General features: G+C 45.7%; 2 protein-coding genes and 1 pseudogene across 4 annotated transcripts; 1 reads left to right on the forward strand and 2 right to left on the reverse strand.

Moving 5' to 3' along the window:
- Positions 1-2,395: 2,395 nt before the first annotated feature.
- Positions 2,396-12,452, reverse strand: LOC123346993 (annotated as a pseudogene).
- Positions 12,453-31,281: 18,829 nt separating this feature from the next.
- On the reverse strand, positions 31,282-48,364 carry LOC123345937 (protein SCO1 homolog, mitochondrial). The gene is made up of 7 exons (XM_044983051.1): positions 48,207-48,364; positions 47,830-47,955; positions 47,318-47,408; positions 45,957-46,154; positions 39,183-39,275; positions 38,919-39,034; positions 31,282-32,290 (listed from the first exon to the last, which is right to left on the reverse strand). Exons 1-7 carry the CDS (start codon positions 48,288-48,290, stop codon positions 32,159-32,161), a joined length of 840 nt encoding a protein of 279 aa, XP_044838986.1. The 5' UTR covers positions 48,291-48,364; the 3' UTR covers positions 31,282-32,158.
- ADPRM (ADP-ribose/CDP-alcohol diphosphatase, manganese dependent) lies at positions 48,221-59,594 on the forward strand. Of its 3 annotated transcripts, none has more exons than XM_044983049.1 (4): positions 48,221-48,665; positions 50,213-50,867; positions 56,848-56,964; positions 59,225-59,594. In XM_044983049.1, the coding sequence occupies exons 2-4, from the start codon at positions 50,237-50,239 to the stop codon at positions 59,515-59,517; spliced, it is 1,041 nt and encodes a 346-aa protein (XP_044838984.1). In that variant the 5' UTR covers positions 48,221-48,665; positions 50,213-50,236; the 3' UTR covers positions 59,518-59,594. The 3 variants fall into 3 exon arrangements, with proteins under 3 accessions (XP_044838984.1, XP_044838983.1, XP_044838985.1); XM_044983048.1 differs by lacking the exon at positions 48,221-48,665 and adding an exon at positions 49,219-49,596; XM_044983050.1 differs by lacking the exon at positions 48,221-48,665 and adding an exon at positions 49,219-49,596 and having other exon boundaries at positions 59,336-59,594.
- The last annotated feature ends 484 nt before the right edge of the window (positions 59,595-60,078 follow it).

A 60,078-nucleotide genomic window follows, 5' to 3' on the forward strand; every position in this document is an offset into this window, starting at 1 on the left:
CAAGTGGAGAACCAGTGTTGACAGGGCCAATTCAATCAGGTTGGATGTGGTATTTCACCAGGAGGGTGGTGAAGCACTGGAACGGGTTACCTAGGGAGGTGGTGGAATTTAACACCATTAATTTGGGCTTGAATAGGGACTGGGAGTGGCTGGCTCACTACAAAAGCAACTTTCCCTCTTTTGGTATTGACACCTCCTCATCAATTATTTGGAGTGGACTATAGACTCATAGAATATTAGGCTTAGATGAGACCTCAGTGGTTTGAGCATTGGCCTGCTAAACCCAGGGTTGTGAGCTCAATCCCTGAGGGGGCCACTTAGGGATCTGGAGCAAAATCAGTACTTGGTCCTGCTACTGAAGGCAGGGGGCTGGACTTGATGACCTTTCAAGGTCCCTTCCAGCTCTATGAGATAGGTATATCTCCATCCCCTGCTCAAAGCAGGACCAACACCAACTAAATCATCCCAGCCAGGGCTTTGTCAAGCCAGGCCTTAAAAACCTCTAAGGAAGGAGATTCCACCACCTCCCTAGGTAACCCATTCCAGTGGGTCACCACCCAAAGTGTTCACTGACAGGGTGGTTTTGTCTTTTATCAGTTTCTTAGGTGAGTTCATTGGCGAGCATAGTGACTGGTTTCACGCATGTATTAGGCCATTTAACACACTGGATGAGGTACACCACATGTTGTGATAGGCATGTATAGGATCCATGGCTCTCTTGCCAACAGAAGGTGGTCCAGTAAAATATATTACCTCACCCACCTTCTCTCTCTAATAACCTGGGACCAACACAGCTACAACTACACTGATTTGTTACAGTCATTTTGATATTACCTACATTTTTCAGAGCTGTCCTTTGGCAGGACATTTCAAAACTGTGATTTTCACTCCAATTTGGGATGAAAGTTTCAAAGTGTTAGAATTTCCTGCGGAATGGAAATTCTGTGTTTTGACCCGCTCTAGTAGAGCCCAAGGGGTAGGGGAGAGGGAGAGCGATGGTTCTCAGATTCCAGGATCCACTATGCAGACCAACATCTGTCCCTGGAGATCACTAGGGAACCAGTGGTGTTCCTTGGCAGCAGAGGTATTTATTCCCAGCAGTCACACCCTGCACCAGCAGAAGTTTGGAGTGGTTTATAGGTGTTGCCCTTGTAGAGTACATTACAACATAGGTGCTGGAACTAGCGGGTGACGGGGTGCTGCCGCATCCCCGTCTTGAAGTGGTTTCCATTATATAGAGGGTTCACAGTTTGGTTCAATAGCTCTCAGCTCCCCACTATAAAAATTGTTCCAGCATCCCTGCATTACCCCATAGAATCATTAAAGGCGGAGAAGGTCTAGGACTAGCAAACCTCAACTGCAGGGAGACATTCAGTGATATAACAAAGCCACTCTGACTCCCAACCAAGGAACTAGAGTGCAGAGGCAGCTGTGACGGCACTCACGGGTTTTATGGACTGCCAGCAGCGAGGCAGGCTCTCTAAAGCAGTGGTTCTCAAACTTTTGGACTGGTGACCCCTTTCACATAGCAAACTTCCGAGTGTGAGCCCCCTTATTAATTATTTTCTTATATATTTAACCCCATTATAAATGCTGGAGGCAAAGCGGGGTTTAGGGTGGAGGCTGACAGCTCGCAACCCCCCCCCCCACGTAATAACCTCATGACCCCCTGAGGGGTCCCGACCCCCAGTTTGAGAACCCCTGCTCTAAATGTTAATGGGAAGGGGAGTATATGCTGAGATTTCTGCCACTTGCCACCTGGCCTTGTTAGGCCTCTGACTCCTGAAAACCTCTGGAATCCCAAAAGAGAGCCATTTCTTCATTGCTCTTTCATATAGTCGTGAGGTTTGTGTTCTCGTATGTGCTCTGCTAATCACACTATGACAAATGCAGCTGTAGGTGATGCTACATTGTGGAGTCAGGTAGGCTGAGCAACAGGTTTGATAAATCTCTTTTAGGTACATAACCATATAACATAGCATCATCTTGGAACTTCCTGGCAATAACAGTGTCTTTCACGTAGGGTGACCAGACAGCAAATGTGAAAAATTGGGATGGGGGTGAGGAGTAATAGGAGCATATATAAGAAAAAGACACAAAAATCAGGACTGTCCCTATAAAATTGGGACATCTGGTCATCCTACTTTCACGAGAACCAAAGCCGTGATGGCTCTCTGCTCATAGATTGCACCTACACTGCTCTCTGGTGGAGGGATGCAGAAGTAAACGAATGAAATTAATTCTGCGTGCAAAAAAAATAAATTAAAAAAAATCTCCCCAGAGGTCAGTTTTGAGCAACTCAAACAGTAAATAACTGCTTTATTGAGACATATACATCAGTAGAGTCAGAGAGAAGAAACTGGTCATCTCTGTAAGCAAAGGGAACTTTGTTTTCTGTAAGTGTAAGAGAGGGACAACCACACAACAGCTACAAGCAGTCAGCAACAGGGGAAATATACATTATGCATATTTCCTGTTTTTGTCCTGAAGGAAGCTCACTCTTCCCTTTCTATTACTACCTGGAAAGAGAGAAACATTGTTTATTCCTTTTAGACATTAAGATTGGATTTTCAGCTGCCCTCGGCCAATTTCAAAAATGGCACCTGCAAGTGTTGTGCGCTCACTTGTTTGCATATTCAAAAGCCACACAGGGGAGCACATGGAGGCTGGATGGAACTGTCTAGCTTTGCTAAGAGACAGCGGGAGGAAACAGAACTATAATCTATGAGTTTCTGAATGGTGCAAGCAGCCGAGGGCGGTGTGGGGGTTATAGAGTGTGATACCCTAGGAGAGATGGAATGTAATGGAGAAAAGTATTTGTTGACTTTTCTAGAGTGCTACTCATCACTATAGTATCTGAGCATGCCACTGATCATTTAATTATTTACCCACAGTGGGACAGCTTCAACAGGAGAGACTGAGAGTGCCCCATGTCAGCCTAGCCCATAGCTCAATGGTTAGAGCACCCTCCTAAGTGGAGGGAAACCTGTGTTCGAAATCTTTCTCCCCTAAGAAGGAATTGAACCTGGGTACCACACATGCCAGGTAAGTGTTCTATCCACTGAAGTAAAAGACATACCGTGGGCACTGCTGTCACGACCTCCTTCTCTGGCAGCTGGATTTTGAATGGGGCCTGATCCAGCAACCAGCTTCAGCCTGGATCAGGCCCCACACAGAGAATAGGCAGCCAAACGCCTCTCTTCCCCCTGTTCATGAATCACTCTGAGGCTTAGGCAGGAGACAGGTGTCCAGGCACATGTGCAGAAACAGACTCCTAGGCACCAAGGGAACTTTTAGCCTGAACATATAGGCTCTGAGTGCGTTTAGCACCGACAGGGTTTGACAGGAGTTTTGTGCATCGCAGCAGAGCCTAAAACTGGGAGTTAAGCACCTAAGTACCCTTCTGAATCTAGTCCTAAGTGACTTGCCCAAGATCACACAGAAAGCCTGTGGTAGGGCCAAGATTTGAACCTGACTGTGCTGAGTCCCTAATTATACAGGATACTTTTGAAATTTGTCCCTAAAAATGTGCAGTAGAAGGGTAAACTGCGGGGATATAACAGTAACCTTGTGGGAAATATCCAGCCCTTACAGATGAGTAGAAATTTTTCAGCAAATAATAAATTCACTTAAAAATGCATTTTCCAGGGCACTGAAACTATTCACAAATTTACGCCAAATCCAGCAAATATTTTTGTGCAAAACTTTTTTTTCTTCAAAAACAGTTGAAATGTTTTGTTTGACCATTTCAAAACTAGACGTTTTGGACTTCATTTTAAAATGGTTTTGTTTAGAATTTAAAAAAAATAGGGGGTGAAAAACACCCCCAAACAACTGAAAACTGAATAAAAAACTGAAGGAAAAAAAAAAAGCTTTGGGATCAAAGGAAAGATTCATCTGATCCAAAACAATTTACTTTTTGGTTTTTCATTTCAGCCTCTGAACCAGTTGTTGTTTTTTTCAGGGCAAAACTTGAATTGAAAAATCAGTTATTCACTCAGCTCTACCAGCTCAGGTTTTCTAGTGTCCTGAGAGTGCTGAAGCGGTGAGATAATTGAAGGAGCAGTGTGGGTAGACTCCACTAGGGGTCAGCCCCTCCCATCCACTGCCTCTTGTTCAGAAAGAAAGGAGCTAAGAAGGTTGGATGTGGAAGGTGAAAGCAAGTAGGAGATACTATGAACAGTGCAAGCCAAAAAGGGCTGCAGTATAGAAAAAATGGAAAATGGAACTGGCAACCAGGTACTCATACAGAATATGTTAAGGTAAATTATGAGGAGCCCGTAGTTACTTAAATGGAAGTTACATTAGGCATTTTTAGGGTGATCATGTTATTTCTACCCTTCTTCTGTAGGTAGCTTCTGAGGACTGGCCATACCGATGACACTACCAAGATAAAAGATCACATCCCATTACAAACTTAGGGCCAAAGTGATTTCAATGGAGTTACACCAGCAAAGATTGTGGCTCCTTAGTCTTAATTCTGCCTTTTTTGTGCACCAATTTCTTGAGGTTTGTTCCTTTGTTTGTCATAGGGAAGCCTGGTGTCTATCTTACTGGTGAGCATAGCTGTGATTTCTAAGACAACTTAATCACCTGCAGGCATTCAGTGCAAACTGCACAGTTGCGTCTAACATTAATGGCTTACCTTTGTGGAGGTAACTTCTCGGTTCGTTAGCTCTAAGCTTATTGACCTGAGACTCAGCAACATCTGCTCGTTCCTCAGCCCCCTCCAGCTCGTGCTGTACTTTCCTGAATTTGGAGAGGTGAACATTGACTTGTGCATCCTGTAACCAAAACACAAAAGGAACTAAGCCCAAGGAGAAGTGACATCCTGGGATCCAGTATCAGAGCTGAAGTGGGCATCTCAGCAAATTGTAAATGAATGTTTGTTCCTGTTAAGTGACACACAGCCTTCTCAACTTCTCTTGTAGGATTTGACTTTCAACTGAAGTTTATCCACCAAGTCCTGTAACCTCAGCACATTCTTTTTGTCCTATTCACCCTATTGAAAAGAGATCACGCCAGGTTACCTTTACACTTTTGATGAGAAAAAAACATTTCAGGTGGATTTTCTCTTTTGCACCTGCCTGGAAAGTCAGCTCCTTGATGCGCCGTTCATATTTCTGAATGCCTTTGATGGCATCTGCAGCTTGTTTCGGCTCTCCTTCCAGCACGGACTCGAGCTCTTGGATCTGGGGAAGTAATTGAGAAATTAGGCACCAACTCTACTACAGGAGGCAGAGGTTCAAATTATATTCTTCACCACCAGCCTTCAGCTCCAGCACATACCCTGGACTCCAGCTTCTGAAGCTGCTTCTTGCCACCCTTCAGTGAGAGACACGGACAAATTTTGTGATTACCTTTGAGGTTGCGGAAAAGATTTAAAACAATACAAATGTTATTTAAAACAAAATTAGCATGTGTGCAGCCTAGCATTTTGGTCTCCAAAGCTCAGACTATCCCCAGGGAAATTCAGGGAATATATCATAATAGGCGTTAGTGAGCAATACAGCTACACTTGAAAAGAACTGACTCTAAAGTTACAAAGTACAGTGCAAAATTCCATGAAGTTCTGAGCTGTACATGTAGAAATGGCTGTGCCTCACACAAGTGCTAGGTCAGTAATTGCACGCCTAAGCTCCACATGCCCACTAACTTCAGAACAAGGGCTAGCTGCTTAGGAGATTCACCAGCAGAGCTTAGCTGAACAGGTATATTAGCTGCCTAAAGAGGTGATGCTAGCTGCATATGGACAGGGCGTATTTTGTAAGCTGTGCAAGGCAACTAGTTCTGGGGGAAGGTGATGGCTGTTGTTAGATGCACAATACAAAGTGAACAAGTTAGCTGACTATTTAACCTGTGTGATAGACCCAGGCCAGTGGGATACAGCAGAGTAGTAGAAGGGAGATATACTGGCCACTGAATAAGCAGTTTTCTGTTCCCTGAGTGACCAGAGCAGGGGCTGTGCAAGAGCAGTCAGGAAGCTGCTAGAACCAATTACGACAGGCAAGCTAATTAAAACACCTGGAGCCAATTAAGGACATACTAGAACCAATCGTGGCAGGCAGACTAATCAGGACACCTGGTTTAAAAAGGACCTCCCATCAGTTAGTAAGGAGGGAGTGAGAAGGTGTGCTGCTGGAGGACTGAAGAGTACAAACATGATCAGGCTTCAGGAGGGAGATTCTGCAGTGAGGATAAAGAAAGTGCTGGGAGGAGGCCATGGGGAAGTAGCCCAGGGAGTTGTAGCTGTCACACAGCTGATACAGGGGACATTGTAGATAGCTGCTGTCCACAGGGCCCTGGGCTGGAACCTGGTGTAGAAGGTGGGCCCAGGTTCCCCGCATCCTCCAACTCAGGTCTGGGGCAGGACTGCAGAAGGGAAGGTCTAATTTGGAAAGGGATCTGGCCTGTCCCTGATGCACTAAGTGGGACACAGACACTGCGAGGATTGTTCTCCCTTCCCCCCATGCTGGCCAGTGATGAGGTTAGCTGAGTAAACAGGAGGTTTGAGCCTCTAGCAGAAGTGGCCAAACTGAGGGCTGCCGTGAACCTCTGAGGTGAACAATTCTGCCAAAAAGCGCAGGACCCACCAAGGCAGAAGAGGAACTTTGTCGCACCTGCTATTCTGTGAAGCCACAAGGGACCATTATTTCTAAATTGTGTAAATTTTTTATCTCCTTTCTTCTGAGTTTTCTTCCTTATAAATTGAATCCAAGTATCAGCAACATTCACTGACTGCCCCGGAGATGTTATGAGTTTCCAGACTAATATGATGGCCTTAGCTATGTTTTTAACAATATTTATGATTTAACTTCTCTTTTGCAACTAAACACAAATTGTTCCTTAGTGGTATGTACTATTCTGTAGAACATCAGTAACCTCTCCCTGCACTTATTACACAGAAACACTTACATTGGTCTGGGAACCTGTGGGTTCAGTACAGGTACTCAATTTGGGTTTTATTTCTTACACAGTCACACAAATTGGAGGTAATTGTTCCATTCTACTCAGCACCGGTGAGGCCTCAACTGGAGTTCTGTGTCCAGCTTTGGGCACCACACTTTAAGAAAAATATGAGCAAATTGGAAAGAGTCCAGAAGAGAGCAACAAAAATGATGAGAGGTTTAGAAAACATGACTTATGAGGGAAGGTTGAAAGGGAGTCTTGAATTTAGTCTAGAGAAGAGAAGGCTGAGGGAGGACATGATAACAGCCTTCAAACTGGTAAAAGGTTGTAAAGAAGACGATGATCAGTTGTTCTCCATGTCCACGGATGGTAGAACAAGAAATAGTTGGCTTCGTTTGCCACAAGGGAGATTCAGGTTGGATATTAGGGAAACTTTCTAACCATAGAAGGATAGTAAGCTCTAGAACAGGTGACCTAGCGAAGTTGTGGAATCTTCGTCATTGGAGGTTTTTAAGAACAGGTTAGACAAACACCTGTCAGGTATGGCCTAGGTTTACTTAATCTTTTCATTGGGGGGAACAGATTAAATGATTTCTTGAGTTCCCCACCAGCCCTTCATTTCTATGATTCTGTGAAACTGCTAAAGGCTGCATTGATCCCTGGCACACCAGCCCCACTGCCCCATGTGACCCCTGCATCTTTATACATGGCTGCAGACAGATCTCTCATCTAGACTCAGACACCACACACTTTATCTCACAGCACACAGGGAAAACGCTAAATGGTAAAAGAAGTAAATGAAATGAAACATTTACATCTGTGATTGCCTCATTTGCCTTCTCTTCAGCATTTCTTGCATCTTGAATGGCCTCCTCCACCTCACTTTGGATTTGGACAATATCGGTTTCCAGCTTCTTCTCTGTATTCATAAGGATGGTGTTCTACAAAAGAGAGAGAGAGAGTGAAGTAGCTCTTGAGTCTCTGATCCTTTGTCCTTGGAAAGGATATGAAAAGATCCTGGAATTATTGGTTATTACTCGGTGTTTCTGTAGAACTAGGAATGTGTATGGCCTTGCAATGTGAGCTACCTGAGTATGCAGGAGCTGCACACGCTCAGTGGTGTCCATGAGCTCCTGGTCAGCCACTTTCCTGCTCCTCTCTGACTGTTCCAGAGATGTCCTTAGCTCCTCAGTTTCACCCTGAATCCGGTTAGCTCTGCGCTCAGCCACGGCCACCTGCTCCTTCAGGTCATCTTGGCCTCGGAGAGCATCATCCAAGTGCAGTTGCGTGTCCTACATATAAAGAAGAGTTGATTTTGTTACTGAGCATGCTGGCTACTGTTTGTATGATTCATAAAAAAGTATCAGTTGGAGAGTTAAATCAAAGACCCTGAGCACTCCTTGGACACTCAGCAAGTGCTTCTGTGCATCTGCAGCCAGGCGGCTGGCATGGCTCAGCTGAATCTCCATTTCATTCAGATCCCCCTCCACCTTCTGCTTTAGCCTCAGGGCTTCATTTCTGCTCTGCATTTCTGCATCTAGAGCACTCCGCATGGTTCCTCTTTAACTGATCAATTTCTTCATCTTTCTCAATGATCTATCAATTTCTGATTTCACTTGGGTCAGTTCAAGCTGAACTCAAAGAATTTTGGCCTTTTCATGCTCAAGAGTTGCCTTTAGGAGAGTGGGTAATAATGCAAAAATTAAATTTCAGAAAAACAATATTCTTTGAGGTCCATTCTTCCAGTGCTCTGATTAGGGGGCATTAGCAATGGTCACCCACATAAATGCTCTGTGCAAGTCCAGAACCCTGAACCTCTCTTCCTCTGATATTTCAAATGAACTCACCTCTGCCTTTTCCAAAGCCATCTGCATATCAGATTTTTCTATCTCAGTCAGTTTTTTGGCCTTTTCAAGCTCATAGGTGGTTTTGCCATTTTCTGCAATTTCCTTAGTAAAGTCAGCTATTTCCACTACGAAATAAACACCACAAATGGCATAAAGTGAAAAGGAGCCAGAGAAAAGTGAGAAGCTCTAAAATGTAGCTCGAGTGACTGTGTATCCCTTATACAGATACACATGGGAAAATAAAATAGATAAAGCTGCAGAATGTGCAGCTAATACAGACTCGGGACATCAAAAGAGCTAGAACAAGTGTCTCAGTGAAGCTTTAGTTAGCTCCATCCTATCCACAGGCTGGAGGGTCTTTTAATGATGGTGTCTGTTTATCCCACTAGTTTGACAGCATTGTCCTTCTTAATATTTGTTAGCATCACTTCTGCAAAATGGAACTTTCAAAAAGCGGAGTTGCTAGTGACATCAGGTCAGCCTCTTGAGTACTGCTTTCTATTGCCAGGATTTCTGGCACCGCAGCAAGATACCTGATGGGCCAGTGGGCATGTAGACATTTTGGGGGTATGGACTGGACAGTAAAAATCTCAGTATTTCTAGGCCTACATGGCACTGTATCCTGGCTACAATAGGTCTTATGGCTAAGGGCCAGATTTTCAAAGGAATTTGGGTGCCTAACAATACAGAACCTAATAGGATTTTCAAAAATGCCTATGTGCCTAACTCTCTTTGAAAATCTGGCACTAAAGCATATAACTGAGAGCTAGGGTTTCTGCTTTATTTTCCTGATTCTGTCCAGACTTGCTCTGTGACCTTGGGAGAGTCATTTTAATTTCTCTGTGTTAAAATGGGGCTCTGTAAGGGCTCTGAGATCCTTGGCCACAAATGGCATCAGAAGTGCAAATTATTATACTGAATGTCTCTTATGTATTGTGCATTATCATTGTTCTAACAGGAATATGAAAAGGAAACAAGCCGCCCAAAGAAAACCACTTACGCTGTAAATTCTTGTTTTCTCGTTTGATTGTTTCAAGCTGATCCAAGGTTTCCCCATAGGCATTTTTCATTTTGAAAAGTTCTGTGCTTAGTGACCATGATTCCTTTAAGGAAGCTTCCAGCTCAGATTGGCTCTCCTCATACTTTGCCTTCCACTCAGCCAGAACCTGAAAGACATCAAAGATGGTTGATTAACTACCAGTGTTTAAAACTGTTGTTTACTTTGTTCATGTCTCCATATCATCTGAAACCCATTTTACTACATAGCCACCTTCTGAAGGATCTACAGACGATTAGGCTCTTCTACAGCCCCATTTTTTTCTTGAGTGAGGACTGTAGATTTGGGCCCTTGAGAAGTTTAAAAGGTACCATTGCTCATCTCAAATCTCATATGGCACCTTGTCAAAAATCCTCTGTTTCTCGTCAAGAGCAGCTGCCAGTGAATTTTCTCTCTCAGCATCAATCATCAGGTTCTCCACTTCGTCTTGGAACCTCTGCTTAGTCTTTTCCAGTGAAGCACATTTAGAATTCACAGCTTCAGCTTGCTCCTCAGCTTCTTGCAGGCACTGAGCAACTTTTTTCCTTAAAGAAAGTGAATAATAATAAACTTATGTAATTAAGTGCATGCTCTTCTAACACTTTAGCCTGCTTCTAAATCTTTACATCTGGATGCATGTCTTCACAAGAAACTGAAGCACCAGGGAAGCCCAATGATTAATCTGGTATTCTTTCTCCAATAGCAGCCAAAGTCAGAGACCTTCTAGAATTAGACAGCTCCTGACGGTGACCCAGTAAAAGTGAAGAGAAGTGTAAAAGCCTCATAATGCACTTGCTTGTGCAATATTATAACGCAGGTGCAAATTTCATTCTGAGTATATCTAGCAAAGAAATTATGACCTAAAACATGAGGACTGATAGTCTTTGTAATAGCTTTGATAGCTAGTGGAACTGCTATTCTTATATATTTACAAGTTTAATTTGTTTTCTAAACTTACTAAACAGTTGTCCTGAGACCAGGTAGAAGTAAGGAAGTCTCTGTGCTATTCCAGTGTCATTGTTCTTTTCAGTGCAGTCATTGTGAAAATAAAAAACACTAGAAACTTGGTCCTAACAGTATGTGATATCGCTTGGTCTGTGCAGTTAATAAATTGATTCAATGTCAAATGCATTGTTGTTCCCATTCCAATAAATGATTAAGTTGATTTGAACTATAGAAGATTCATGAAATCTCAGGTGAAATGATGCAGTGTCTTACAATAAGAGGCTCTATATTTAGTCCAATAGATACTAGAGAAAATTTGGACACTTCCAGCCCTCCCGCCACCCCAGCACGTACGTGGCCTCTTCCAGTTCCTCTGTGCACCGAATGCGTCTGTCTCGTATTTGATTCTCCACTGGGCAACTTCACTGTTGCAGGGCATGTTGCAGCTCACCCTTGGCTTCCTGCTCCTCCTCATATTGCTCCCGGAGCAAGTCGCAGTCATGGCGAGCAGACTGCAAGGCGTGGGCCAGTGCATTCTTAGCCTAGAAATTGAACAAAATACTATCAACTTGTAACTGACTGCACTTGGGCCATGGGCAGTGAATGAACCCAGATCCTCCCACTCTCAAAGCATATGCCTCTAGTGCTTCAGCAAAAGACTAAGTCCCCTAGCTCAGTGGTTCTCAACCAAGGGTACATGTACCCCTGGGGATACGCAGAGGTCTTCCGGGGCTACATCACTCATCTAGATATTTGCCTAGTTTTACAACAGGCTACATGAAAAGCACTAGCGAAGTCAGTACAAACTAAAACTTCATACAGACAATGACGTGTTTATACTGCTCTACATACTATTCATTAACCTGTAAGTACAATATTTATATTCCAATTGATTTATTTTACAATTACATGGTAAAAATGAGAAAGAAGCAATTTTTCAGTAATAATGTGCTGTGACACTTTTTTATTTTATGTCTGAATTTGTAGACGTAGTTTTTAAGTGACATGTAAAGTGGGGGTACGCAAGACAAATCAGACCCCTGAAAGGCCTACAGTAGGCTGGAAAGGTTGAGAGCCACTGCCATACCTATTGCTGACTCATGAACCTCTTATGTGGACTGACCACTAGGAGAAGACAAAGATGAATGCTCCGTATTGTGGGTGGTATATCTCCCTGACTGGAAATGCTCGACACTAGGAGGTCACAGATCAACAATGTTAAGACTAAGATCCAGGGAACAAGTTACCTACAACTGAAATTAATTTTAGTGGGTCACCATCAGAGACCTTCTAGAATTAGACAGGACTCCTGTTAAACTATGAACATTCTATTCTTTACTGTGTATATCTCTCCAGAATGACAATATAGGGTATTAAGATTTAGGCTTCAATGCTTATAATGCATCAATTCTGCATTTAAAAGATGAAGATTTAGATTCAATGCTGTTTCAGATCTAGAATATAAAATGTTTTCTTAATGAAATCAGGTCCAATATTTCCTTAGAGTTTAGCATCCACTCAACAGTTATTAATACCTTGGTCTCTTCCTCTAGCTGCCTCTTCAGTTCCTCTAGTTGCTGAGTAAGTGCCTGCTTGCTTCTGGATAGCTGGGACAATATGCTTTCCTTTTCCTCTAGCTGACCACTCAGTTCACCTGTTACCAAAGAAGATACATTTCTATCACTTCCTGTTTTAAACAGCTTGAAAGCCCTCATCTAATAGGAAAAATAGCCAGCATTAATGAGAAATTCCATACCTGCTCCAGGTCCAGGTTAAAGACAAAGCCTAGAATCTGTTAGTGCATACACTAAATGCCCTGCCTTTCACAGACACACAGATCCAATGGGACATGCCATTTCTTTTGTCATTCTACACAGTACATTTACCCAGGACAAAAATACTTTCTGGAGTTAGCATTGGATGCTTCCAGTGTCATTCATGAACCCTCTACTTTGGGTAGATTTCTGGCAAGGCAACTAGTTTTCTGCTCTGTGGGGTGCAGGCTTTGGGAGGGAGTTTAGGTGCAGTAGAGGGCTCAGGTCTGGGGCAGGACTGCAGTAGCGGGTGAGGGGTGTGGGCTCCGGCCAGGAGGCACTTACCTCAGGCGGCTCCCAGGCAGCAGCGCAGCAGGACTAAGGCAGGCTCCCTGCCTTCCCTGGACCTGTGCCACTCCCGGAAGTGGCCAGCACATCCCTGTAGCCCCTGGGGGAAAGACAGGGGGTTCTGCGCACTGCCCCTGCCCGCAGGCACCACCCCCACAGCTCCCATTGGCCGCAGTTCCTGGCCAGTGGGAGCTGCGGAGTCGGCACTTGGGGCAGCACACAACTCCCCCCCAGCCCTTCCACCCCCAGGGACCATAGGGATGTGCTGGCCACTTCTGGGATTGGCACAGGTCCAAGGAAGGCAGGGAGCCTGCCTTAGCCCTGCTGCACTGCCAGACTTTTAGCACCTAAAATTCCCCAGTTTGGTTTCAGTAGCCTCCAGGAGATAGATCCCAATTCCGGGAGACTCCCAGTGAAACCAGGAGGATTGGCAATCCTAGTCCTCTGTACAGGCAGATATTTCAAATAATGTCTAGGATTTTTGCAGAGCAGATGTTGCAACTCAGAAAGAGCCCGGATTGGTTCACTTCCTGATTGGTCCCGTCCCTGCATCCGCAGTTGATTGGTCCATTCCCCTGCAGCCACAGCTGCCAGATCCCGCCCACCCAGGCCCTGGCTCTCAGCCTTAGGGAGGTGGGCACAGGAATTGCTGACTGATGGCTGTTGCTGAGCTTCCACCAGCCACCCTGCTGCTGCAACGGGGAGCAACACTGCCCCCCACCTCCAGTGAGTACCCCACCACAAGTACCCCCTACAGCACCCCAAGTGTACCTCCCCAGATTCTACCCTCCCCCTCACCCCCCTGCCCGGCAGTGTACTTGTTTGGGTATGTGGTAACGCTATGGACTGTGTATGCTGCATCCCCTCCCATCTCCTACATGCCACCTGGACTGCAAATGAGCCATCCCACTAAGCAGCTGTGCATACACCAACCTAGGGAAGCAGGGACTGAGCAGGACTTTCCCTGCAATTGCTGGTCCCAGCTGTCAGGGGCCACTGTGGGGCCAGTCACCAGAGCTGAGAGCAGGGTGATTGTGCTTCTGAATGCTAAACCTTCTGGAGCCCAGGCAGCATGGAGGAGGAGCAGACTGGCTGGAATAGACTTATAGACTTTAAGGTCAGAAGGGACCATTATGATCATCTAGTCTGACCTCCTGCACAATGCAGGCCACAGAATCTCACCCACCCACTCCTGTAACAAACCCCTAACCTACGTCTGAGTTATTGAAGTCATCAAATTGTGGTTTGAAGACCTCAAGCTGCAGAGAATCTTCCAGCAAGTGACCCGTTTCATTTGATTTCTTCTCTTCCAGGGAAGAACCTAGTGCCTAGGAAATTCCACAACTAGACAGGACAATGCACCAGCCATTGTGTCATGGGGACACAGAGTTGCCAGTGGAATTTACCTCATTCCAAAGGTACCATCAATAACATTTTTAAAATATGCTTTTATAAGTAAAAGAGGGCAGAATAATTGTTTTCCAGTCCCCTCCAATGTTAAACTGATGTTAGACTTTGTATTTGAAATGAAATCTTTACTAAATGCTTTCTCTTTAGCATCCAGAAACCATGGCAATGAAGTTCATTGCCTAATGTAGAGGGGTGAAGGAGTTCTGGGGTGGGTGGGAAGAGATGCAGGGAGAGGGAGAGATACAAACCTGGTGGGGGTGGATAGGAGATGTGGGCAGGGGAGAATAGACGAGAGGGGAAATAGGAACAAATGGGAGAGACACGCAAGAGCTGGGGGCGGGATAGGATAGGACCAGAGTGGGGCAACATGGGCAGGAGCTAGGGACAGGCAGGAGCAGAGGGGAGAGAGCAGGAGGAATTGAGCGGGGGGGAGCTAGGTGGAGATAGCAGCAGGGGAGGGGAAGAGGCAGGGATTGGAAGGGGGATAGGAGCAGAAGGGAGCAGGTAACCACTAGAGAACACTCCCCTCTAGATCTGAACTAGTCTTCAATTATGTGATCAAGTGCTGGTTCCCTGGATGTGGAGCCAAACATAGGCAGCACGTCCTGAATGATACCCACAGTGACAGAGCTTAGGGAGTCCTGCCGGCTCTCTAAAGTCCTCTTTGACTTCCTGGAGTCCCTTCACACATGGCCAGCGTGGAAACCCCAGGCGGATGGCTAAGCCCTACTCGGGGTGCAGCTAATGCTGGCCAGGCCTGGGCTAGGGCTGAGTCATAGAGGGCCAAGGCTTGTGTGACAGAGTCTGCCATTACAAATAGGCAGCGGAGAATCAACAGATGATGAAAGAACAAGAGAATCCTCCCTGCCTGCTCCCCCATGCTACCACACCCCACCTCCCCTGCAGGCAGGAGGGCCCCATGCCTGGCTTCCATTGAGGGCAGTGGGCATGGGGCACCAGAAGGGACCTTGCAAGCAGCTTTCTCCTCTAGCACAAGAGGGGAGCTGGCCCCTGGGGTGGGAGTGCAACATGCCTCCCACCAAAAATGAGAAAATCAGGGATCAAGGCTCCAATACACCTTTTCTCAATTAGTTATTCATGAAAAATCTACATTCAGAAATCCACAGTTCAAATTAAATTAAAATAAATCCAAATAAGTTAAACTGTGGAAATACACAGGTAAGGCATCCAAATAGCCTTAACCCTGCCTTGTAATGATGTGTTGCAATAACCATACAGTTATGATTAGGGCATTTTAGTGTTTATGGTCCCAACTAGATTTAATTGATTTTTAAACACATATTAGATTGTTTTCAGAGTTATTTATTTTTCTCCTCAGGATGATGGCACTACAGGGCAGAGTTAAGATCTTCTGTATAACAGAGCACATCTTACATGTAGGCAATGAAATCACATGAAAAGGGTTGGTAAGGAAATAGAGAAGAAGACTGGAAATTTATCAGCACCAGAAGTAGGAGACCCCAAAGAATAACTTCACAGATGGACGTATGGAATCACTACTGGGAGCTGAGCAAGACACCTGAAGAGAACAAGCTGCAAGAACCAACTGGAGGAAAGGACCTACAGATAGTGCAGGAAGGAACTGAGAACTGCTGCTCTGTTTAAACCAGACTGACCTTGGACAAGCCCCAGAGAGCATCCACAACTGGCCAAAGAAGACAGACAATCTTCACTGGGGACTCCACGCTAAGAAAAATGGACAGACCATTCTGCAAGGAGCAGAAGGACTAGAGTACAACGTGATCAGGACCTTGACAGTGTTTCAATGACACTGTAGACAGAGTATGTGTTCCCTATGTACACTACAAGAAGGATGTGGATAAATTGGAGAGAGTCCAGCGGAGGGCAACAAAAATTATTAGAGGGCTGGAGCACATGACTTATGAGGAGAGGCTGAGGGAACTGGGATTGTTTAGTCTGCAGAAGAGAAGAATGAGGGGGGATTTGGTAGCTGCTTTCAACTACCTGAAAGGGGGTTCCAAGGAGGATGGATCTAGACTGTTCTCAGTGGTAGAAGATGACAGAACAAGGAGTAATGGTCTCAAGTTGCAGAGGGGGAGGTTTAGGTTGGATATTAGGAAAAACTTTTTCACTAGTAGGGTGGTGAAGAACTGGAATGGGTTACCTAGGGAGGTGGTGGAATCTCCTAAAAGGGCAGGGGGGTGGGTTGGTGAACTGTACAGTCACAAGTTTGCATATGTCCTGTCTGGAGTGCTGTGCAATGACTGCTGCACTTCAGGGTGCATATACTGCATGGTGATGGGGGTTGAGTGCAGAGGGTAAGGGTCATAGTTCTCAGGGCTGGTTGGTGAACGTACAGGTGTTGGAGGCAGCTGGTGGTGGTAAGAACCTGGATGCTGGGGAAGGGGGTTTGGAGCTGACATTGGGGCAGCATGGTAGTGCTCTGCCTGCATGGCTACGAGTGACTGGATAGAGTCCGCTTGGCACGCCAGGATGCCTAGCAGCTGCTTTGTGCTTTTCCTCTTGGCCACTGCGTTTCTCCGCCAATTTCTCTGGCGGATCCTGCTTTCCCTTTCTCTCCAGTCCTGCAGGTTTTTACTCTCTCTAGCAGAGTGATCAATAACTGTTTTCAGCATGTCTTCCTTGGTTTTTCACGGCTTCTTCCTCAGATTTTGTAGTCTCTGTGCAGTGGTGGAGCCAGGCAGTCCAGCAGTCAAGGTCGCTTTTTGAAAGGCAAAAATGGCAACAGTTAGCAGGGTAGCATTGTTCATTATCTCATCCAGACAGTAATTCCCACACACTGAAGGAGTTTACAGTCTTCACTTTAGCATACTTTTCCCATACCAAAAAAGAGCACACATAACACAACAGGAGCCACGAAATGGTGAGTAAGGGATACTGATTGCTTCAGGGCTGTGCAGGGGTTTCTGTGTGTTGGGGACAGCAAACAGCTACAGGGGGGATCTGCACTGAACAGTCTCCCAACATTTTCCACAGAAGTTACTCCTGGAAGATATCTCGCTGCTGCGGGTCACCAGGGAAGAGCGGGAAGGTCTTCTACAGCAATGCAGATTCCGCCCTGGCCCCTATGCAGCTTGCCTGTGTGCAGCAATGGTCCCCCCACCCCTCGCAGCACAGTGGCGCGGACGCGTTAGCCTGACTGGGACAAGGACCACAGTGGCTCTCCCTATAAACCTGTGCAGGCACATTGCCCACGCTCTGGCTGAAACTTTTGAGGAGATTACTGCAGCCAATTACCGCGACGTGATAGACCACATCAATGGGCTATTCCACATCTAGGCATGCATGCATGCAGCCTTAACCCCCCCCCCCTCCTCCCGAAACATTTCCACCCTGAAAATAAAAGCCGTTTACCAGTAACCTGCTCCTCTGCTTGTCCTTCAGCAAGTGCTGGCTGCTGCGATTGGCTACCTTCCTCCTGGCTTGAGAAGAGCTCCTGGCTGCATGCCTCCTGGGACTCTGGGGTGTCTTCCCCCATCCCAGTAGCTTCACTCGCGGTTTCCTCCATCCCCCCCCTCCTCCTCCTCCTCCTTTCCCCCATCCTACTCAGAAGTGTCCATCGTGGTCGTCAGATTGGCAGTGGAGTCACCCCCAAGTATCGTGTCCATCTCCCTGTAAAAACGGCAGGTCGTGGGGGCAGCGCCGGAGCAGCGGTTTCCCTCGCGGGCTTTGTAATAGGCACTCCGCAGCTCCTTTACTTTAACCCTGCATTGCAGCACATCCCGCTCATGGCCCCTATCCAGCATGGACTTTGATACCTGCCCAAAGGTATCATAATTCCTACGGCTGGAGCGCAGCTGGGACTGCACAGCTTCCTCCCCCCAAACACTAATGAGGTCCAGCAACTCGCCATTGCTCCATGCTGGGGCTTGTTTGCCATGTGGAGGCATAGTCACCTGGAAAGATTAACTGATTGCACTCCACACCTGGCTGAGCAAACAGGAAGGGGATTTTTAAAATTCCCGGGGCATTTAAAGGGCGGGTCACCTGAGGCCAGAGCAGTAGAGTGCAAACTGATGAGCAGAGTGGCTGAACAGGAATTCTGGGATATCTCCTAATACCCTGGAGGCCAATTACAGCACTGGTGTGTGTCCACACCTGATGAGCAGCGCTGGATCACCAGCGCTGCACTCGCTACACCCCAAGCAGATCAGGTGTTCAGCCAGCGCTGCAGCCAGGGAGCTGCAGCGCTGGATGTGCCCTGCAGGTGTGGACGATTACTAATTGCAGCACTGGAAAGCCTCCACCAGCGCTGCAACTCTCAAGTGTAGCCAAGCCCCTGGTCTGCTTGGGGTATAACAAGTGCAGCGCTGGTGATGCAGCGCTGCTCGTCAGGTGTGGCCACACACCAGCGCTGTTATTGGCCTCCAGGGTATTAGGAGATATCCCAGAATGCTTTTAACTAAATTACTCTCTTTGTTTTGTTATGCTGCCTCTCTTTGTTTTGTTGTGAACTCGAGGCTCCGGGAGCTGCTTATCTAAAAAACAAACACAGCTCCTGTTTGCTGTGATCAATCTGTAACTGACTGTGAACAATCAAATGAGATAACCCACTACCTTGCTGTGAATGAAGCAGGCAGGGGGATGAGTGTTTGCTTGAGGATAGAAACAGCGGGGGCAGGGGGGAGAAAGGGAGTCCCTTGGAGCAGCTGCTGATCTGGTCTGCAGGCTGTTTGCAATTAAGAGTAAGGGGTCGGGAAAATTTTCTGATTTTGCAAGGCAGGGAGCTGATACAAAATGTCGGCTCCAAAAATCCACTCTCTCTCTCTCCCCCGCTCCCTGTCACACTCCACCCCCCCCCCTCTTTTGAAAAGCACATTGCTGCCACTTGAACGCTGGGATAGCTGCCCATAATGCATCACTCCCAACCGCGCTGTAAATGCTGCAAATGTGGCCACACTGCAGCGCTTTCCCTACACAGCTGTATGACCAGCGCTGTAACTCCCAGCGCTGCAACTCTCAAGTGTAGCCAAGCCCTAAGTCTGAAAGTTGTGGTTTAAAACCTTGGCTGATGACCCATGGTGGGGAATACACATACAAGTCAGTGCGAGTGTACTGGAAGAACTACTGGAAGGATTTTATTGATATGGACAATATAAAAAGAGGTTCTGTCTGGGAGGTGGGTAAAGCAGTATTTCGGGGCCAGTTGATAAGCAGAGCCTTTCAATTAAAAACAAAGTTCAATTAAAAACTAGGTCTAGAACTGAAGATAAAATTACAAGACATTCATAAAAGCAAAGATTCTAAAAATGGCAGTATCAGATAGTCTAGATTGGCAAACATTCTTAGCAGTAATTGTTCCTGCTAATATTATTAAGTGCCACTGTATAACCTGAAGTTCTTGACAAATCTTGTTAAAATACAGCACTGACGACCCCAAGGCCATTCAGTATTTTGTTTTCTGGAATCCTACAAAGGAGTTTTGGGGAATTAAAACATTTTGCTGGTTTTTAACAAGACCTGTGCTAACACAAATGATAGTGTGGACATAGTGAGCAATATAACCAATATAGATTTTTTTAAATGATTTTATTTTGCAAAACATTATATTTAGAGGTGTATGATGTTACACTCCATATTCTTTATGAAAATACACTTATGATATGGCTATGACAACTGAGATATACTTTATGCAAGATGGCTCATGTAAGACATCGCTGGAAAGGTTATGATTTACTGAATGTGATTAGCCAATTTGTAGGCCTGTATCATTTCTGCCTCTGAAGTTAGAAATATTGACCATGTATCTGAATTTCAAAGGTGCTACTTTGAGTGTCACCCACGACTAGCCCTTCAAGTCCCTCCACTGGCTCCCAGGCAACTGCCAATGCCAGTTTAAGGCTGTGGACCTAGTTTTCAAGGTAATTAATGGATCTACCCCCAGCCATGTCAAAGATCAAATGTTGATCAAACCCCTCCCACAGCTGTGCTGCTCTGTTTGGACTAATGTCAGCGGTGCCTTTAGAAGCCCCTGGGGGACATTAGACTCAGGTGCTGCCTCCCCCAACCATGTGGCTTTGGGAGAAAGCTGCAGAGAGGAACCAGCCAAAGGATCCAGCCCAGAGGAGCAGCTGCAGAAACAGCCAAAGCAGACACCTTTTCTACGGTTTTGACTGGACTTTCTCTGCCCTGTACTGATTGGCTGTTTGTTCCAACCCTCTCTTCCCTCCCAGTCTCGTCTCCTCAGCTTCACTCCCTTGCTCTGTCCCCCTCACTCATTTCCCTTTCCATTTAGCTGATCTCCTCCTAAGTAAATCCACCACCCCCATCACCACCCCCCAAAAAAATACAATCGTGGCACTAACAAGCCACTTCCTGCCATCAGTGTTCACTGCCGGTGTGTTGGACCCCTTCCCCCACCCTAGGTCTGTCTGGTCTATTTAGATTGTAGGGGACCAGTCTGTGTATGTGCAGCACCTAGCACAACGGGGTCCCATTTCTGGTTGTCCCTGAGGCACTACTTGTAAAGAACGTAGTTAAGAATAAAAGCAGGGTGGGGCACAAACGATACGTTATGTGATGAAGTCTGGGAACAGCACATTGCAGATGTTACTTAGTCTCTCTAGACAGCTGCTTGGCCCCTCGGTGACAACTTCCATGGGTGCTGGAACTAGGGGTGCTGCCGCACCCCCGGCTTGAAGCGCATTCCGTCATATACAACAATTTGCCTCTCAGCACCCCCACTGTACAAATTGTTCCGGCACCCCTGACAAGTTCTAGTATCCATCTCATCCAAGCCCCGATCAAGGCATCAACTCACATCACAAGCCCTATTAGCCTGTTCATGTAGCTGGGCCAGACCCAGAGCTTCTGGTGGCAACTCAGCTCAGCAGTGTGTTAAAAAGCTACAGCACTTCCCTTGCTCTCAGAGAAGAATTCAGTTTCTTCTAATTAAGGAGGTGACGGTGGTTCATCCTTCTGCCCATACAAGAGCTAAGGCAGGAACTGACCACTAGGCAAAGGTGTGCTGATGCCAGTACAAAATCCCCTGTGCATTTAGGGCTCAACTGCCATCTCCTGGGAATCTGCGTTGGAATGTGCCATCAGCCTGCAGCAAAAGGCTTTGCAGAAAAAATCAGTGTGACCAGCATATTAGGAAACATCTGAATTCTCCCACATCCCTGTGCTGAGTGCTTAACCCCATCCTCGTGGACATGGGCAATGGACACAGCTCCATGTGATGCTTTGACTTCATTCCACTCTCATTTCCACGTTTGAAGGCACTTTATAGCAGTGCAAACTTCTCCTATGTCTTGGACCAGGCTCCTGAAGAAAAGACCAAACCTTTGAGTGGCCTCTTCTGACTGCTTAGGGTATGATTCACCCAGAGCAGAGAAGAAAGGGCTCCTGCGCAATGACTTTGACTCTAGTTATTTGTAGCAATTTACAGACAGCGGAAGGAGTGCCAGAAGGAATCCATTTGCCCCTTGGAATGCTGCAGATGTCTCTAGTGTAAAAAGATCCCTAATGGCCTGAGCGAGGAAAGTGCTGACAAAAGCAAAACTGTAAAGGGCTCAATGTGTGGATGAGCCGCCTGGCTTAGGGACGACAGGCCCCTCCAGCTCACACCCCAGGAGACTGGAGCCATTCTTGTCAAAGACAGCCACTGCCAATGGGGCTTCTCCAGGCTCTGCGGAAGACACTCCTATCCCTAAGCCTGAAGCGTGTCCCCTTTCTGATAACCCTGCTCTGGTCATTAACTGTATTCTCTTAGTGCCCAGGAGTCTCAGGCCTGGACCAGGGCCCCACTGGGCTAGTGGTGTACAAACAAACACAGAACACAAAGACAATCCCTGTCCCAAAGAGCTCAGAAACTCAAAGTTCACGACAACAGAAAACATCTACAGACCAATCAGCTAGGAAACAGAGAGAGAGCGCTGGGCAGCACGCCGGGCAGTCGGCACAGCACACCAGTCTCCTGACTGTCCTCAGGTTTCTATAGGCATCGCATGGGAAAGGGGGGTTTTGAAGGAGAATAACAAGGTAGTGACCATGGGGAGTTCTGCCCAAGCATGAGGCAGCCTGGGTGAAAACACACAAGGGGCTTTTTTCAAACTATAACGAGTCATGATGGAGGCTGGGATCATGGGCCAATCAGAGGAGAGCGTTGACAGCTCAGTAGTGAATGAGAAGTGATCGTATGGGTGGGGATCAGCTGTGCAAGTAGGGTGGTACAGTATGGTACGCTGTACCAGCAAGTTATTTATAGGTGGTACGGCATACCAGAAAGAGGAGCAGCAGAACGTGGGGCCACTGGGGGGCCCCACGCCGGCAGCTCCTCCGGCCTAGCAGTACAGCCTCCAGCCCTTCCATGCAGGGTCTCCTCCAGCTGCACAGCAGCCCCACCGGAGAACAGGGCTGGGGGTGGAGCTGGGGGTGGTACAGCCGCCGGAGGAGCCGCAGGCGTGGGGCCACCTGGTGGCCCCATGTTCTGCTCCTTTCCCTGCTGCAGATCCAGGGCTCTCCCTCCCCCTCCATGGTGCTCCTGGATGCACTGCCTTGGTCCTGGGTCTGTCAGCAGGGATTGGGCCCTGCTCCTCTCTGGACACACCTGGGGCACAACACTAGAGGAGCAGCTGGTGAGTTCCCCCACCTTCCCAGGAGCAGTGGGACTCAGGCTTTGGGGTTCAGGCTCTGGCCACGAGGTTTCAGGCTCCAGCCCCAGGCTCCGGCTGCCTGGCTTCAGGCTCTGTCTTCCAGCCCTGGGGCTTCGGACTCTGGCTCCTCATTGCCTCCTTGGCCCCCACTGCCTCCCCCGGCCCCACATCTAGGGCTTAATTTGTCTCCAAACTTGCCAGGGCTGAATAAGTCTGCTGTGAAAAGTGCTACTTGTATGTTTGTTAATATCACTTTTCGCAACAGACTTACTAGCTAGCAATAAATAAATTACAATGGTTTGCAGGTGTATATGTGCATATTTATTAGTTTTTCCTAAAGCTAATTAAGTATTTTAGGAAAAAGTGTGAGAGCAGCCACCAGTAAGAGTTTGTGCCCACACTCTTGAGGCCACCCCTGCCCTAGAGTGATGATGCTCTAAATGTCAACACTCACTCCTTTGCCACTGCTTGTTAAGCAGATGGGGAAGCGAAGCCCATGGAGGTGGAGGGGAGTGGGGAAGGAAAAGGGAGGGGTGAGAAAGAAGGAGACACACAAAGACAAGGCAGGGAAGAGAAACCGAAAAAGGAGGTTGGGGAAGGAGGAGGCACACAGGTCAGAAATAGCAGCCCAAGGAGAAATAGTCCCCTAATGGAAGATGGAGAACACAGAGTTGATCCTGGAGGCGCTGAGCATGACAGAGACCTCCCCACCTGCAGATCATGCTGCAGAGCCTTCACCAGCCTCAACAGCAGCAACACCCCCAGCTACCAAAGGGAAGCAAAAAGTGGGGAGAGGAGCAGCTGTCTCTTTTGTTCCCTCTCCAACCCAGAGGAGAGCAGGGAACCATCCCAGCAACCCCAGGAGAGGAGGCAGAAATGCCATGCACCTTGTGGACCTTCAGTCTAGTTTGAGGGGTGCCTAGAAGATGCTAGATTGATAGCAATGATAAGGGACTTAAGCAGTAACCCAGGCAAACCCACTGATCTATGGGGGGAACCCACTGCACAGAGTGGTATCAGCCCTAAACTTGTATCTGGGCCATGGAGCAGAATTCAGACCTCATTGCACCATGACTTTAAGAGCCAAGCTCCACCCCCAGCTCGGTGCTCCCCACAGTGCAGTCTGAGCACCCAGACGAGTCATGTGGGCTCGCCGCATGGCTCCACCTGTTTTTGCTTCCCCAGACTTTTCCCTGGCTCCTCTCCCAGAGCTGTGATGGGCGAGTGGGGCTGGCTATGGACATGGGCTGGGCAAGGTGCTGAGCATACCACGTGGCCCATGACCAGAATGGAAGCAACCCAACTTTGCCCTATTCTGAGCTGCTGTGGGGCAGGTGCACAGACAGTTCAACAGAGCAGCTTGGAAGCTGAGAACTAGACTAAGGGAATGAAGCCTGAATTGCTCTGGTCTAATCCTAGGCAATGGTCTCCATACAGCCCTGCTAAAGCCAGCAACATGGTGGGGACTCTAGATGGGGAAAATTCCAGGACAAACAAAGTGCATGGCCAGGAGCAAGCACCCGCTAGCAGTCTCCTGAGCTCTTTTGGGACGTGCCAGGACAAGACTGTATCGATACACAACTTTAAGGCAAACTGTGGCATAAGAGAGGACAGAAACCTCAGGCTCTGCCTATTTTTGTGCTGGGAAGCAGTGGCAATGAGCTTATGGCAGCAGCTGCAGACAGGGTGACCCTGTGCCCTGAAACATCCATAAGCAACAAAGCCCAGCACCTGCTGGGAATTAGAGCTCATCAAAATACCAGCCATGCTCAGTATAATTAATGAGCTGGCCCGGGGTTCCCCAGCTCAAGCGGGGAGGGTTGGAAGCACATCGAATAGCACTGGCCAGTTTGTTCACATGCAGATCACTCTCTCCCCTCATGCCCTGCTCAGTATAAGCCAAGGTTTTCTTCTTACACTTGTAAATTAACTAAATGTTCATCTTATAGGAAACAAAATGTTTTCTCCTGCACACAGTGGACGGGAGATCAAATTGCTCCATAGAAGAGAAGGCTGACAGGCAGTGCAAATGAGACCATGGGTGATCAGAGGAAACAGAGTTTCAAATGGCAGCAGTCATGCAGCAGCATGTTTAGAACACAGACAACCTAGTACAGTCTGTCTGATCAAAAACGAGCCGACTTTTCCCCACAAATGTGTTAGAGAAGTAACAGTGACACCTGAAAGTCCCTGGCAGGATTACTGGTACTGTCCATTTTTCACTTGCTGAAGCACCCTCTATACATTCATTGGCAAGAGTTTCATAGTCAGAGCTGCTTTCTCTTACCATCTCATTGTACCTCGACATCAAGCTGTCACCAATGGATAAAGACTCCCTAGAGGGCACAAGGCAGATCATGGTCACAGTGCAGAAAATTGGTGGTGCAGCAGGGCTAAGGCAGGCTCCCAGCCTGCCCTGTCTCCGAGCTGCTCCAGGAAATGGCTGGCATGTCCCCGCGGACCTGGGGGGGGAAGGGGGAGGTTGTCTCCGTGCGCTGACCCCGCCTCCAACGCCAACGCCAACTCCACAGCTCCTATTAGCTGGTCCTGGTCCTTGTGCCTAGGAGCCGCTGCCAGAGAGATGTGCTGGTCCCTTTTGGGAGCCGCCTGAGGTAAGCGCTGGCCGGCTGGAGCCCACACCCCCTCCTGCATCCCCAACCCCCTGTGCTAGCCCAGTGAAAGTGAGTGAGGGTGGTGGAAAGCGAGTGATGGAGGGAGGGGGATGTAGTGAGGGGGGTGCAGGAAGAGGTGGGGGTGTAGCCTTGGGGGAAGGGGTGGAGTGGGGGGCAGGGCCTGGGGCTGAGAGGTCCAGGGTTGGGGGGTCCCTGAAAAATTTTACATCAAAATGGGGGTCCTCAGGTTGTTAAAATTTGAGACCCGCTGTTCTAGAGGAATGGGTGCAGAGAAGTGGATTGGGAACTTCTTCAGTCCATACATGAAGGCAGGGTTTGAATCCTTAACAAATCCTTAAAGAGCTTTTCTCCTCAGTGTTTCTCAGGCATTTGAGTTAAATTGGTGATTTAAAAAAAAAAAACCTTGTAAATAGCCCAACTAAAAAAATCCTTCCGAGTGCTCACATCTCAGATCCCTGCCACTTGTGATGCCTTAATCCCACTTGTCCTCCTGTCATACATAGAGACTTCTAGGAAAGGCCGGGTAGACCCGATCTGAATCTCTAATATAAAACACCAGGAGGAAAAAAAAAATTAAATAAAAGACCTTCAGCCCCTTCTTGATTCACCTCTCCTATCCTCACACACACACCCCAAAAAAGGCACTAACTATTTTTCCCCTAGGCAGATCACTAGCTTCGGGGGGGCTTTAACAACTAACTTGAGGGATGCGGACTACTTACCTGGTAACCTTAGCAATGCAGTCTCCACCACCACAGGACCAGTACTCCCCGCTAACTGTTATTAGCCAGGAAGTAAGGTATGCATTTGGAGCTTGCAGGGCAAAACTCCCACAGAGCATCCTGAGTTTCAGGGAATACAAACCTTCAAAAGTAACTGGTGAAGACACTATTTTGAAATTTATTTGCTCCTGCTACTCACTCCCCTCCTCCTGCATCCAGAGCTCCATCTATGATCCCACAATCACCTTCAAAGCAACTACTTCTGATGACAGGAGTTCAAGCAAGGCTTAAGCTCATACTTCCCTGTTAAAGGCCCTAGTAAGTACAACAGAGGCCAAACGATTTCTGACTATAATGCTGGGAAATATCAGCACGTTGCACTGAATCCCTACTGGAGCAAAATGTTTAATGCCCACAATGTGTTCTACTGTACAGAACACAAAAATAAGGACAGGCCCTGTCCCAAAGAGGCTACAGTCTAAAGGACTATGACATGCAGAATGAGGACTTATGAGAAAGATTTGAAAGAAAATCCAAACTCTCAATTATTTATAACCTCAGGGCTTGTGGGCAAAAAAAACATGAAATGGGGGGTAAGGACTTTGAGAAACATCATAGTGGCACTTGCACCTTTAAGGTGCTGGGTGGCATCTTTTAAAATGATATCTAGTCTGTTTTTGTGTTATGGTTACAGGCAGCAGGGAATGGAGCATCCTCAACGTAACGACAAGATTCTCAATAGAGCTAGTAAGGAATATTTTTACAATTTTTGTTTGGCACACATGGGTTTCAATGAAACTTTCATTGAGGTTCTCAGGTCCAGCAAGAGAGATACCAGAATAGCCAGGTGGATAGTATATCTAGGCTGTAGGAGAGCCAGCTACAAGTCTCTGCTCTGCCCTAACTACTGGGCAATAGAGTCAGTCTTGCTCTGGGCCAGTGAATAATACAAAGTGGAACAGCTTCACCAGGAGAGACAGAGACAGAATAGTCAGCAGTCAGGATGCTCACCTGGGATGTGGGAGAAGCAAGTTCAAGTTCCTGCTCTGACAAATAAGGCTAGTCTGGAGTTGTTCTTTCTTCCTCCCACCCCTTTAAATAAAAACATTTAGAAGGTCTTGGTCATCCCAATGCAGAATGGAAAAATTTTTGAAATCTCAAATTTCCATAAAATAGAAAAACTGTTTCCTGCCCAGTTCTAATTATGAATACCTGTCTGGATTTGACAGTCAGTGTCTACAAACACATCCTATGACAGATACAAGATTTAAAGCATGAAACTTCCTTTGGAAATCACTTCTCCTGGAACATTACACATGACAGCCACTACTGGACTGCCACCATAAGGAATAACCCTCATAAACAATAATCCTCAACAGCTGAGAATGAAGGTTAAATTCTACCAAGACACAAACACACACAGTGCAAACCGATCCAAGGAAATACTTGGTGAGAACTTAAAACAGAAAAAAAACTTCTTTAATCTATCCGGCATTTCAGAGGTAGGAAAGATATCTTAGTTCCACAAGAATCTTCTTACATTAGAATGCACCCTCTTGACAAAGCTCTGTTGAGGCACATTCCAAACTAATACTCCTTTCTGACATGCAACTTGTTCTAAACAAAGTAACCTTTTCACTTCCCCAAACCCCCTGCAGGAAAGAGGGGCCTAAGATGCACTGCCATTTCCCAAAGCTTTGTAATGGCATGTCTATTTTCTAAGCTTAGTTTTCATCTAGTTATTCAGGTTTTTTGAAAGATGAAAAAAAATACATATTAGACACAGTACTTCCCCGTGAATCAGAAAATTGGCCATCTACTCTTCATCCTAGGACCAGTACGAGACTGCTTCTGATTGTACCTAAAATCACAGAAAGGTAGGGCTGGAAGAGACCTCAAGAAATCAAGTCTAGTCCCCTATGCTCAGGCAGGACCAAGTATACCTCTAGACCATCCCAGAGAGGTGTCTATACAACCTGTTCTTAAAAGCCTCCAATGATGATGATGATAGAGTTTCCTCCCCATGCTGAACTCTGGGGTACAGATGTGGGGACCCACATGAAAGACCCCCTAAGCTTGTAAGTACCAGCTTAGGTTAAAAACTTCCCCAAGGCTCAAATCCTTTCCTTGTCCTTGGACAGCATTGCTGCCACCACCGAGTGATTTAGACAAAGATTCAGGAAAAAGACCACTTGGAGTCCCTATTTCCCCAAAATATCCCTACAAGCCGCTTCACCCCCTTTCCTGGGGAAGCTTGAGAAAAATATACTAACCAATAGGTTAACAAAGTGAGCACAGACCAAACCCTTTGGTTTTTAGGACACTAAAAATGAATCTGGTTTTTTTAAAAAACTTTATTATAAAGAAAAAAGTAAAAGAATCACACCTGCAAAGTCAGGATGGAAGGTAACTTTACAGGGTAATAAAAGATTTAAAACACAGAGGACTCCCCTCTAGACTCAACTTCACATTTACAAAAAATAGGAATAAAACTACCTCTTACCATAGGAAAATTCACAAGCTAAAACAAAAGATAATCTAATGCATTTCCTTGCCTTTACTTACAATGTTTGCAATGTTAGATGCATCATTTCAGGTATCATTTAAGGAACTGGTTTACCTGCTTGGTCTCTCTCTCTGTCCCGACAGGGAACAAACAAAGAGAGCACAAACAAAACCTCCCCCCCCTTCCCAAATTTGAAAGTATCTTCTTTCTCCCTGGTCCTTCTGGTCAGGTGCTAACTAGGTTAATTGACCTGATTAACCTCTTACAGGTAAAGATTCAGTACATCTGGCCAGGAGGGATTTTGTTACTGCATACATAAAAGGTTGCTACCCTTCCCTTTATATTTATGAGAGATGGAAATTCCACAATCACCCTAGGAAGCCTATTCCAGAGCTTAACTACCCATATAGTTAGAAAGTTTTTCCTAATATCTAACCTAAATCTTCCTTGCCAAAAATTAAGCCCATTACTTCTTGTTCTACCTTCAGTGGACATGGAGAACAATTGATCGCTGTCCTCATTATAACAGCACTACATTTGAAGCTGCTATCAGGTCTCCCTTCAATCTTCTTTTCACAACACTAAACATACCAAGGGTTTTTTAAACGTTTCTTCACAGGTTAGTTTTTCTAAATTTTTAATAATTTTTGTTGCTGTTCTCTAGACTCTCACCAATTGGTCCACATCTTTCCTAAAGCGTGGCTCCCAGAACTGGATACAGTACTCCAGCTGAGGCCTCAGCAGTGCCGAGTGAGACAATTACCTCCCATTTCTTACATAGGACACTTCCATTAATACTCCCCAGAATATTAGCTTATTTTTTTTTTTTGCAACTGCATCACACAGTTGGCTCATATTCAATTTGTAATCCACTATAACCACCAGACCCTTTTCAGCAGTACTACCAGCTAGTCAGTTATTACCCATGTGATATTTGTGCATCTGATTTTTCCTAAGCATAATAGTTTGTACTTGTCTTTATTGAATTTAATCTTGTTGATTCTAAACCAATTCTCCAGAGTGTCAAGGTCATTTTTCATTCTAAAGTTCCTGCAACCCCTTGCTGTCATCCACATATTTTATAAGCACACACTCCCCTCTGTTATCCAAGTTATTAATGAAAATATTGACTACTACTAGACCCAAGACTGACCCGTTAGACCTCACTAGATACGTCCTCCCACTTTGACAGAAACCATTGCTAGCTACTCATTGAGTACAGCCTTTCAACCTGTTGTACACCCACTTTATAGTAGTTTAATCTAGACCACACTTCCCTAGTTTGTTTATGAGAATGTCATGTGGAACTGTCTCATATGTTACTAGAATCAAGATACATCATGTCTACTGCTTCTCCCTTTTCCACTAGGTCAGTAACCCTGTCAAAGAAGAAAATCAGGTTGGTCTGGCATGATTTGTTCTTGACAAATCCATGATGGTTATTCCTCATAATCCTATCATCAGCTAAGTAATTACAAATTAATAATTTCTTGCAGTATCTTTCTAGGTATCGAAGTTAGGCTGCCTAAAGTTTTTTTGTTGATGATTAAAAAAAGATTTGTTGAAGAACAAAAAAACTTCAAAAACAGACTTCAACGAGAAACTGCAGAACTGGAATTAATGTGCAAACTTGACACCATCAAATTAGGCCTGAATAAAGACTGGGAGTGGCTGGGTCACTACAAAAAGTAATTTCCCCTCTGTTGATATTCACCCCTTCTTGTCTACTGTTGGAAATGGGCCATATCTACCCTAACTGAATTGGCCTTGTTAGCACTGACCCCCTCCCCCCTCCACTTGGTAAGGCAACTCCCATCTTTTCATGTGCTGTGTATTTATACCTGCCTACTGTATTTTCCACTCCATGCATCTGATGAAGTGGGTTATACCCACGAAAGCTTATGCCCAAATAAATTTGTTAGTCTCTAAGGTACCACAGGATTCCTCATTGTTTTTTCTGATTCAGAGTAACATGGCTACCCCTCTGAAACCTGTCATCATGCAAGGACTGTATAAGGCCACCATTAAGGCCCTGTGGAGTGCTGAAGAGTGTTACCGACAACATTGTAGGGGATGTCGAAGTAGCAAGGAATACAGGAGACTCTTCCCTTAACTTCTGATTTAAGAAAATTGTCACTGATAAAGTTTTAGTTTGCGTTATTTTGCTAAGGATTGAAGCTCTCCTTGGAGCAGTTGGCTGGATCATACACAAATCTTGATAGGGCTTGGCAAATAGTTCTCAGGCTCTTTAAAACACAGTAACTGTACAAGACAGCCTTAGACTGCCAAGCTAAGAAAGAAGCCTTTCCACAGTGGATGTGCCAGTGACAAGGTAGCCTTATGGGTAGTAGAGTGGCACTGTGCACTTCTGACCAGGACTGTTCACATGTCCATTTAAATATGGATTTTAGCCTATTCAAAGCAACTGTCAAAGCACAGTGAGAAGTCGCTGCATTCTCTGCATTCAGTGTGCTGCACTGGATATATGCAACACTCACTCTGCTCCCTTTGAAGGTGGTATTCAGATTTGATAGCTGCTGTAAGGTCCACAAAAATCAACTGCATGCAACATAAGAGTCATTCCTTTATTTTACAATCAGAGCATTGCACACATTTTACCTGATCAATAGCCGTGGGCACATACACTCGCTGATCATTCCTCCACTCCATTATTCAGTGCTTCATAACTGCCAGACTAAAAAGCTGCAGGGGGCTGGTTATGCCAGAAGAAAATCCATCCCCAACTCATAACCTATTTCATTACTAGTAAGAGTAACACCATTCTACATTAGGACATTGGAAACCGTGCCTGGAAGTGATGCTGCATCCCTGGGCTTGAGCTCAAAGATACTCAATCATTGTACAGGGCTGGTCCCACAAGTGGAAGAGGATGTGCCTTCAGTGCTCTCCTGTAAACCACAGGGTAGGAGTGCTATTAAGGCTCGTTACTGTGGACAGAACATTACAAGTGTCTGTACAAGAGCAAAAGGCACTGCAGAGAAGTGGAGGGGGGTAGAACCCTTTGGGATGCCAAAGTCTCTGCAACTTACATCAGAGAACAGCCTTTCCTGCAGAGTAGTTCTCACTTATCTCTTTCCAAAAGTGAGTGCATAACTGATGCAGAGGTACCTTCACCAACAAAAATAGTTTTGTAAAAATTTTAAATTCTTTGCTCCCGTGTTCCATAAGAGTCTCAAACAAATTCCTTATTCTGCAGCATGGTCATTGCTGCCAAATACACCCAATGGGAAAGGTTATGTACAAATTTCTGATAAGCAGCTACATTTCACAGAAATAAATACAATGTACCTTTCTTATTTGGAGAGGAAATGTGTGACATAAGGACACAGTCTTATAAGTTCAGTGCAGTTGAAAGCAGAGACATGTCAGTCCAATTAGAGCCCGCCTTACAGTTTGACTTTGCACTGTTCTTCGCAGATCTTGTATTTTAGCTGGGCTTATACTGTCTCATGTGGGCAGCAATAGAAGTGGCAATCTCGGAATTCTTCTTGTTCTGGCCATAGTAGTCCACAAAGCCTCCATCTGGCCCAATGAGGTACATAATAATTGTGTGATCCACCTGTAAGACAGCAGAGAGCAAATTTGTGCTGCAGGTCCTGAGTGTCACTCAGAGGGCAGTACGGGTTAGTGCCCTGATTAGCCTTTCAATCAGATTATCTCTGACTGTAGATTCACCATGAAGAACAGACTCTAGTTACAGACTAGAAATGGGCCAAGCAGGAGGAAATTGGAGAACAAGCTGTAAATAGATAGGGTGAAGAGGCACTACAAGTAGCAGAGCCTTGCAGGAGCTGTAGGCAGCTTCCCCCATTCCAGTCTTCAAGCAGGGTAAGTACAGAGGACAAGATGGAATGAGAAAATGAGGCTTGACCTGTTTTTCCCCTAACTTTTCCCTCCTCCCAGCTCTTCTGATGCCCGGATTAAGAGGAGAAGTTCTTCCTGCCCCTGCTGGCCTAACATCTCAATGTGCGCAAGACCCTCTCACTCCTTGCTGTCCTACAACTCTGGCTCCTGCAGTGAGACAAGCACTCGAATCCAGACCTTAGCCTGATATAAATGAAAGGGATATGGTGTGAGAACGCTGCAGTAAACCAAATTCACTCTCAGAGCAGATAGTGAGGGCAATAACGTTATTGAGAAAAGTGAGCTATGGAGAGAAGGCCTTGTGTATCCCAGGAAAGGCATGTGTACCCTGCTATGGGGCTCCCTCTGCTGGCTACACTGTGCTAGCATTCAAAGATGTTTCAGCTGCCTTTCAAGTGGGTGGAAAGGTTTAAATCAAGGCAATATAAAATGGTTTCATTTTTTTTTTTTTAAAGTTCACTCATGTAAATCAGATTGAGATTTTACAAAAGTCTTTAAAATATGTGCTATTGCAATTTAAAACTTAATTAACTCAGTTATAAATGTTTAAATATCACTGTCCTGGTAGGGTCTCTTCTCTGAGCTTTACAAGACTGCTATGGGCAAAAGTGGAATTGAAAACTAAGGCCGTGATCCTGCAAACACTTACGAGGGTAGGGTACCTAACTTGATTTACATGAACACCTCCACTGACTTCAGTGGGGCTACTCATGTGCTTGAAGTTAGACGTGCACCTAAGTGTAAGCGGCATCACAGACAAATTGTATTAAAACTTCTCATAGCTGCATAAAATCTTTGAAACTTCAAAACAAAACTGCTTCAGTGTTAACAAAAGTGTATGTGGTGTTGTGGTAGCTATGTTAACTGCAGGATATTAGAGACAAGGTGGGTGAGGCAGTATCTTTTATTGGACTAACTTCTGTGGTGAACGATGCAAGCTTCTGAGCTACACAGAGCTCTTCAAGTCTGGGGAAGGAAGAGTATCTGAGCTAAACACAGGTTGGGACAGATTGTTAAGCAGGAGCCCACGTAACTTGAAATTAAGTGGATAATTGAGGGTTAGACTGTTATGCACGAAGGGTTTGAAGTATGGATGAAACCAGACAATCACTACGTTCTAGAATGAACTTACATAGAAAAAAAGATAAGATAAAAAGCACCACCTCACCCATGGGCAAACACTTTTCACAAAGGGATTACTCCATATTGGATCTTTCAGTACTTGTCCTCAAAGCAATCCTGCTCAACAGCTTCAGAATGTGAGCCTGGGAATTAAATTCATGATAATCCCATGGGACAACTTCCTTAACCCTCTCTATCCCAATAATCTGCAATCCACTCTATTGAAAATGGAAGCCAGCGACCCGTTGCAAAGGGCAGCAGCTCAGGTCAGCATCAACCCATTTTCTTCCGAGCACCGATCTGCAAGCACACTATCATGAGAGCCTCCTGCATTTGCAATGGAGAGCAAACTGATCAAGCTTTTTGCAAAACAAGCTGCTTCAAACTACCTGTAACTTGCAGGGCAGGCAGTAAAGTTTTCCCACAGTCCTGGGACTAGAGAGGCCACATTTGAGCAGGGTTGGGGACAGAGAATGGTGCTTCTAGGGACTCGTATACAGTTACTTTGACCTGGGTCTGCACGCTGCAGTGTGGACTCCAGAGCCATAGGTTCGAGCATGGGTTAGAAAATCTTCAGGTATGGTTAAAAAACAAAATGTAGATGCTCAAGTCCAGGGTTCCCTAGCACAGGTCAGCTGACTCAATTTCCACTAACTCTGGGCTTACACTGCAGTGCAGACATCCCTCTGCTACCTCACACACCTGAAGAGCTCTTTGAAATTGTTCTCACCCACGTATCTAGAGTGTGTCCACAGAGAATGTAAGCCCAAGCTTTAGCCTAAGCTCAAGCCTAACGCCCCTTGCGTCCACACACCAATTGTGTTAACCTAGGGCTCAAACCTAGGGTCCCAGGACCTTGCAGGACTGCAGGGTCCAAGCCAATGTTGAGCTGGGGTCCACGCCTCATTGCTTTTCTGTGGGCACACAGCCCCAGAAGTCTTCCAGATGTATCCCAGAGCTCCTTCTGGCAACTTCCTTAGTCCTCTCTATGCCCACAATCTGTGGTGCTGTCTATTGCACTCTATTGCAAACAGAAGCCACAACTTTTGCAAACAGCCTGCACCCAGCAGCTCAGAGCAGTGTTAACCCATTGTCTGCTGAACACCACCAGTCTGCACATGCACTACCAGAGATCTTGCAGCGTTTTCAATGGAAACTGATCAAAACAAGCTTTATGCAAAGAGAGCTGCTTCCTAGTGACAAGAGCACAGCCAGATATTGCTGCACACGCTGCCGAGGAACCCCTGCACATGCAGCCCCAGGGCAGGGAGGGGCAGAGGTCAGAAAGGGGACTATGCAGCTGCCCTGCAAGGAGGAGGAGCAGCAGAGCTCCCCACCCAGCATGGTGATAGAAGGGATGACTCCCAACACCTCAGCTGCTCCTGCTCCCTGCAGGACAGCCACTTGGTCCCGCTCCGCTCTCTGTCCCTTGCTCCCAGCCCCCCCCACCCCCGCCCTCACGGGGACTGTGTGTTCAGAGATGACTAGCCAGTGTGCACTGTCAGGGTGGTGAGTGGGAGCCAGCCCCAACACTTCCCCACAGCCTGCCAGGGATCCCTTATCCCTGCTTCCTGGGGGGTACGGCCAGGGCAAGGATAAGGGACCCCTGGGGGATGCTGGAGCACAGTATATCCCAAGTCCTGGGGGTACCCTTCATACCCAACTAACCAAAACACTTTCATTGAACAGCCCATTTTAAAAATTAAAAGTTGCAAAGTTTCATTTTAATAGTTTGGCAGCCCTGGCAGCACTTATGTCCTAATTATCCTCTGAACAGGTGCACATGGGCATTTTCCTGCCGATGTGACTCAGTGTAGAGGGAGAGACCCCAATTCTCAAATTAGATGGTAGAGTTCAGTATAAAGCTTTCTACTGACACAGCCACCAAAGGAACTAATTATGCAGTTTATGTATTCATATGCTCCTTATTGACTCGAGCCCCATCAACAGCACCGTCACAGTTAGGAAAAAGGGTGGGCACTAATGTTTTCCCACTGTGCAACACATGCTCAAGTGCCGACGGGGGGCGTGGGGGGCGGGGGAGGTGCTAGGCACTCTGGGTTAGGGTTACGTTGACTCAGGTCTGTGCACTGCAGTGTAGATTCCAGAGCCCTAGGTTTGAACACAGGTTGGAAAATCCTTTACCTAAGGTTAAAATACAGTGTAGCTGCTCAAGCCCAGAGTTCCCTGATACAGTTCAGCTGACTCAAGTCCCACTAACCCAGTGTTCTTAAATTATGCATCAGGCCCCCGAAGTGGGCTGCAACCCTGTTTTAATGGGGTCACTAGGTTTGGTGTCAGATTTGCTGGGGCCAAGAGCCAAAGCCCAAGCCCCCATGGCCTGGGGGCAAAGCCAAAGCCCTTGACGTTCGGCTTCAGCCCCCCAACCTGGGGCAGCAGGGCTTGGGTGGGCTCAGGCTTCAGTCCCCCATCCTGGGGTCATGTAGTAATTTTTGTTGTCAGAAGGGGGTTGTGGTGCAATGAGGTTTGAGAACCCCTGCAAACCATAGCCTTGCACTGCTGTGTAGACATACCCCTAGTGCAGAGGTCAGCAGAGTCTTCATTTATTCACTCTGATTTAACGTTTCGCGTGCCGGTAATACATTTTAACATTTTTAGAAGGTCTCGCTCTCTAAGTCTATAAACCATTGTTGTATGTAAAGTAAACCAGTTTTTAAAAACGTTTAAGAAGCTTCATTTAAAATTTAATTAAAATGCAGATCTTATCAGTTTAGTGCAGTGGTTCTTAACCTGGGGTGCACACACCCCCTGGGGCAGGGCCGGTGCAAGGATATTTTACACCCTAGGTGAAACTTCCACCTTGCGCCACCCCCCCGTTGCACATCAGTTCATTGAGGGGCAAATCCCAACAAGCCTTTATAGACCCCAGGGGCCAGCCACGCCCAGGGGCTGCTCCCCAGACCAGGTTCCCTGCTCCCCGCCCCCTGAACTCCCCTGGAGGGTGCACAGCCTCCCCCCCAACCCCGGTGGACCCCGCCCCGAGTTCACTCACTGGCTTTGCCAGGCTTGGGCTGCTGCAGCAGCTTGGCAGGGAGGAGCCGCCTTCTGGTGACTCCGGAGAGCCAGAGCGTCCCGCTTGCAGCAGCAGCGAGCCCCAGCCATTGAGGAGCCAGTGCCCTAGTGACTTCATCCTGGTCAGGTCTCACGGCTACTACTCCCTCTTCCTCCTCCTCTTGGCAACTGATACCACTTCCTATTTCTTGAAATCCAGCTCTGCACTCGCACCATCTTTTCATGGTTTCCCTCCTACTTCTGGTCATTCCTTCAGTATCTCATTCAGTGCATCCCCCCACCTCCAGTCATTGTTCTTGGCCCATTCTTCTCTCACTGCCTCTGCATCAGGGGTGGGCAAACTTTTTGGCCCGGGGGCCACATCAGGGTTCTGAAACTGTATGGAGGGCCGGGGTGTAATGTATTAAATTGCTCCCCGTAGGAATGTGCTACTTATGGTGTACTACTTACGGCTGCCAGTCCTGGTGCTCCATAAGTAGCACATTCCTACCGGGAGCAATTTAATGCACTACACCCACAGCCGCGCTGCCCTGCACCAGATTGCAGCCCCATCCCCCAGAGAGCTGACGGCACGGCGAGCTGAGGCTGCAGGGGAGGGGCCGGGGGCTAGCCTCCCCGGCCGGAAGCTCAAGAGCTGGATAGGACGGTAACACAGGCCAGATGTGGCCCGCAGGCCATAGTTTGCCCACCTCTGCTCTACATGCTCTTATCTGCAAGCACAACCTTAAATCATCTACCTCCCTGTGGGGAAGCTCTCCGCCTTCATTCAATCCCATATCTCAGTAACTGATATCTTTGTGGATATCCAGCTACCAATTTAAACTCAGCAGACAAAACCAAACTCTTGATCTGCCACCTCCCCTTCCCACCACTACAACTGAGGACAGCACCCCACCTTCCTCCAAGTTACTCAGGCCTATAGTCTTCTTTGACTTCTCTGTATTCAGGCCATCTCTAAAGCTTGCTTATTCTTCCCATACATCCCTTAGATCTACCCTTCTCCCTTTGCCAATATTTCTGAAACTCATCCAAGCCCTTATTTAGTATCTTGACTACTAGAATCTCCTTTTCTCTGGTGTTGATACTGCAATCTCTCATGCCTCAAATCCATTCAAAACACTGTTGCAAAACTCTTCTTCTGGCTCATCACTTGGACCACCTCACCCCTTGCTGAGTCCAGCACTGGTTCCCCATACTTCCACAAACACAAGAATTTTGTCTTCACCTCTAAGATCTTTCACAGTACTACCCTGCCCCACCTACCTAATTTAATCACTTGTGGTGTAAATCCCCCCCTTCATAATGCCAACATTCCCAGGCTTTACTGTGCACCGATCCTTAAACAGCTCCACATTTTCTCCCATGCTGCAATTTACACATGCAGAAAGTATCCTATTGACTGTAGACACTGGCTTGTCTTCCTTTAAATCCCACCTTCATCTACAAAACCCTGCCAGTTGATCACAGCTAGGCAGTGATGAGCTGACCATCCCTCTTCCTACTCCTTTAATTCCCAATTCCTGCCATTCCCCCTCACCCTGCCTCCACCTCCAATTGCAAGCGAGACCAAAACAAGACAACGTGGAATTAAATTCATGTTAATTCATAACCATGAATTGTATGTTATTGCATGTTATTCCCCATGCCCACCTTTTGTGTGCCTCCTTTAGGACATGAGCTCACTGGAGCGGAAAATGCCTCTTTGGGTAAGTCTACAAAGCAAAGAAAAAAACCACAGCTGGTCCATGCCAGCTGACTCAGATTCATGGGACTTAGGCTGAAGGGCTGTTTCATTGTTGTGCTGACTTCCAGGCTTGGGCTCTCTGTGACCCACTCACCCTGCAGGATCCTAGTCTACACAGCAATGAAATAGCCCTGCAGCCCAAGCCCTGCAAGCCTGAGTTGGCTGGCATGGGCCAGCCGTGGGTTTTTCTTTGCTGTGTATATATACTCCATTATCTGTGTTTGTACAGTATCCAGCACAATGGTGCCTTGGTCCCAGTTTAGGTCTTTGGGGCTAATTCCCCTAATGTAAACATTTAGTAGGAATAATAAATATAAATAGGCATTTGTTATGCAGGATCTTAGATTAGATATCTACTGGCTTTAAAATCAGTGAATTAATCTGAATAATAGAGCACTCAGGCACAGGCCCTGCTTTTACTTACTATGTAGTCATTGTCTTCATCCTTGGGGCCTGAGCTGTAATAAACACGATAGGCTCTGGACACCTGCTCAATCTGCTCTTTGGTACCAGTCAGTCCAATCAGTTTGGGAGAAAACTCTAAACAGAAATGCAACATATTAGCCATGCTAAGGTTCCTGCCACCCAGAACCAGCTTTGGTAGAGCCCAGCCATCATTTTAATCACAAAAGAAAGCAACGAGTACAGAACAGCTACACAGTGCAAGGAAGAGAAAGGCAAATGGTACCTTTAACGTATCTGGCAACGGCTTCTCCAGTGTCCCGCTCTGGGTCGATGGTAATGAAGAGTGGGGTCACATTTGGCAGAGATGGGATGTTGTCTGTCACCACAAAGATTAACAGTTAATATTGCTCTCAGCAGGCCCAATGCCACAGCTCATCTCCCACATAATGAGGCTATAGTCAAACTCATAATACACAGTGAGTATAGGGGGCCTTTTTTTGCACGGACTGAAATGGTGACCACTTTGGAATGATATTGGGCAGGTTAAATAACATCTAATGAACTTTTTTAAAGGCCAGGGAGCAAGTGCAATGAGATAAAATGTTGTTCTCCAAACCCTTGCATCTGCCCTGGGGGTCCCTTCTCCTCAAGTAGAGACCCTACCTCTATTTACTAGGGCTGACAGGCCAATTGAGGTGCAAGGAATGTAGATTGTAACCAAGATCAGGCATCTTGAGAAATAATAACCACTTCTCCCCGTTGAAAGGAGATGGTATTTTGCATTTCAGCATCTATCCTGCTACCGCCTCCTTCCAAGGGAGCAATGCCACACCACGGAGACATCAGAGAAGGCTCCTCCTGCAGCAGTAGCACAAACAGCAGCAAAAGCTACTTGCTGTTGCAACACTGCACATTCCTACAGGGGAATGGGTTATCTGCCTCTCCTTAACATATTAGGTTTGCTTCTGGGGAAGCTGACAGAACCCGTCGTCAACAGAACCTACAACCCACCTGGCCCAGAGGCCATCTTTCAGCCATCCCCATTGTCACAACAGAGCTGGACTCACCTTTCTGGACTCCTCCTTCCCTCACCCCTTTGACCAGAGCACATTAATTTCTTTCCTGCTAGGAAAGGCTCCATTCTGCCAGTAGTTACTATCCATACTTTTCCTCCTTTATTCAAGGTGCTGCTGGAGGACCCAAATCTCTCTTCAAGAAGCAAATGTGGACCTCGCTCAGCCTGCCATCAACAATCACACCCTATCAAGTGGCTCAACTTCATTGGTGCTGAGAGTGCCACACTGGGGCAAGTAGCTGGGATTTTAAACATTCTGCTAGACTTCTTCTGTACCCAAGAAATATTAAAGACTGTAAAAGAGAGCATCCATTGCAGAACCTTTCTGTCTGAAAGGACGTTTTGAGCATGCAGAGTATTGGAGATAATCTCTGTCCTGCAGAGCCAAGATCTTTGCCACAGAACCTTTCACCTATTGACAGTACCTCCTCTTAAATGAATGTTACTGGTAAAATTGTAACAGGAATGTTTGAGATTCATGAGAGTTCTATAGGGGCCACCATCTCAACAATGGGGGCTGCAGCACCATGCAGGCATGTGTACAGCCAGTTTAGGGTCCCCCGGATATTGCCCTATAGGATGCTGGGGCTAAGTCACACTGCTTGCTGCTTCCCTGGCATTTTTGCACGTGGACATAAGGTGTTTTTCAAATGAATGAGAGGGATGAATGGGCAAGATTTCTCTAATGCTCTAATACAAAACTCTATCTTGAGAGAGATCTGTTCTCCAGAATAGATCCAGCCTTTCTTTAATCAAGAAACTGTTCTTGGTTAGCAGTCACTACCATATTTCATTAACCAAGAAAACCCTCTTCTAGCAGGACAATACCACATCCCAAAGGGTAGTGCCAAGTACAAAAAACTATAGGAACCCAACATTGACTCAGAGCATGCCTTATATGAGGCTTCCCCCAAGATCTAAGCATGAGGCCCAGTTTGACCTTGTTTGCTATAACATTGCATCTAATGTGAAGCAATGCAGAGAGACCAGGGACTTGGAGCAATCACATTTTTTAATTGCTCTGCTCCAGCTCTGACTCCACTCCACGCTCCGACTCAAATTAATTTTTAACTAAATAAAAAAGTGCATACTGTAATTTTGAAAAAACATTTTTAGTCAGACTTTTAACACAATTTACGTCATCAACAATGATACAAACTAGAATCATTCATAATTCATTCTGTACAAAATTATTGCAGCAATCAAGTCATCTTTCATAGCCTGCTGCAAATCATTTAAAATTAACTTTAAAGCTGAAAACAGTGGCTCTACACTAGCTTGAGTTTTTGGCATGCTCAAAGCAATTCTACAGGCAGCCTGAATGCAGTGTGGGTAGCTGTGAATGGCCTCAAGAACAGACTTAACTTTTAGCCTACCAATAGACTCCATCACCTCACAATCTTCCCGAAAGTTTCTCTTGAATAAATGCTTCAATTACAATTATGAATTGCAGAAACTCGGTGTCTTTCTTGTTTATCAAATCATCTTCTGAAGAATTGATGCTTGAATTATTTCCATTTCCACATGATGGTTGTGGACTTCTCAGGGATGGATGCACGAATAAATTCAGAAATAGCAGGCTGTTTTCAAACTTTCGTCTTCACTCTGAAGGATGTGAACTTTCTGAAACCACAAATTTGATTGTTGATGACTCCTTTTGTTGTTTCGCTTTCTTCAACCTCTTTCGCCGAGTTCAAATGTAGCAATCGATTTTGTTTTTCGAGTCGTCGAGCAATATCAAGGAGCCCTTCCTTTGCCTTTGGTATTTCCCTTGAGGTAAGAAGAATCCGATACCGTGGGTCAACATAAACTCCAGCAAGGAAATCAATATTGTCAAAAAGCTTCTCTTTGCGTTTCTGCATGGAGGATAGAATTCCTTCTGCAATCTGTCCTCCATTTTCTTGCAAGAATTTTGACAGTTTTCGCCATTCCTTCATTAAAACTCCCGGGGTTACAGCGACAGCTTGAAGATTCATGGTTGTTTGGTTTGGCTTTGCCAAGAGGTCTCACGGGTTCTTCACTTCATCCCATTCAGCTTTTGTTAACTTGAGTTCCCTTGTTCCAGCAGCAGCCACTTGTTCACAGTAAGATTGATCGGCTTCTCGTTTTTCAATCATCACAAATGTTGAACCCCAGTGAGACACAGTATCCAATGATTGAGTTACCCCATGTAGATCAAGCAGAACACTGAGTACTTGGGGTTCATAGTTTGACAATGACTTGTCAAATTTTTGCCAGAAATTTTTCCGCATGTTTTGTTCAGTCCATCCCAGATTGTCAACTGAGGTGGGGAATACCACACCGCATCAGTTGGACTTTTGAGTCGTCCTCAATGAAGCCATGTTGGAAGTATGAGACAAGGGTCATTAACCCATTGTGCAGCAGCATTCATGTTGAGTTCGATTTCATCCATTCCTTTAGTTCCTTCATCAGACAAAATAGCTTCAGTTCTGTCCACATCCCTGTTCTCAGAGGTAGAAATGGTTTCATTGTCCTCGCTGAAATTTTTGATGGCACGCATCATGTTTGCTGCATTGTCAACAGATGCTCAGCACCTGCATTTCATTGAACTCAAATTTTTCTAAAATAGCCTTTACTTGACTTTTCAAGTACAAAGAATTGTGATGCCCTTCAGTGTTGATTATGTCCAAAGTTTTTACCACAGCTTTATCTTTTCCTTCTTCATAGTACTGAGCATTGATTGGAAGGAAATTTCTGTTTCCAAGGATTGCCGCATCCATTTTCAGGTAGCACAATTTTTGCTCCAAAGCTTTCTTGACTCTTCGTGACCAGACTCAGCTGTGCTGACAACTAAATGACAAACCACATCATGCCCTGTCAAAACACCAAGCTGCCGACCCATTTCACCTGCAATTTTTTGGAATCCTTTGTTCTTTAGCCTGAAGGTAGTGAGCGGCATTGAACTCAAGCAAACCATTTCCATCAGCCCTTCATGGAAAGTATTGGTAACCATGGTGACTGTAACCTTTGAGGACTTCAAATATGAGTTAAGTTTTGTTTGCTCAATTTGAGTTTCTTTTCAGATGAAGCGCCACAAAAAATCTTTTCTCCGGGAGTTTTCAAAGAGCCAGATGAACGTCATTTAGCCGTGTCAGCTTTCTGTTTTGCCTCATCTTCCTGGTCCTTTTTTGTAACCAGAGCCACATAGTTTTCAGGATAGTTATGTTTTACATGCCACCAAAAGTTTAAACTTTTCACAGCACTTGCTTCACTTGTCTTGAAGCTACATGGTTTGAGCTCGCCATTCACTTCCTTTTCCACCTTGCACGGTGCCCATTTCTTATTTGCTTTTCCCAAATTTGGGCTTTTCAAATTCAAAAGTAAAGACGTCGTTGAGATCCTTTTCTGTAAACTGGCTATCAATCATGGGGGACAGATCTGATTATTTTTCTGAAGCCATGGCCAAATCTTTTTGTGCTGCTACCGCATCCAAAAAATATTTAAAAAGCAATGAACAAAAGCATTACATTTTTTTATAATGTACCTGCTTGTGATATCTTAACCATTTCAGGTACCTTGAATTTATTTTGGAATTTCTCAACAAAAATGATTGCATTTTCTTTTTACACAAAATTATTATTAAAGTATATTTTAACATGTTTCTTGCAGTTTTAATGACGTAAGAAGCATTTTTGATATACATAATTTTTTATTTATCAATTGCAAGTTAGTTTTTCTTATAAATTTTGCAGTAAAAATATTCAAAATATTTTCCAAGTTTTTAATATCTCAAAAATGCGTTAATATAGATATATCAATGAAACTTGGTATGTGCCATAGTGTTAGTATGTGCTATTGCTGTTCTACAACATTAATTGTCAGGCAGTAACGAGGCTACACGTTACAAGGTTGAAAATAAACTTTAACGGGAAAGCAGATTCAAATTGCAAGCACAGTCCTTTTAGTAAAGAGAGCAAATTTTTGGAAATATGTTTTTGCTTCATCAGACTGAATAGATTATACAAAATAGAGCAAGTAACAGGTTCCATCTTGTATAATGTTTCCAGCCTGATGAAGGAAAAACATTTCTGAAAATTTGCTCTTTACTAAAAGGACTATGCTTGCAATTTGAAACCACTTTCCCTTTAAAGTTTATTTCCAATGTTCTATCATACAACATCATTCAAATAAAATTATTTAAACTACAGGTGTCGTGAACTGGGGGAACTGGGCCAATTTTATTTAATATTTTTTTAAATCTTTGACTATTTAACAGATACAATCCTGGAATATGATTTAATGCTAAAACATGCATTAAAATGGTACTCTTAATTTATTTTGTATAATGAACCATTTCTGAGAAAGCAGCAAAGAGTCTTGTGGCACCTTATAGACTAACAGACATTTTGGAGCATGAGCTTTCGTGGGTGAATACCCACTTCGTCGGATGCACTTCGGATGCATCCGACGAAGTGGGTATTCACCCACGAAAGCTCATGCTCCAAAATGTCTGTTAGTCTATAAGGTGCCACAAGACTCTTTGCTGCTTTTACAGATCCAGACTAACACGGCTATTCCTCTGATACATTTCCGAGAAAACTGTTTAAAAAATGTAATCTGCTTAGATGCTTAGAATGATAAACAATTTTACTTATTAATTATTTTTCAACTTTGGAACCATAAATTTTAAATGTAATAATAAATAACAAAAATTATTAACTTATTATGGAACATAATATTACCACTCATAGCCAGGAGCAGTCAATGACAAACCTTTCTTGAAATATGAAATAAAAATGACCAACTGCCAGTTCAGGACACCTATGGTTTACATAATTTTGGATAATGTAATATAGTAGCACATACTAATGCTAAAACACAGACATAATTTCATTACTTTATATTAAAGCATTTTTGAGATATTAATCAGAAATTAACTTTTCATCACCTCCTTGAAGGGACTGTAGCTCCCTTAGGAAGAATTTTAGGACACGTGTTCACAGAAACATTTGTTGTTAAAATGACTTAAGGATTCACCCCCAAAGTTGTGTTGGACATTTTCCAATCACTCTGGATTTATCACAAAAATCACTCCTAATTTACGCAAAAATGTTTACTGTACATTTATATGCCTGCTACACGTGACTGTCAGTAAATTTAAAACTACAGACAATGCTACCAAAAGACCATTGAACAGATAACATATAAAATAAGTCCGCCAGAGTGATACGGGAGCGTGTACAAATGAACAAATGTACCGGTAACGGGAGCCCATGTAAGAAATGAGCTTAAGTGGTTAATATCTCATGATATCTTAATATATTAATAACAAAAACTTTTTTTTTTGCAATATACCTGTTTGTGATAACTTAAATGTTGCGTGTCACATCACACTTTTCCATAATCGCAGCACTCAGTGCGTCTCGTTGATCAACCCTTACAAAAGAAGTATCAACACATACTAATCTAACTAATCTACGCAAGTACGTACTCGCCTAACCTTGGCACAAGGGTGGGAGCAGTCTGCAGTGTTGCCGGATGTCTGATAATTATCTGATTCTTTAATAAAAGATATCTCCAAAAAACTTTGTAATTTTGTATCTGTACATTAAATCTTGATTTTGGCCAAAATGAGAGTAACTGTGACATATTATGTAAAGTGGTAAAGTAGATGTTAATATCAATTGTTATACAATCTGAAACTTTTTGGCACCTTTAGGACTTTCTTGCTAAATACCATTTATTTTTAATTGAAAATTAAAAAAAAACTGGAGCAGTGGAGTAGTCAAGATTTTCTCCAGCTCTGGGGCAAAAACCTGCAGCTCCACTGCTCCCCGCTCCAGCTCCGGGCTCCGCCCAAAGCCCTGAGAGAGACAGCATAAAAAAAGGCTGAAATTTTCACATACATTAAGGAGATGGTCCCATTGCCATTTAGTAAGCTGGGAGAAGCACTGTAGTATTTCACTATATGAAGTGCAGCCTATTTTAAGTAGAGTTAGGATTCTGACTGGATTCAATTACCAATTTCATCCACCGCTAGAATCATTTTCTCCAATTCCTCTGGACAGATATCAGGGCAGTGCGTGAAGCCGAAGTAGATTAACACCCACTGGCCCAGGAAGTCCCTGTTGGTCCTGGGCTGTCCCTGGTGATCCACAAGTGAGAAAGGGCCTCCCAGCAATGGCTTCCCAAGAGCTCGCTTCTGTTCTTTCTCCAGCACTGAAACCAAACAGCAATGGGAGGTTACTACCAGCTGTGTCACACACAAAAGATCCCAGAAACCATTCAAAGACAGTTTGAGTCATAAGGCTCTCAAAGGCAAATATGCCTAGTAGGACTACAGTAATGTAACACCTTGAATTTCAAAGCCCACTGCAAAATATAAGCCCAACATGGACAAGACAACTTTATAGTAAACAGAACAGTTTTACATTGTGATATTTTCCATATAAACTATATTCTACTGTGCTCCAAAAGGAGCTTATCATCAAGATGGCACTGAAGCTCATATGCTGAAGTCAGGAAACATGAATTGGGATGGAATGCCTGCAGTTAAGAGTCAAGCATCTTCTAGAGACTTAAGGGGGGGGGGCTGCTGTGCTGCCACGGTCTAACTGGGTTTCAGTATCAGGACAAGGAAAAAAGAATTAGGTAAGTGTTCACTATAAAGAGAGCATTAAACAGTAAGTGGTTAAATCCAGCATACAGGGGTTAAAACGAGAATTGGGAATCTATGCTCTTAAAAAGTCTTACACATACTTCCACACCCTGGGGAAACAAACACGCGCACACTTTCATTCTGGGCTTTTACACTCTAATCTTGTGTAATGCTTGCATACCACGATAATAGGTGCAATATAACAACTTAATATAAACCAACAATACTACAAGTTTTAAAATAGGACTTTAAAAGAGCAAAAAGAAATCAAAAATGTAGAAAAGTAAAATATTGAATAAACTGAAAACAGATAATGGTATAAAATATGTATATATGCACACAGGGTAAAAATACAAACTGACAATCAAAGAGCAAATGGCCATGAGTTAAACAGATAAAGGAAAAGGATAATAAAACTAAGTGGGTAAAATACGCCAGAACAGAAAGACAATGTGCAAAAAGTCTTGTGCTCCACCTTATTCCATGAATATTTAGACCAGAATCTCTTTTGGACAAGGAGCTGTCATCCTGTGTGTTTGTGAGGTGTCTAGCACACTGATAGGCACTGTGCTAAAATCAGCATTATCAATCTCTTCTAGTTGTCACCCTTCCGAGCAGCACTACCACAACTAACAAGTCCACAAGATCTTTTTATCTGCCCAGCTATAAAGGTTTGGAGGGGGAATTACAAAGGTTTTGGGATGATAATGTAACATATACATACTTTCTTCCTTTTTTTTCTTGAAGTATTTCATTCCTGCCAATAAAGCTCCACCAATCGCAAATGTGAGTGCCAAGGACTTCCAGGAAACTGGCTACTAGGAGAGAGATTCCATAAAAATTAAACTTCATCATCTTCAACTATTTTTTTTGTAAAACATAGGAAAGTGCTAAGTACGTGTTTATGAAATAAACACCCAGCTCTTGTGATATGACAGAATACCTGTATCAGAGATCAACCACAATTCTGTATGAAGAACCAATCCACAAAAACCAAACCCAGGTACCTTTATAAATACAGCCAGTGCACAGAGACTATCAACACAGGGGAGAAATTCCAGCCATGGCTGCCACAGAGGGACGCTCCCCACCCTGGCTTCCCCCTTGACCGGGAGGGCAGGGCACCTCTTACTACACACAAGGCACATGAGGGAGTTTTAGGCCTTAGCGCGCAACCCCTCTGAGTTTAGATTAAGGACACGGCTACGGCCGCCATTGGGAACGTGGCCTCCTTACCCCGGGCTTCGAGGGGCCCGTCTTCGCTTTGTCTCCCTGAGGTGCAGTAGCCAGGTGGCGAGTCACCGGCACGGAGCCGGGGAGACCCCAGCATGGTGAGCGGCGAGCAAGGCGGGCAGCGAGCAGCTGCAGAGAGAAAGATGAGGTGAGCAGCAGGTTAAGGCGCGAGGCGGCTCGGGGTCTGGGGACGCGCAGGCGCGAGGGGGCCCGGCCGGGAAGTGCGGGGCACGAGCGGGTGAGCGGCCGCCGGGGCGCGGAGCTGTTCTGACATGGCGGGGCCCTGGCCACCTGCCCCCAGGCAGGGTCCCGCCGGGTCAGGCTGCTCCGTGCGGGAAGCAGGACCCCGCCAGGCCCCCCGGACCGGAAGTTCCCCTCACCGGTCGCGTCCACGCGCCTCTGCGTCCCGGAACGTGGAGTCCCAGCGCCCAGACGAGGGAGACTCGCCCGGCCACCGCCGCCATCCTACAACCGGCGTCACCGCCCACTAACCCCGCCCCCCCGGCAGCTTCCGGCCACACCGTCCACTAACCCCCCGGCAGTTTCCGGCGACGCCGTAACTAACCCCGCCCCCCCGGCAGCTTCCGGCGTCGCCGCCAACTAACCCGCCCCCCCCCGCAGCTTCCGGCGTCCTTCAGTTTCTGTGCGCGGGCGCACAAGCAGCAGCCCGGCCCTGGGGCGTTGGGTGGGCGCGGTGGCCGGTTGCAGGGTTGCCAATTCCTGGAGTTTTCATCACATGACAACCTTCAATTACAGATTAATCTTTAGTTCCTGGGGACTCCAGGACAATCATGGTGGGTTGGCAACCCTAGACCCCGGCTAAGCGCGGACGGAGCCAGGTTCGTAGTTGGGACGTGCTCGGTCGGTCGGTGAGTGAGTGAGTGGGTCGGGGGGGGGCGGTATCTGAAGTGGTAATGGGGTCCGGGCTAGGGTTGTCATCTCTCTGATTGCTGGTAACCGGCCCCCTGAGGTCTCGCCCCTGTCCTGCCGCTTCCCCTAAGGGCCCCCTCACGCACTGGATTGTCTCTTATCTCCCTCCCCTCCACGGCGCAGCTGGGCTCCCTCCGCTCTGCGGCAGGAAGGGGAGCTGCTGCAGTCTGACCAGGAGCTGCCTGCACAGGTGGGAGGTGACCCCAGCTGGGAGGTTCTGGGGTGAATGGCCGGGCACCTCCCCTCTTCCTGCAGTAACTGGACATCTGACTGGACACTGCCAGGTCCCCTTTTTGGCTGGACTTTCTAGTTGAAAACCATGCACCTGGCAAAACGTTTCTTCTCAGGAAATGGGTTAGAACCAGAACCAGAAACATCCTCAGTTGAAGGGTGATGTCACTGTTCCACATTATGATGTGTATGATGATGTCATGCCAGAGATTGTGGAAGTGACATCTTAACATGGTGACTTGTGTTACCATGACTACCCCAGATGCTCCTTTTTGGCCCAGATCAGATGACCACCCACTCCTCCTCCTCCTCCCCCCTGCCCCCATTCAGGCCATGATCTTTCCTAGAGACTGTCCCTGGCCCATGCAATGCCTGGCACTGAGCCAATGCACAGCGTGTGGCAAATGAGGCTGGAACTGTGCTTCCAGAACTTACCTGGAGTCCTGGAGAACTGGGCTCCATCCCTGCCTCTGCCGGAACCCCGCTCAACCAGTCAAACTAAACCTTCCACGGCTGGCTCTAGGCTGCATGATGCACATTTCTGGGTGCCCAGCTTCAACCGCCGGAGCCCTGGTTTATAGAAAGTCTGAGCACAGTGCTGGGAAACTTGTGAGTTAAAAAATGATGAATTGGCCCTCAGAAAATCATTAAATTGGCCTAAAAATCATGAGATTTTTAAAAATAAAAGTTGGATTCCTTTTGCCTTCTGGTTTTGAGCCTTTGGGATTTCCAGCTTCAAGCTTTTCTCCTCAGCCATGAGGACTAATCGTCTTTTAAAATCAGTTTAATCCAGAACCACACTCTTAATAAGCAGGGTTTATTTTTTAAGCTCAACCTTATCTCTGAATTTCTTGGGTTGGTAGTGCTTATTTTGGGAATAATTACATCATTCTTACAATGTTTTTTCCCTTAAATTACTTAAATTACTGATATGTTCTCCCAACTCAAACTCTAGTTGAATATATTTTTTAATCTGGGAATGTTACATATTGAAGGAGTATTACATGAAACCCCCTGCCCTCTTTGCCTATTTCAAGAGTGGCAGACTTCTAGTGCTTCTGCTTTTGCTTCTGCTTTTTTCTGAAGTGATAACTCATGCCAAAGAGTTCTGCAGGTCTTTAGCTGTATAAAAAATGTTTCTTCTGGGTGTTGCAGCTGATTTTTTTTTAAAGCACCCAGCTTTGTTTGAACTGAGTTTGTCTTCTCTCTTTTTTTCCTGCATTAGATTTTGGGAGCCTGGTTGACAGTTATGGATAAAACTCCTACTTGGAGACCTGGATCCTTGACAGGGAACTCTGAGCTGTTTTTTTCCTTTGGAGTCATAGCAGATATTCAGTATGCTGATCTAGAGGATGGTTATAACTTCTGGGGGTCCCGGAGGAGATACTACAGACACAGCCTTAACCTTCTGCAGAGCGCAATTGATGAGTGGAATAAGGAAGACAGTCAACTTGAGTTTGTACTGCAGCTTGGGGATATTATTGATGGTTTTAATGCCCAACATAAAACATCAGAAAGTGCTCTGAGAAGAGTTATGAACAAGTTTAAAAAGCTTAGAATCCCAATTCATCACACATGGGGAAATCATGAATTGTACAACTTTACTAGAGACTATTTAACACAATCTGAACTTAACAGCAAGTCTTTAGAAGACCAGATCTTCCTTGGTTCTGCTGCCAATGGCCAGGACTCTCCTGGAGCCACTGCTGAAGAACATTACTATGCTTATCATTTTAGCCCAGTCCCAAAATTTCGGTTCATTTTACTTGATGCTTATGATTTAAGTATCCTTGGGAGGGATAAATCCACCCAAAAATATCAGGATTCTTTGAAGCTGCTGAAGGAGAAAAACCCAAATGAGAATCTGAATAGTCCCACAGGTATTGCACTGCCTGTGAAAGGTTAACATGCATTCCCAAAATTCTGCTTCAAATAATAGTCCTCTTCATAGTAGAAAGACTTATAATTAATATAAGATATGTTACTAGGTGGTAAATCAGTGTGAGCTTCGTTGCCCTTGATCCTTTTCGCATAATATACACACACAATTCCCACTCTTGGGCGTCAACTCTTAGTGCAAGAAAAGTCAGAACTTTCTTAGCTCTTAGATTTGTCCTGTGAGGTACTGGCCATTATGCACAAGTTCTTTGCCAACTTTCTCAGCTAGGTTCTTATTGAACAGGGTCAGAAAAAGAGTGCCACACACAAGCTGCACGCCAGATTTTTTTTTTTTTTCCCCCAGTGCTGTTATGGTGCTTCCTAAGTCTTATTTTAGACACTTCCACATATCTTCTTCTGATCGCTCAGTCTTCTGTGGGGCTCATCAGTACTAAAGCACATGACCATGGAGGGGCTTTGGAGGCATGCCTTGACAAACCCACTGATGACTCATGTGGGGGCGGAACTATTCTCAACATCAGTGCCTTGTTTTGGTTACACTGTGAGACTTTGTCTAGGCCAGTGCAGAGACTGCAAGACTAATATAATGTTTCTTGGAATAACCCTATTTCTATACTTTAGAGTTGCTGTCTTCCAAGGCAGAATGAAATAATACAGATTTGTATGGTTTACAAATCTACATTCAAACAGTGCCTTGGGAGCACTGATAAATTTTACAGATAAATTTGGCAGGTCAGGGCTGGGCTTTGTGGATACAGGGGTTTGGTGCCCCTTTGTCCCTTTTAAAGTGGTTAGCCCTGCTTCTTCAACACTAGGCCAGTCTGTTCCAGGGAACTTTTTGGTGGGAAGTAGTATAGATGGTCCTGCTTACAGGACCTAAGCCAGACAGAGCTCAGGAGCTATCTGCCAGCTAGAACTCAGCAGCTCTATGTTACCTGTTCTGAGGCTTCCTACATGCCAGATTTTGGGGCAGCTGTACCCTGGGTAAAGTTTTTTCTTTAGGCACTCAGGGACAAACACCTTTTTCCAACACCAGATGCCTTAGCACTGTAGACCAGGGGTAGGCAACCTATGGCACACGTGCCAAAGGCAGCACACAAGCTGATTTTCAGTGGCACTCAGTGCCTGGGTCCTGGCCACTGGTCTGAGGGCTCTGCATTTTAATTTAATTTTAAATGAAGCTTCTTAAACATTTTTTAAACCTTATTTACTTTACATACAACAATAGTTTAGTTATATATTATAGACTTATAGAAAGAGACCTTCTAAAAACTGTATTACTGGCACGTGAAACCTTAAATTAGAGTGACTAAATGAAGACTCAGTACACCACTTCTGAAAGGTTGACGACCCCTGCTGTAGACCACTAACATTCTGGGACCGTTGCACTTTTCCCAAAGATCTAGGTCACTGATGTCAGCTCCAGCACCTCTAAGGAAATTCATCTTATTTGAAGTGGGCTCATCCACTTGGCCCTGGAACAGGGACATTTATCTGAAGTGCCAACTTAAACAGCATCTACATTACTCAGGGAGTTGAAAAATTCATACCCATGAACACTACTTTAGCCGACCTAACCTCTGGTATAGATATGGCTATGTTAATGGAAGAATTCTTCCATTGACCTAGTTACCACTGCTCAGAAAGGTGAATTACCTACAGCAATGGAAAAACCCCTTCTATCGCGGTAGGAAGCATCTACGCTGCAGCACTACAGCATCATAGGTGCAGCGCCTGTAGTGTAGACATGGCCAAGGGGTTTAGCGACGTGTTCCATAGACAACAGCTCTCCCACAGAGTGCAGTAATACTTGCCTATTTCCATATTCTCAAGACAACAATGTTGTATCAACCTTCAGCTTACCAGATTTGTAGATACGTTCACCCCCGCTGAGGTAATTCATCCCAGTCTGCCTCTGGACGCTGTCTTCGCAATTAGCTTCTCTGAAAAGAAGTCAGCTTCACAAGATTTACAACCTCAAGAACTGGGAAACTGAGGCACCATCTGCATCATCATTACATTTCTAAGGTATGCTAGTTGTGACAGTTCTTGAATGCAGTGCACACGTATCAACAGCATAATGCATCTCACGACTTTTGGCTCATGGGAGTGGACAAGCAACTGAACTACTTTTCAGCTACATGCCCTCAATGCTCTGAGATCCTGATGGGGTTTTTAGTTCATAATGAACCCAAATCCACACCTTTCAGCATTGTAAAGGTTTTGGAACTTCACAGCAGAGGCAAGGGCAGAAGTCTTCCTTCTGCTGAGTGCAGTTGAATGAGCAGGCTAACAGAATTCCATACAACACTGTATGGCTTGATCCAGCAAGGAATACAAGAGCCCAGCACATGCATATGTGGAAGAAACCACCCATCTGAGAGCTTTCTCCTTGGTCTGGGTCCATTAGCCATCCTTACGAAGGCACTCCTAACTGAGTATGTTAAGACATCATTACCTTTTTTTCTGTCAGGAAAACTTTGGGGCAAGAGTCCAATGTGACGTGCCATTGTACTCACCCCTGTGTTTAGGAGTCATTGCCTTTGGGTCACCAATACAGTTTCCAGAGCAAACTTTAACTGGGCAGTGTATGTTCAATGCCATCCGAATAAGCTATTTCATTCAAATCACTCTCCAAGGACTAGAATTTCTATGATGAATGATAGAGGCAGAACTTTTTATCAGTGACTATTTTGTTGCTTTTTTCACCTGGAGAACCATTGACCTAGATGTTGATTTGGAACTGACAGTTGTCCTTAGACTGTCTCATTTCTTTCTAGACAGGGAAATGTTTGAAGGTCATAGAGGTACTCTTTCAACTGATACTGCCTGACAATCCTGCAGCAAAAATTTTGGAACAAGCCTTGTGTGTTTTCAGTTTACAGACAGTTCCATACATTTACTGAGCTTTTATTGCCTCAGCCTGCAACCAGTCTCCTGGAGTGACCCCTTTAATGGGCCAGGCCCCAAGGACCAACAGTCCACAGGGGCAGGTCTATGCCCCCCTAGGATGGACCTTCAGCACCAGCTAACCCTTTTCTCTACATGGGTCCCTGCAGCAAATCCAACCAAGCCAGACTCCTGCGGGAGGCTTGTACTGTCCGCTTCAGGACACAGGGCTCTCAGTGAGTTTACAGTGATACAGGCAGTCATTTCAACACAATTTATTAGTCACCTGGCTACAGAATCTAAAAGTCCTCAGGTCAACGTAGAGAAATGAAAGTTAAAGCATAGTCCGTTCTGGTTACCCCAGAGCGCAGCCAAGCTGTCGTGAACCCCATGTTCAGGCTTTCTCTCCCCCTCTCAGGCCATGTCTGTACCACAAAATTATGTTAACCAAACTTACGTTGGCAGACAGTCACTGCAGTTATTAAATCGCTTATGTGTGTGCTCACTTGGCTTCTTGTGTCAGAGGTGTCAAGTATCCGAGGGGTAGCCGTGTTAGTCTGGATCTGTAAAAGCAACAAAGAATCCTGTGGCACCTTATAGACTAACAGACGTTTTGCAGCATGAGCTTTCGTGGGTGAATACCCACTTCTTCAGATGCCAACTTGTGTCAGAGGTGTGTGTTCTCACCAGGAGTGCTTGTATCGATTGTATTATCAGTGGGGGGGCATTTTGAGATGGGGCCTGAAAGCTAGTAACAGTTGACGTAAGCAATGCAGTGTCTACACTGACATTTTGTCAACCTAATTACATCGACCGTGACTACATTGCTCGGGGAGCTGATGTTATTAAATCGGCATAGAGAGGCATTTATATCAGCGAGAGTCACATTTACGTGAAGACGCTTCCATAGCTAGGCTGACACAAGACAGCTTACATCGATCTACCAGTGTAGTGTAGACCAAGCCTCAGTCTGACCTCTTTTATCAGTTCCCACATGAGATGGTCCAGACTTCTTCCAGAAAGTAACCATTTATTCCACATCTCTCCAGTCCTTTGTTCTCGAGCTGTGATCTTCGCTCAGATGAGCAGCTTCTCAGCTGAGAGGTGGGAAAATCCATCTCCCTCTGAGTCATTGGTTGCTAGGTGCCAGTATCCTGGAGATTGGGTTTTCCATTGTCTTCTTGGATTTTCCATTGATATGGGGTCTGCTTCAGCCAGTCCTTTTTAATGGCCCATTCAGGCTCAGACAGGTCGCAACACACAGACACACCCCTATGTTTCTTAACCTGCTCTGAGAGCAAACTTAGTCCTTTTCCCCCCTACTGGGTAATCATGCAAAATGTAGGGGAAACTGAGGCACATATAGGATTTATAAAAATATTTCAGAAAAGTCTCACTTTGTCACAGCGTAACTTTAGCTTTGAAAGCGAATATGGGATCACACTTAGCACTTCAGAGCCTACATGTCAGCTATGGAGTATGCTCTGACTTTGTAATGTTTCTTTCCTGATTGGGCTTTATTTTTCTTTGCTGTACCCTCCCATCGTTCTTACTGCTACTTGTAGTACATTTATCAGTTTACCATGAGACATCCTTGAGCTTTTTACTGTTCAAGAGTGGGAATCTTGTGTGTAATGCATCTTTAAAGATGGGCAAATTACTTCTGGAATTCTGCTTCTTTGAATATATCACACCAGATTCACCCTTACCTCCCCTAGGTTTGCAAGTCTGTTCTAAAAGGGTATGTTGCTGTCATTTCGGTCCAGAAGATGGCCATTATCTTTTGAAAAATTCACACACATGCTTTTGTTTAGTTTTCATTTTAGAGGAGCCCTCGCTTCTCTCTAGTAGAGGGTACTAGATGATATGGTTGCCAGGCGTACAGTTTTTGACTGGAACGCCCAGTCGAAAAGAGACCAGGCTGCTGACCGAGCCGTTAAAAGTCCAGTCAGCAGCGCAGCAGGGCTAAGGCGGGCTCCCCGCCTGCCGTGGTTCCGCACGGCTCCTGGAAACATCAGCATGTCCCCCTTGTCTCCTAGGTGTAGGGCAGACAGGAGGCTCCAGCGCTGCACCCGCCCCAAGCACCGGCTCCACAGCTTGCATTGGCTGGGAACTGCGGCCAATGGGAGTTGTGGGGGTGGCACCCGCAGATGGGGCAGCGTGCAGAGCCACCTCGCCGCACCTCTGCATAGGAGCCAAAGTGGGGACATGCCGCTGCTTCAGGGAGCTGCCTGAGCACCGCCTGGAGCCTGCACCCTTTGCCCCCTGCCCCAGCCCTGATCCCCCTCCTGCACCTCATTTCTGACCCCACACTGGAACCCACACCCCCAGCCCAGAGCCCGTACCTCCTCCCACACCCTGACCCCCTGCCTCAGCCCGGAGCCCCCTCCCATACTCTGAACCCCTCGGCTCCACCCCCCCCAGCCCAGAGCCGCCTCCTTCACCCCAAACCCCTCATTCCTGGCCCCATCCCAGAACCCGCACCCCTAGCTGGACCCCTCACCTCCTGCATCCCAAGCCACTGCCTCCGCCTGGAGCCCCCTTCTGCTGCCTGAATTCCTCATTTCTGGCCTCACCCCAGAGTCTGCACCCCCAGCCAGAGTCCTCACCCCCTCCCACACCTTAACCCCCTGAGCCAGCCCGGTGAAAATGAGAGTGAATGGGGGGGGGAGGAGTGGGGGCGGGGCCTTAGAGAAGGGGTGGGGCGAGTAGAAAGTTGGCAGCCCTTCTAGACGAAGCTGTGGCAGTTGGAATTCAACACAAGCAAGGGACTCATGTCCAACTGCCAGCTCAGAAAGCCACTCATGAAGTTCTGGACTGTGTTCTGCTAGGCTGCTGTGATGCAAGAGTGGGAATCCTGCATGCGTGGCATTGTCAAAGCAAAATTACTAGTAAATCACTTTCCCACATTTACTCATGAAGTCTATGAATTTTTGGAGGCACAAGATACATAAGAGCCTGTCAGGGGAAAGGACGCTGTTTATCCTAAGCACAGATGTACATAGAAAACCAAAGCAGGTAGGGAAGCAGCTATTTGATGTGTGTGTGCTTGACCTTCTTTCTTCATTACAGGACTTGCTGAACCACAGTTTGTAGAGTTCAATGGAGGATTTAGCAAAGCACAGCTGGATTGGTTCAATGAGGTTCTTACATTCTCTGACACTAATCAAGAGAAAGTCGTGGTTGTGAGTAAGTCAGCTTTTTTTAATATGTGAATGCATGTGAATTGAGACATCTGTGAAGGAATAAACCCCAGTGATAAACTGATAGGATGCTGCACGTACTCCAGTGGGGTACTCCAGTTTTTCCCACTCATAGGATTTCCTACCAATATCTTATATTTTAGAATCATTCAGGTTCCCCCTCACACATACATTTTTTCCACAACAGGAGGAGGAGACTGTAGTAGACAGAAGCAAAAAAGGGGGTTGCAGATTTGAAGGGGTCCTAGGTGGGGGGCATTAGGCTGCTGCAAGGTATTGGAAGTTGCTGTGTTAAGGGAGCAGTGGTGCTGGCATTTGGGGGAAGGAACTATTAGAGACTTGGGCAAAGGAAAGATTTTGCATTGGAGGGTGTCTAGATCCTGGAACTGCTTGATCCAAGTGGCAGGGATTTTGTTCTTGGAGCCAAGTGCCCTGGGCAGTGAAAGGCATTGTGCACCAAAAACATCTGAGCTGCTGTGGGCCATGGAACAGCAGTAGCCACAGTGGGAGCTCTCTTCCTCTCCTCTCCCTGGGCTTTAGTTGACACCTCCACATAGCCATGCAGCTGGGCTGTATGCCAAGGCAGCTGCCCAGCCAGAGCCAGGGCATGGCAACTGAGCTGGCTGCCTGGCAAAAACAGGTACGCCCACTGAGGACGCTTCATAACTGGAGCAAGGGCATTCCCCACCCTGAAGCTAGTAACCATTTTACATCTGGTAAAGAGTGATGAGAACGTTTTACACTACATGAGCTTTGTGACTAGAAGTTGTCATAACTATAAAGGGAAGGGAACAGCCCTCCTGTGTACAATACTATAAAATCCCTCCTGGCCAGAGACACCAACATCCTTTTACCTGTAAAGGTTAAGAAGCTCAGGTAACCTGACCGACACCTGACCCAAAGGACCAGTAAGGAGACAAGATACTTTCAAATCTTGGTGGAGGGAAGGCTTTTGTTTGTGCTCTTTGTTTTGGGGGTTGTTCACTCTTGGGACTAAGAGGGACCAGACATCAATCCAGGCTCTCCAAATCTTTCTGAACAAGTCTCTCATATTTCAAACTTGCAAGTAACAGCCAGGCAAGGTGTGTTAGTTTTATCTTTGTTTTCTCAACTTGTAAATGTTCCTTTTGCTAGAGGGTTTACCTCTGTTTTGCTGTAACTTTAAAACTAAGGGAAGAGGGGGTTCCTGTGGGCTCTTTGAATCTGATTACCTTGTAAAGTTATTTTCCATCCTGATTTTACAGAGATGATTTTTACCTTTTCTTTAATTAAAATTCTTCTTTTAAGAACCTGATTGATTTTTCCTTGTTTTAAGATCCAAGGGTTTTGGATCTGTGTTCACCAGGACTAATTGGTGAGGGTATACTCTCAAGCCTTTCCTTTCACCCTGGAAAAGGGGTGTAAGGACTTGGGGAGGGGGATTAGTCTCAAATCTTCCCAGGAAAGGGGGGGGATTAGAGACTTGGGAAATCTTTGGGGAAAAGCAGAGTTGCAAGTGGTTCTCCCCTAAGATTTGGAACACATTTGGTGGTGGCAGCTTACTGTAAACCTAAGCTGATAAATAAGCTTAGGGGGCTTTCATGCGGGTCCCCACATCTGTACTCTAGAGTTCAGAGTGGGGAGGAAATGACAGAAGTGTAAATCAGACTGTTTTTCCAGCAGTGAGTGCTTTAGGCACCTCTAGAGGCTGGCATTATGATGTTCAGGCTATGGCTACACTGCATCATTTACAGCAGTGAAGAGGCTCTGTGGCTTAATAACTCCTGCCTCCGAGAGGTGGTCGCTGTGTTGGCGTGAGAAGCTCTCCCACCGACATAGTGCTGTCTACACTGGTGCTTAGGTCGGTATAATTTACGTCGCTCAGAGGTGTGGATTATTCACAACCCTCAGCAATGTAAATTATACTGAAGTAATTTGTAGTGTAGACATAGCCTCAGTGCACGGTTTTAGATTTGATGACCCAAGGCAGTGGTCTTGTGAGCATAACTCAGCTGGGATTCAGTACCTAGATACTTTAGAAATACTTGAGAGATGGAGAGTGTTCTCATTATTCCATATGACCAGACAACCTGTGTGCAAAACCCCAAACTTAAAGAAAAGTTCTAGGGGTTTCACTGCACCCCAAGCCCCTAAGATTCCAGCATCTATAAGCAATTTCCAGATGGGGAGATGGTATAAAACACTCTTAACTGTGGTTGTCACCAGTGATGTCTCTTACCATTACTCTTGTTTTTTTCCAACTGCAGGTCACATTCCGGTTCATCCAGGTTCTACAGAGAGTGTTTGTCTTGCTTGGAATTATAAAGATGCCCTTTCTGTCATCCATTCTCATCAGTGTGTGGTGTGCTTTCTCGCAGGGCACCTCCATGATGGCGGTTATTATTTAGATTCTCACGGAGTCCACCATCTTACTTTGGAAGGGATTGTTGAAACTCCGCCAGAGAGCCATGCCTTTGGAACGATACACGTCTATGATGATAAACTGGTATTAAAGGGAAGAGGTAGAATTCCAGACAAAGTAATGTATTACACAGGATAGTTGTAAATACAATTGTGCATGATCCAGACAGTGCTCCAGAAATTAGTTAGTTTAATAAATAACAGCTGACCATTGCAGCCATGGTGTTTCTGTTGATAGAAAGTCTGCACGATGATGCTTACAGCTTCAAGCCTGATTAATAGAGCCTCAGTGCTGCCCATCTTCTCCTCTCAGAGCTGATATCTTAGATGCTTTACTTCTTCAACAAGCAAGAAACAAGGTCTAGCTCCCTGCTGCAGGGCAGAGGATGGCTAGCCAACAACTCAACACAATCTGAAATAAATGCAACTTGATTTGGACAACTTCTGCGTGAAACAGTTAAAAGTAAACAATTTGTTATTTATTGTGGCACAAAAGGCACAAGCAACATTAAAAGGTATGTGGTAACACTAGCAAGGAGTTATTAGTGCATCTTGTTGTCAGAGTTGTACTGGTGTGGTGCTCTGCTTTCTCCTTGTGGATATCACTCGGCTGCGTGCGTGAGTTCCCTCTGTGTGCTGCCCCAGCTCTGCGCAGATAGCTGACACAGCAGACCCGACGAGAACCCCCCAATAACCACAG

This window comes from Mauremys mutica, chromosome 12, assembly GCF_020497125.1.
Source record: "Mauremys mutica isolate MM-2020 ecotype Southern chromosome 12, ASM2049712v1, whole genome shotgun sequence".
Classification (NCBI taxonomy): Eukaryota; Metazoa; Chordata; order Testudines; family Geoemydidae; genus Mauremys; species Mauremys mutica.

What these genes read in the sequence shown, in the direction of transcription:
- LOC123345937 (XM_044983051.1), bottom strand. Translation starts at nt 48,290, where the DNA reads ATGGCGGCGGTGGCCGGGCGAGTCTCCCTCGTCTGGGCGCTGGGACTC. An exon ending in GAGGCGCGTGGACGCGACCG is followed by an intron (nt 47,956 to 48,206) that starts GTGAGGGGAACT and finishes TTCTCTCTGCAG; the next exon opens with CTGCTCGCTGCCCGCCTTGC. An exon ending in CGTTGCCAGATACGTTAAAG is followed by an intron (nt 39,035 to 39,182) that starts GTACCATTTGCC and finishes ATTTCTGTTTAG; the next exon opens with AGTTTTCTCCCAAACTGATT.
- ADPRM (XM_044983048.1), top strand. Translation starts at nt 49,516, where the DNA reads ATGATGCACATTTCTGGGTGCCCAGCTTCAACCGCCGGAGCCCTGGTT. An exon ending in GAATCTGAATAGTCCCACAG is followed by an intron (nt 50,868 to 56,847) that starts GTATTGCACTGC and finishes TCTTCATTACAG; the next exon opens with GACTTGCTGAACCACAGTTT. An exon ending in AGAGAAAGTCGTGGTTGTGA is followed by an intron (nt 56,965 to 59,224) that starts GTAAGTCAGCTT and finishes TTCCAACTGCAG; the next exon opens with GTCACATTCCGGTTCATCCA.